Source organism: Myxine glutinosa, chromosome 12, assembly GCF_964187855.1.
Source record: "Myxine glutinosa chromosome 12, kmMyxGlut1.1, whole genome shotgun sequence".
Lineage (NCBI taxonomy): Eukaryota > Metazoa > Chordata > Myxini > Myxiniformes > Myxinidae > Myxine > Myxine glutinosa.
The window spans coordinates 8,844,044-8,916,132 of NC_136272.1; the positions used below are offsets into that span (position 1 = coordinate 8,844,044).

General features: G+C 46.3%; 1 protein-coding gene across 10 annotated transcripts; it reads right to left on the reverse strand.

The window, feature by feature from the left end:
* Window positions 1-31,724: 31,724 nt before the first annotated feature.
* On the reverse strand, window positions 31,725-53,995 carry TMBIM6 (transmembrane BAX inhibitor motif containing 6). 10 transcript variants are annotated; one of them, XM_068133343.2, is made up of 11 exons: window positions 53,427-53,543; window positions 53,260-53,296; window positions 50,065-50,185; window positions 48,545-48,653; window positions 44,665-44,788; window positions 42,600-42,648; window positions 40,073-40,170; window positions 39,888-39,967; window positions 39,437-39,537; window positions 34,076-34,151; window positions 31,725-32,228 (listed from the first exon to the last, which is right to left on the reverse strand). In XM_068133343.2, the coding sequence occupies exons 3-11, from the start codon at window positions 50,124-50,126 to the stop codon at window positions 32,208-32,210; spliced, it is 720 nt and encodes a 239-aa protein (XP_067989444.1). In that variant the 5' UTR covers window positions 50,127-50,185; window positions 53,260-53,296; window positions 53,427-53,543; the 3' UTR covers window positions 31,725-32,207. The 10 variants fall into 10 exon arrangements, with proteins under 10 accessions (XP_067989444.1, XP_078622575.1, XP_078622573.1 ...); XM_078766449.1 differs by having other exon boundaries at window positions 53,237-53,296; XM_078766447.1 differs by having other exon boundaries at window positions 53,197-53,296.
* Between the last annotated feature and the right edge of the window lie 18,094 nt (window positions 53,996-72,089).

The following is a 72,089-nucleotide window of genomic DNA, read 5'->3' on the forward strand; positions in this document are numbered from 1 at the left end:
CGGATGTGCGGAGTATCGTTGAGAGAGAGGAAGACAAATGATGAATTGCGAAAGATGATGGGAATAGAGCCTGTGATTGATGCTGTGAAGAGGAACAGGTTGAGATGGTTTGGTCATGTGTTGAGGAAGGATTAAAGTGACTGGGTGAGAAGAGTGATGAAAATGAATGTAGAAGGAAGTAGAGGACGGGGAAGACCGAGAAAGACTTGGCTAAAGATGGTCGAAGAAGAAATGCGGGCAAGGAGGTTAACAAGGAGAGATGCAGAAAATAGGGCAAAATGGAGAAGATTGTCATGGGGACCGCAAGGCTAAGCCCCACTCTAGCAGGGAAAATGGCCTTAAAAGGCGTTGTTGTTGTGTGTATATATATATATATATACTAGCTGCGCTCGCCTCACCAAGCGTCGTTACTGAGGAACGGGCTTATTTTAGCTGAGGCTAATGACTGTACCTGAGTTGCTGTGTTGTTATGATTTACACCAATCATAATACAAACAATTATTTTGTACAAATGTATTTGTTGTTTGTGATATTACATTTTAATAGGCAATTTCAGTTGAAGATTTAGGTTGAATGTTTTTTTTTTCAAGAAAGAACCCCTCAGCACATACATCGGGGAGGGGGAGGTGCAGACTGCAAGTTTGGGACGATTACACCTCACCACCAAGTAATTCAAAACACCTCACCACCACGTAATTTAAAACACCTCACCACCACGTAATTCAAAACACCTCACCACCACGTAATTTAAAACACCTCACAGCCATAAAACACATAATAAAAACACCTCACAGCCACGAAATTGAAAAACACCTCACCACCACGTAATTTAAAACACCTCACCACCACGTAATTCAAAACACCTCACCACCACGTAATTTAAAACACCTCACCACCACGTAATTCAAAACCTCACCACCACGTAATTTAAAACACCTCACAGCCATAAAACACGTAATAAAAACACCTCACAGCCACGAAATTGAAAAACACCTCACCACCACGTCATTTAAAAACACCTCACCACCAACTAAGTCAAAACATCTCACCACCACATAATTAAAAACACCTCACCACCACGTAATTTATAAACACCTCACCACCACGTAATTCAAAACACCTCACCACCACGTAATTCAAAACACCTCACCACCACGTAATTCAAAACACCTCACCACCACGTCATTTAAAAACACCTCACCACTGTGGAAGTGTAACTCAGTGTAACTCATTGGTTGGAACTGGTAACGAACCAAGGTACGAGCAGGTGGTCGTAAGAATGTCAGGAATGCATCTCGCCCTGTCGAAGCTGGGAGTCCTGTTGTGTAGCTTTAGCACGGCCCCGGGCTAACACACATTCCCAAGCCTTCACTATTGACTTGGGACATCGGGATGCAAAGAGGGTGAAGGAACTCCCCAGCAGGGGGGCGAGCATGCATGACCTCGGGGCATTTGCGGAGAAGGGATTAGCGTGACAAGGCCCATATAAACCAGAGCAAACTATGAGTCAGGATCACTTGCCATCAGAAGCCCTGCCCGATGGAATGAACGAGTACGGCGCTACGGAGAAACATCGGCCGAACAAGAAGGACCATGCGGATAGAGTGACCTGGTCCATTGAGTTAAACGGTAGTTAGTTGGTATTGGAATGAAAGTGAACAACCAGTTAATAAAGTCTGGATCTTTTGTAAACCTGTTTTCCAGTCATTGGTCTCGAGTCCCAATCCACTTCCACGACAATTTGGCGAGCCAGATAGGGGTCAATTTGGACACAGCATCTGAAAAGGTAAGAGTTATTCTTTGTTATCCTTGTCCAAAATATGATCTACGAACCTGCGTTTAGTTCTTGTACAATGTACATACATGGTGGAGGAGGTGGTGTGGGGCTTGATTTGTCTGTGATAATGTCATTTGTCATTACCCAATCGGAAAAGGAGTGTAAACGTATTTTTGTCACGACTGTCCGAGGTAAAAAGTCACGGATGGAACGTTTTAAATGATTCTATTATTCGTGTGTTTGCGAGGATGCATACGTTATACGCTGGGTGTTAAGAGCCTTACTCTGGCCTGCAGGCAAATCGGCTCATGAAGTGCACCATGAGGCGATTTGTTTGCCGGTTCGGTAAGGTCTGTACACGTGTACAATCGTGTACACCCGTTTTAAATAAATAAATAAATAATTTTTTTCCAGTTTTCCCGCCATGTCTAAAACTCGTTTGATCAACGTATAAATTAATGACAGACAACGCCATCTCATGCCGGTCCAGAAATATTATGAAAGATGGCGATTGGATGAAAATTGCATACCGACACTCCCTCACTGTCCCTCATTGTCCCTCATGTCCATTCCGGCTACCTGTCTCTTGCTCCCGCTCCTTCCCCCTCCCTCTAGTTCCCATTGGCGGACGTTTTGCGAGAAGCAAAGCGTTTTGCAGGAAGCTTCCAGGAAGCAAAACCAGTGCTGTTGTTTTTTTGACGAAATTTGCCAGACAGATAGCATGGGTGACACGGACGAAATGATTGGATTTTGGTGAAGACCCAGGTTCGAATCCGGCTACGAGAATTGTTTAAAGTGATTCTTCACCATCGAGAGATCGGGTGAAAAGCGATATACATTATATTTAACATGATATACTTATTAAAGTTATTATTTTAATATTATTATTATATTAAAAAAGTTATGGCTGAGTGAATGAACCTGGTGGATGAGTTGGGGAGGTGACGAGAACACGCCGATTACATTTTGGTTCAGGTCCGAATCCAGATCTGACCTATCAGTGGGATGCAAAACATAAACTGTTCACCAAGGCGGAGATATGCTCTCTACTGAGCGTCGTTCTAGTTGTGTGTTTGTTCGTCTGGGCGATATCTTAGCCATCCTTTGAGCTAGGAAGCTGAAATTTGGGGAAATTGGTGAACAAGTGCTTTTGAAAAATAATAATAATAATAATAATAATAATAATAATTCTTTATTATTTGGTTAACCAGTTTGTGTGAACCCTCAACCTCAACCTAAGTTGAAGTTGTTGCTGCAGTGTTGTTGGAACTTGTTGTTGTAACGTTTTGTGAACATTCAAATGTTGGGTTTTGCTGACGTTTCCACAACGTTGTCTCAACGTTTTTTCACATTACTTTCCTGCAACATTGAAATAATGTTATTGTAAAACGTTTCCACAATGTCACCACAACGTTTCACTTTCGTTGTTGCAACGTTTTGCTCCAACGTTTTGGAAACATTCAAATGTTGGGTTTTACTGACGTTTCCACAATGTCGCCACAACGTTTCACTTTCGTTGTTGCAACGTTTTGGAAACATTCAAATGTTGGGTTTTGCTGACGTTTCCACAACGTCGCTACAACGTTTCACTTTCGTTGTTGCAACGTTTTGCTCCAACTTTTTGGAAACATTCAAATGTTGGGTTTTACTGACGTTTCCACACCGTCGCCACAACGTTTCACTTTCGTTGTTGCAACGTTTTGCTCCAACGTTTTGGAAACATTCAAATGTTGGGTTTTGCTGACGTTTCCACAACGTCGCTACAACGTTTCACTTTCGTTGTTGCAACGTTTTGCTCCAACGTTTTGGGAACATTCAAATGTTGAATGAATCGGATGAGAAGTCACGAGTTATTTAATTATTAGCGAGTAATGAAGTACGTATTTAATTAATTACATTTCTTATTACATTACAGTAATTACATTACAGTAATTACCTGAGGTAATTACAGTAATTACAGTTCCGGTAATTACAGTAATTACAGTTCCGGTAATTACAGTAATTACAGTAATCATTACAGTAATTACAGTAATCTTATTACAGTAATTACATTACATTAACTCAGGCACCTTTTGAGTAAGGAAGCTGATATTTGGACATGACACTGACCAAGTGATGTGGCTGTCAAGGATAATTTTGATTTATTGATTAATCATTTAATAAATTAACTCGTTGATTTATAAATGACTTATTTAATTAAAATTCCTCAGAGACATATCTTCGGATGAAATACTTGCAGATTGGTTATGCTATGAGCCAATTGATTAAGGAAAATATTTTGTGATGGCCATATTGGAGTTCGTGGCAACTCAGTTAGTGCCACTGCACCTTTAAAATGCATCCCTGCGTTCATTTCTCAATCGATTGAGTTGAAATTTTGAACAATCAGATCTGGACTGTCGTTGTTAACGACTCTAGCACGCACCCGTCCAATCAGGATGGAGCGGTATGGTCCCCGGATCATCACTGCCCGCAGTTTTAATTAGTTTTACTTTTTCTCTTGGTCATATAATTTTTGAAGACATGCATGTCATGATATAGGAAATGTTTGTTCTGTTGAACGGAATAAATGTTGTTTATTTGTGTGGGTGTGTATTTTTGTGTATTTTGGATATATTTTCACGGCTAATTCCAGTTAACATCCTGAAAAAAAAAAAAAAAATTTGCTCGTTTCTGGCCGAGTCGAAATTGCGTTGAGTTCCTATGGCATGCGCCATTAAAAGCGCTGTGTAATGGTTGAGCTCCCTTTATTTCGTTTTGGTCATGCGGATGAGCAGACAAAGTGACGAATGCTGCGGCTGGAGCAGTAGAAGCGATGTTTCTTTTTTAATTGAAACGATGTAATTTAATTAAAAGTGGGAGGGGGCAACACCACGCATACCTCTTTTAAGGTGTGTATAAACCCTGGAATATTTCAGCAATCAATACAATGCTGAAACGATGTAAGTTAATTAAACGTGGGAGGGGGCAACACCACGCATACCTCTTTTAAGGTGTGTATAAACCCTGGAATATTTCAGCAATCAATACAATGCTGAAACGATGTAAGTTAATTAAACGTGGGAGGGGGCAACACCACGCATACCTCTTTTAAGGTGTGTATAAACCCTGGAATATTTCAGCAATCAATACAATGCTGAAACGATGTAATTTAATTAAACGTGGGAGGGGGCAACACCACAAAGCATACCTCTTTTAAGGTGTGTATAAACCCTGGAATATTTCAGCAATCAATACGATGCTGAAATGATGTAATTTACTGTGTAAGATGGTCGACCTTGGTTTTGTTTGGGTTTTGTTGTTTATTTTTGTGGGTGTGTCTTTTTGTGTATTTTGTATATATTTTCACGGCTAATTCCAGTTAACATCCTGCAAAATTTGCTCGTTTTTCTGGCCGAGTCGAAATTGCATTGAGTTCCTATGGCATGCGCCATTAAAAGCGCTGTGTAATGGTTGAGCTCCCTTTATTTCGTTTTGGTCACGCGGATGAGCAGACAAAATGACGAATGCTGCGGCTGGAGCAGTAGAAGCGATTTTTAATTGTTCAATGATTATTCGATATTGTTATGACTTATTGTCAATAGGTATACTAAGTGGTAAGGAGGTAGCCTGTTGCTATGTACAGTTTTATTATATTGTTGATTATACCACATAGCTGTGGTGATAAAGGAAATGTTCGTTTTAAAATAGATGATTATGATAGGACCATGATTATAAAATCATGATGATTATTATGAATGATATCATAGGGCTCAAATGCAGAATGCTTGCACGAACTTGGAAAAGAACTTTCAAGCCCTATGGGATAAATTGGGTATTACAAGCGATGGAGTTTCAAAATTTAGCATGATTGAAGGAATTTTACAGTCCCATTTCAGGAGTTTTACAAAATTTATATTGCCAAGAGATTTTGGGTACTATTTAAAAAAAAAAAAGATGAGATATTTTTCCCAATGAACTTTAATATCTGCCATCCATTTTGGCTGTCTCACGAATGAAGGATGAGTTGCCTTTAGTGGTTGCAAAGGAAATTTGTGGAGACCAGGCAAAATGGGGAAATATGTCAGATATGACCCTAGGACAGAACGGTGATTCATCAATTGACATGAGGTATGAACCAGAGGTGACGACCGATGAGCTTCGATCTCAGTCAATGGATGGACCTGTCCTGACATCATTGGGGAAAGGGCTTATGCAAGGAGTCATCCAAAATGATTAATTTGATTTATTGATGAATATTGATAAATTAATTGAAATTGAATAATTGAATTGAACTGAATAAATTTAATTGAATAAATTTAACTGAATAAATTGAATTGAATATATTGATTGTTTGATTGATGAAAATGCGGTCTCAAGAAAGAAGCTTTGATATCGTTGTGAGATATTATCAATGTGAAGACAACCTTGGAAAATTGAGCAAGGTGGTGAGTTTATATATAGATATATATGTGCGGTTACCATTGTGTGATTTCCCCTTCAACAGAGCGGACACCTGAGGATTCACCCATTTCATACTGACCCTCTGGCTCATCTGCAAATACTGATCTGTGAGATTGGATTGTGCAAAAGCCACAGGTGAGAGAGATTCTCTGGAAATCACCGTTTGAACAGGTGGAGAGATCCTTCCTGGAGGTACGAGTGAAGCTTTAGAGGAACAAGCTACAACACATCCAACGCTACTTTGATAAAAGGCAGAATGGGAAATGGAGCCTGCAAGAATACACAAGGACAACCAGAGATTCCACAAAAAGGTACTTGTACACATCATATGTACGACCATTATGGTGCCGAAGCTATAAGGCAGGTCGAGAATTGGTATTTGTGGACAAAGGGACATGATGAGGAGTTTCCAAGAGATGGTACATTTGAGCGAAGTCGATTGGAAAGATTGGAACAAAGATTGAAAGCCAGGAAGAGACAGAATCTAACGGTAGACTGGCTTGCATTCCATCTTTGGGATGGTGAATCCAGACAACGGGAACAGCAAGAACGGATAACGGATCTAGAACTTAAAATAAAAAGGATACAGGATACAGTGGAGGAGACAAATGCACAACTGCCCTCGAAATTAGGAATGAAAGTGACAGTTGTCCCATCCGATTTCCAGTTGTCTCCCCAAAAAGGACGGTACAGAGAATTTTTTCGTGTTTCAGGAGATAACGAGAGATTGCAGTGGCAACTCAGGGATGTAGAGATGCAGCCCAGCAATACAAGTGCACAGGTGCACAGACCAGGCAAAGACAGAAACCGGTGTTTCAAGTGTGGACGGATGGGACATTGGAAAAGAGGATGTCCGTATACCAAAAGGAAGACAAGTTCATAGGGTAAACCAAGATCAAGGGTACCAGTGCTGACCGATACCTCAGACAATGATTAGGCCTTCATTGCGACAAATCCCAAATGACGATTGGCCTCAACAAATTAGATTACTGGACAAACATGAATAACTGTCGATGATTCTTGGGTCTGAAAAGTTTTCGGAGCAAGAATTATTCATTTTTTCTTTTGCTTGTAAGCAAATTGATAATTAATTGATCAAATGCCGAAATTGGATCTTTTATGTTGGGCACAAAATTTTAAATTTACAAAGTTTGGAACAATTGCTTTGCAATTTTTTTGGCAAACCAAGTGACAAGAGTCACATCATGATCAGGTGGGAATTTCGGACTATTGTTCCGCACGATTGATAGGTCAGTGGTCGACTGACATACAAATGGGTGGGTAGTCAAATTTGGATAAATTATTGTGGGAACTGAAAGGGTAATGTCAATGTGACGTCATAGGGGTTTTCTAAGAATAAACTTTTTGGTCCATTTGTGTATTAGCGCTTATAAAATTGAAGGACAAATTTTGAGAAATTGAAATAAAGTTGACACCCATCCGGATCTGTAAATAAGGGTTCCAACGCAAACAAATACGCATAATGCATGTGTGTGTGGGTATTTTGTGTGTCAGTGTTTTTGTTTTTGTGTATCAATCTTACAAGATTGTTGACACCGACAGTGTGCCTTGTCTGAAAATAGATAGTTCCATGGGGATGGGATCGCATATCGAGAGAATTCGTAAAATAAAAATAGAAATATAATTTGATTATGAAAATTATCACTTTTGTCAAGGGAGATGGAGAATAAAGATTTGATTTGCTGAGTTGTGAGCAGCTATTCATTAATAGTAAAAAAATTGGAAGTAATTTGGGATTCCATTGTGATAGAATTTATATGAGAATCAAAGCTATTTATGGATAAGAGCTTCATAAAAAATGTGGGAGTACAAAATTAGCCAATTTTTGGAGAGGTCTTACACTGACTTCCCAGAGTACTCTGCTCACGGATTTTATATATATATAAACTTGAATTTTATCAGAATATAAATTGGGCTGTATGTATGGATGTGTATAAGGCATAGATGATATGGGAAAATAGTAAAGGAAATTTTGCTGGTTTGAACTATTGTGAGTTTTGAGTTCTGGAGTTCAAACAAAGTCACTGGTTAACAGATGAGAATGGATAGTAAATAAATTCTTCGATGCTGGGTAAATTAAGTACGATATTACTAAGACTTATGAGAGCTATTGTTCTTCCTTACAGCAGCGGAAAATTATTGGGAAAAAAAATATATATATATATTAGATCCAACATAATGAATCTATAAATGAATGTCAGAGGGATAATATCCTCAATTTGTACTAATTATTTGATTGTGGGTAAAGGAATTAATTTATCATAGTGGATTGTTAACAGCAGCCTGAAAATGTCCTGAGAGTGCATCCATGTAATCGGAAATCCCAGATTTGTTTTTACAAACAACATTTTGGTAGAGGTCTTGTGTGGACGAGCACTTCCTTGGTAGATAAAAAACGGTACTGCATGCTGGCAGCCACTTTTGCGGCCAGTTAGGCCAAACAAATTGAGAGGAAATTGTAGTTAAATACGTAAGTTACACATGGCTATTTGTAAAAAGGAAATTTGTTGAGATGGGAAACATTTTTCGAAGGTTTATTAAAGTGTTATAATATGACATGTGGCAAGGCAAACTATTGGATGGGAAAATTAGATCTGGCTATAGAATAAATTTATTGACCCCTTGAAGTTAATTCTTCGAATCATTGTTTCACTGGCATTTTTTGTTCAAATTGGAAATAGTTTGGTAGAGCTTTGGTTAAAACCTTTGGTTGCTGACCCCTTATCTTGGAACGAAATGATAAACCATAGGAGATTGATAAGAATAGGAAAAAAATATGGACCCAAAATAGAAAGTTGGATTCATGCCTCTCATTGCAAACAAGCACATGGGGCTAAGGTGGACGATCCCACAGAAAATGAGGCTGCACCTAGCAGCCCAGCAGAACATTCAGTGGCAGATAAATGATAGTCGTGATTTACAGTCATTTGAATTACATTTTAACACCCCTTGCATTGATAAACATTACATTTTCAACATGTGATATTCCTACTTGGGATAGTGACATTTATTTGCCTACATGACACACAATTACCTGCTGATATTAATACAACATGAGTGAAAAAATGTATCACAACTACACTCATGATCAGGGGATTGAGTTCAACCCCGGGAGATAGGGGGATCAGGGTAAGACAAATAATCTGATTTATGTTACATATTAAGGGATTTTCTTTATTTACCTTTTAGGAAGCTTGTTAGTTTGGTATATAATGTTGAATGTCATCGACATATAATTATGTCATAGGTATGAATATATACAAGGAGTAGCAGACTTGTTTGTTGGTTTAGTAGTTATATTGGCAATTGTTTTAGTGGTGGCTTGCTTGAAAGCCTTAGTGACGGTGTGTTTGAATAAGGTAACCAACAACACGATGATAACGCATGAAGTGACAAATGAGGAAAGAAATGTGGAACCACAAGAGGAAGACTTTTATGGCGACATAAATACTGAGATTAAAAGATTAAATCAAGTGATGTTGCAAATGAATACAGAAGAATTAAGATAATGGCATAACGACAATGTTATGAGTTGTGTCAATTACAAGATCAGTGAACTCATATCACCACGAGTGACACACTGTTAAAAAAAAAAAAAAAAAAAAAAAAAAGGGAAAAGAAAAGTGGGGAGGAATTATGGTAATAATACTGTTGCGGATATGAGGACTGTATTTTTTTTGATTGTGTGCTTTATTATTATTATTATTGTTATTCTGCGCCCCCTGCCTCCGGAGCTGTGTAAAGGTGAAAGGGCATCCCATAATTAGTCCACCAGCATACACGTCAGCCAATAATAGAATACCCCTGTTCGATAGTTATATCTTATTCTGTGTTTTAGGGTAAGGCTGTGTCTCCCATTAATTGAAGTACTCCATTGCACCAGTGAAAGAGAATAGATCCCCTTTCATTCCCATCCCCAAAATCTCCATTTCCTTTCACATCCCCTTTCGTCATTGCCAAGCCTCGATTGCCAATTACATCCCCTCCAAAACCACCATTGAACATGTGCTCGGGTCGGGGAAGAGGGGCGTGCCCGCCCGTCGTCATCAAGGGCGGAGCCAGAGGGTCGCGTGACCAACCAGGGCCGAGGTGAGCACACCGATGGGCGTGTCCTGAAGGCCGGCGGCTTGATCGCCGGAGGCGCTAAAAAGGCGCGCGCGCAAGAAGCGTGGTGTGGTCGGTGGTGAGGAGTGAGTGGACCAAGAGAGAGAAAGAGTGGTTGGACCAAGAAAGAGTAAGAGTGGTTGGACCAAGAGAGAAAGAGTGGTTGGACAGGGAGACGTGCAAGAGTGTTGTTGAGTTGAGGGTTTGGACCAGACGAGTCCTGGCGAAGCAAGCGGCGGCCACAGCAGCAACAACACCCAACAGCCGCTTGGGGCCTGGACGGCGGTTTTGAGCAGGGCCGCGAAGGAACGGCGGCTGCTAAACGCGCCGATCGTGCTGCAGGACCCCCTTGGACCTTCCTCTCCCTCCAGCCATCCACCTCCTGCCTTTCCACCCTTCTTGTGTACGTGAGTTTGTTCTGTGTGTCTTGTCCCTGGGTATTTAATTAAGTCTGTATAAGCTAGTATTTGCACTGTGTCACCTGCGTCTTATGTGTTGTAAATAAACGTGACTGCTTTCTTTTTGCTTGTGTGTATAATAAATCCAATTACTCTTCTGTCCGTCTTCTCGTCTTATTCCTTTTCCTCTTTGCATTTCGTCGTTTTAGTCTTTTCCAGATTGGGCAGCTGCGGTGCGATACGGCCAAAGTTCTGGGTGAATCGGGTGAGTCGGGGAACAACTGTTCGGTCGCGGAGCCTTCGCTCGGCAAACAACATCCTAAACCGCGATCAGCAACAATTGGTGTCAGGAAGTGAGATTGGACCCGAAGCGTGCTTAACGCGCTCAAAATTACAAAGTACCGAAATTGCTTTTGTTTTACAAAACCCGAATTTTGAAATCGCGCCATGGCTGGTCAAGGCGACGGGATGCCGGTGGGAGAGATAGACGGGGTAGAATCGACCCAGGACCTCGGGGAAATGTATGTGGATGAAAGAGAGGAGGAGAACATTGGCAATGTGGTTGGGGGGGTATCAGGCACACAAAATGGCGCTCTCGCGCACGAGGTTTCAGGCGCGCAAAAAGGCGCCTCGCACGAGCGCGGGGTAGCCGCGCCCGCTGTGCAAATAGCGGGAATTGATGTGCGGGACCTCATGGCACAGATTAATGCAACCATACTAATGGCAAATATGGGGCTAGAAGCAAAAATGGATGCTCAGGGTGAGCGAATGGGACAAATGGGGAACCGGATGGATGCTCAGGGTGAGCGATTGGAGGGCCAAATGGGGGTAATGAGGGACGAAGCGAGGGCTCAGAGTGAGCAATTGGGGGTAATGAGGGACGAAGCGAGGGGTACCGGTGAGGGATTAGACAAGAAATTTGGGAAGTTAGACGATAAATTTGAGGGGTTAGACAAGAAATTTGAGGGGTTAGACAACGGGATAAAAGAGGTGAAACATGGGTTAACGGGGGTGGAAAATAGAATGGCTGCCCAGGAGAATCAGTTAGAGGGGGTGAAAAATGGGTTAATGGGGTTAGAAAATAGGATGGAGGACAAATTGCGGGAAATAGGGGAACAATCTGCCCGGGAAATCAAACGAATGGGGAACCAGATAGAGGAGGTGCAAATCGGGTTAGAAAGTAAATTGGATGCTCAGAGGGATGAATTGGGACAGATGAGGGTGGCATCTACAAAAGATGGAGGAGATGAAAGAGGGGATACGACGAGGTGTAAGTGAGGAGGTTTCGGGGGGTACGCGAGGAGGTAAAGCGAGGCGAAAAGCGTATGGAGAAAGAGGTGAGAAATAATACGGCGAGGTTACAGGGGGGAATAGAAGATCTGACTGAGGAGGTGGAACAGCTGACAGAGGGACAAACGGAGTTAGTGGAGCAGGTTCAAAGGAACACTGCGGTACTAGGAGGGTTAAAGGCGACACAAAAAGAAATTAAAAATGACTTAATAGCGACACAGAGGCAATGTCAGATGGTACGTGAGGGACTGACAAGGAGGTTGGATGAGGTGACAGAAGTAATGGAGACAAAGGACCGGCAGGTGAGGATGCACATAGAGACGGTCACGGTAGCCTTAGAGGACGAACCTGAGGAGACGCCCAGGGAAATAAAAGAGGTGAAGCAAAAATTAGAGGAAGTGGAAGAAGAGGTGAGTGAAATTAAGAAGAGACGGAGGGAAACTAAGAGGGAGATAAAGGAGGAAGTCATGGAATATGTACAAGGTCTGTGTTCAAATCATGATGAGGTGCTCACTAACCAAATAAAGAGTTTGCAGGTGGCAAAAGAGGAGCGGAGACGAGGTGCCAAGGTGAGTGGAGAAATATTCGGCAATGTATATGATGTGAGGAAAGCTTCAGTCGGCTTGGGGGTTGCTATGGATCCGGGTGTTCGTGAGAGGCCGTTGGTGAAGTGTGTGACAGGTCAGGTGTGCGAAAAAAGAGGTGTGCGAGAATGTCCGACCATGGGGTGTGTGAGGAAAAAGTGCGCGCCGACCAGTGAGTGTGCTGTCGAGAGTGAGTCGGTCGTAGCGCGTGTGCGAGGGGGTACATGGAAGCGCGGTGTGGTAAGTGTTACGGAGGAAGTAATGGAAGAGTGTGCGCAAGAGGATGCGCGAGAAAGGTGTGTAACGGACAGGTGCATGGGGAAAGAGTGCGCTGTCAAGAGTAAGGGAGAATGCACGCCTGTGGTGAGTGTTACAGAGGATGTAACGGGAGAGTGTGCACAAGAGTGTGCGCGAGAAAGGTGTGTAACGGACAGCTGCATGGGGAAAGAGTGCGCTGTCGAGAGTAAGGGTGAGTGCGCGACCGAGAGTGGAGGTGAGAGTAGTGAGAGTGATACGGAGCGTGAGTTGGTTGTGACAGGTGAGCGAGGATGTACACCTGGAATGGAAGGATGCACACCTGGAATGGTAGAGCGTGTGTGGGAATGCACACTTGAGTTGGTCGTGAGGCACGTGGTTGGGTGTGCGAGTGAAAGCACACCTGTGATTGTCACAGAGGAGGTGGCCGAGGAGGGGGCGCGAAGAGGTGTGTTGGTGAGGTGTGCGAGCGACGAATGTGTGCCAAGGTGTTCGGTGGTCAGGTGTGTGACCAGGTCTGTGAGCGGAATGAGTGTACCGAGGTGTGTAAGGAAAGGTACGAGGAGCATGGGAACAGCTGGAGGTATGAGCAAGAAAGGGGTAGCGTATGCGTGTAAGCATGCAGGTGAGGCATCGACGATAACCGGGTTAGCGGTTAGAGCGACTTATAGCCGAATCGGGCCCTCGGTGCGTGCCGGGCTTCGCGTGCCGCGAGAACCAGCGGGGATCCGAGCCGCGGCGGGTTCGAAAGGACCGCCGTACGCGATCCACGCTGGGCCTCGCTTGGAACGGCCGCGTCCGTGCTCCACTAGGCGGAGCGGGCAGCTCGATAGGAAGGGTCGTCATGGCGACCACTTTTTGTTGAGACGTGCCGGCAGGTCGAGATCGGGACATTGGATGGCTCCACGCCGAGGTGGTGCGTGGGATCTCGGCTCGGGTAAGCCCCCGTCCCTGCCCCGAATGCGGGACGTATCCAGCCGCTGGCACAAAACAACCCGCATTCATTGCTCGGCTGTACGAAGCCGAGCTTTAGAAGGGAATTGGCGCACCGAGAGGATCTAATAAGTAGACGGGTGATGAGGTTAGTGTTTTGGACCCAAAATTAGAAAGAGGCAAAATTTGATGATTGGTACGGTGATTAGCAGTAAATGACAAATTTTTGATTTGTTGGATTTGGATGAGCGAAATTGATAGTAGGACCTCCCCGATGTGGTGGGATGGCAAATCCACCATCCCTCACAGACGTGGGGGGGCAAAGGAGCACTAGTTTATGGGGTTTATGGCAGTGAAAACTAGCCCGGGTGGGTTAAGATATTGTGTGTAGGGCCCTAGAAGATGACATTAGGTAACGTTAAGATTAGTTAGTGACTGATACCTGTAGTGGGGACGCAGGTAGTTTAGTGTGGATGATAATGACGTGGGAGCGCAATAGTTTAAAGGGACGACTGGGAAGCGCAAGTTTCAGAGGGGAGTAGTTAGCTGAGATGATGCCGTGTGTTTGAAGATTGAACAGGTGTGATTGCACAGGTGTGCAACTGCACAGGTGTATGGAGCAGTGTATGAGGGAGTAGTGGTGATTGCGTGTTGTGTTGACCAAATGGTCCAGGAAGAAAGGAGGGTGCAGGTGGCACCAGGTATGAGTGCACAGGTGTGCAACAACAGGTATGGAGAATGGTTGTGTGGAATAAATGGTATGGGATGTATGGCGTATTGGGATGGATGGTCGTGGAGTGAGTATGGTGGAAACTATGGAGTGGAGTGGATAGTGCGAAGGTGTGAATGGGGGAAGGATGGACCCCCATCACGAATACCCGGGGCGGGTAGTGTAAGCGTTAGGTAGAGGGTATAGGTAAATTGTGGTTGGATATTGGCATCTGTGGTGCGAGTGGAAGAATGATGTTTGGATGGGTGCATTAGTGTTGTGGAAATGGCTGGGCGTGTAGCCTGTTAGTGTGTGTAGTTGGTTTGGGCACTCCACCACTGTGAGGATGTCGGCCAGGTGAGGCCACAGGTGGGCTCTGGGAGCCGGTAGTAGTTGTTGTGGATGGGGCCCGAGGACGGACCCGGGTAGCCCAGTGCCAGAGGGCACCGAGTGGGGTGACAGAGCCAGGAGGGGTCTTCCCCAGTTAGTTAGGTTAGGGTGAGGAGCTAGGTAAGCTCGGGTGGCAACTACAGTGGTGGAGGTGTGCAGGTGGGTAGACCTGCTGGGAGAGCTACACGTCACAGCCCAGAAATTGTGCAAGGGCACCGGGAGATGAATCGGGGGAGTGAGACCCCAAATTGAGAAGCACCACAGTTTGGTCAATGGGAATTGGTTGTTAGAACCCATAGAGTAAGTGGCCAATGGATTGGCAGGGAAAGACCCCGGGTAGTGTAAAGGGTGTTAAAGTCATTTAGAGGATAGTTAGGATTGAAGTCTCCTCGCACCATCTGCATCCACTCACCTGAGATGAGGTAACTCCACACCATGCCATGTTTTATTATTTTTCATTAATGCAAATGTTTTGGATTGTGAGACGCATCATGACGTGGGTGTGACATTGTGCGTAATTCCATCTCTCCCTCCTTATGAGGATTGATGATGAATTGGTGATGGCAAATTTTGAAGTAGAGGGATTGGAGACGAATTTGGTGTAGAAGGGAAAGATGGGGAAGACAAGACGTCGTGACGAATTTGTAAAGGTGTAAATTCTTGTAAATATGGTGTAAGGGCAAGGGTAGTGTAGGTGACAGGGGGGGGGGGGTGACGTACGGTAGGGACGAGTTTTTCTCACTTCGCTCTCCGTACGCACTTCACCCTGCATTGCCTTTATTGACGTGTACCCTTGTGACCTTACCCCTCGCTCATTTGTCTTCCCCCCTTTTGTCTCCCACTTGAGGACCTGTGCGCCATTGGGTGCCGAGGGGAGCGTGCGCGAGATGGCCATTGTGCGCACGAGATTCTCAGAACCAGCATGCATTGCGTTGATGTACCACTTTATGGACCGCTGTTCTGCGGCCAAGTACCACTTGATGGACCCCAGGTTCTGGGGCAGGGCACCTCTGTTGGAGACCGGCCATAGTGGCCAGGGAATCTTGCTTGCGGACCTCGGTAAGGCGGCACCTATGCCAAACAGGTGGACCACCCTTAGTTGGCCCCTGAGGCCCTAAATAAAAATGAACACAAGTTGTGCTTTTTATTATTTCCAAGTAGGCCGCATGAAGCCAGAAGACGTCGGGAAGAACATCGGCCCAGCAGAGAAAGAGAAGACCACCACCAGTTGTTTTGTTGTGTTTATTATGAACCGTGGTGACTGTGCACCGAGTGGTGCTTTTGGTGCTTTGTGGTGCTTTTGGGTGCTTTGGTGGTATTGGTACTGGTGCATCGATGCAATGCGTGCTGTCTCCTCCCTCCCAACAGGAATTTCTTTTTCTTGTTCCCTAAAAAGAAAAAAAAACACAGGTCCTGGGTTGCGTTGTAAATAAGAAATAACGTCACTGTAAATAATGCTCCCCACCGTAAATGTATAGTTTGAGAACCATTCCGCAATTCGGTTAACTGTGGGCGTAAGTCTGTTAGGCAGGGTGCAATGGAGCAGCGGGACACATTTATTTATGTTTTAAAACTGTCGCACTCAGGGTCCGGTTAAAAGTAGAGGGAACTGCACCTACGTGTCACACTAAATAAAGGTTGTAGGCCCGGGACGTGCCTAAGAGGAGGAGGGTGCAGTGTTGCGGATATGAGGACTGTATTTTTTTTGATTGTGTGCTTTATTATTATTATTATTCTGCACCCCCTGCCTCCGGAGCTGTGTAAAGGTGAAAGGGCATCCCATAATTAGTCCACCAGCATACACGTCAGCCAATAATAGAATACCCCTGTTCGATAGTTATATCTTATTCTGTGTTTTAGGGTAAGGCTGTGTCTCCCATTAATTGAAGTACTCCATTGCACCAGTGAAAGAGAATAGATCCCCTTTCATTCCCATCCCCAAAATCTCCATTTCCTTTCACATCCCCTTTCGTCATTGCCAAGCCTCGATTGCCAATTACATCCCCTCCAAAACCACCATTGAACATGTGCTCGGGTCGGGGAAGAGGGGCGTGCCCGCCCGTCGTCATCAATGGTGGAGCCAGAGGGTCGCGTGACCAACCAGGGCCGAGGTGAGCACACCGATGGGCGTGTCCTGAAGGCCGGCGGCTTGATCGCCGGAGGCGCTAAAAAGGCGCGCGCGCAAGAAGCGTGGTGTGGTCGGTGGTGAGGAGTGAGTGGACCAATAGAGAGAAAGAGTGGTTGGACCAAGAAAGAGTAAGAGTGGTTGGACCAAGAGAGAAAGAGTGGTTGGACAGGGAGACGTGCAAGAGTGTTGTTGAGTTGAGGGTTTGGACCAGACGAGTCAGACGAGTCCTGGCGAAGCAAGCGGCGGCCACAGCAGCAACAACACCCAACAGCCGCTTGGGGCCTGGACGGCGGTTTTGAGCAGGGCCGCGAAGGAACGGCGGCTGCTAAACGCGCCGATCGTGCTGCAGGACCCCCTTGGACCTTCCTCTCCCTCCAGCCATCCACCTCCTGCCTTTCCACCCTTCTTGTGTACGTGAGTTTGTTCTGTGTGTCTTGTCCCTGGGTATTTAATTAAGTCTGTATAAGCTAGTATTTGCACTGTGTCACCTGCGTCTTATGTGTTGTAAATAAACGTGACTGCTTTCTTTTTGCTTGTGTGTATAATAAATCCAATTACTCTTCTGTCCGTCTTCTCGTCTTATTCCTTTTCCTCTTTGCATTTCGTCGTTTTAGTCTTTTCCAGATTGGGCAGCTGCGGTGCGATACGGCCAAAGTTCTGGGTGAATCGGGTGAGTCGGGAAACAACTGTTCGGTCGCAGAGCCTTCGCTCGGCAAACAATATCCTAAACCGCGATCAGCAACAATACATTATGCTTAATTGTTGTTTTGGGAAAAATTTTGGTGGGAATTAGATATTCCTGTTTGTGATTGTAATCATATACAATTTATTTTCTTAGAGTAGTGCTAAAATACCTGCACGAGTTAATTTTGAACTATATTAACCTGAAAGCAATTGTGGATGCTATTCTTAGTTTAGTAGTGAAATACATACCTGATTGAATATTATTTGTGTGACGCATATAAATGAATATAACTTTTAAATGTTTTAAGGAAAAACAACAAATTGTTAAATGTGAAACTGTCGGAAGACATACATGATTATGCTGATTTCATGGTAAGATGTACCCTATCTGATTCAGTGTGTGTGGAAAGCAGATTCAGATGTGACTGAACATAAGGATAAGACGAGATCACATTTTGAAGGGAGTGCTAACGGAATTGGGAAGAAGTTCGAGAAAGAAAATTTGTGGCTAAAATGAAGTTAATCGCGGCATACACCCTCTTTCTCAAAGAATGATGAAGACATTCTCCCATGTAACTTGGAGATGGATGCTTACCTTCACCAAGGAAATTTATGTGACCATTTGCCTGGATCACATGGCAACATATGAAAGGAAGGCGATCACTTACTCTTGTTTGAAGGCTTCGAACATTCATCACATCAGAAGTTGCAGGACAACGACATTTTACCTGCAACCTCTGTGAAATGCGGGGACATATGTTATTACTTCACCAACTTCCGGGGAACCAGCATGGAGCTGCCTGCAAACAAACGGCTGTGCCCTTGTCACAACAGCTGTGCGCGATTCTGCTGGTTGCTCCTGGTATGGACCATGAATGACCTGAACACCATGGTCCCAACATCATTGTGGATGCATCCGGCATCCCTGTTCCACATCTTGCTGGCCAATCAACATTACACCAACACTTGCTGCCCACTCATAATGAGGGAGGAGGCAAGTCGACTACAACTGGGCGAAGGCCTTGTTCAAGGAATCATTATGGTTCACAGCAAGAGTGGCAAGAATGCTACATGGAGAGCAGGGTCAGTCTATGACTCCGCACCGTTACCACAACAGCGAAATCCTACACGAAGTAGTGCAGGTGTTTATAAAGACAGAAGAAGAAAGTGTTTCATACCTGAATTCAAACACGTGATCAGCCCTTCCTTTCAAACAAAGAATCAACATTTGTTTGGAGGGAAACGTTTTTGCCAGATGTTGCAGATGCTTTAAAAACTTGAAAATGGTGAAGCAAAATTGTTGTATCTTGGTGATGGTGAAGTGTTGTTTTGCAAAGATATTTGTGATGCAAATGAAATAGATTGAATTAACAATATGGAAGGAGTCAATGACCAACGAAATGTTTTGTGATCAGATTCTTCCAGGATGACGGTGTATGCCTAAGGAAATTGTATTGATGTTTACTTGTAGTGATTGATTGAGTACTTGTATTGATGTTTACTTGTAGTGATTGATTATTTACTTATATTGATGTTTAGATTAATGGTTAATATAAACAAAAACAAAAAGATGAGGGAATTGTGGAAGTGTAACTCAGTGTAACTCATTGGTTGGAACTGGTAACGAACCAAGGTACGAGCAGGTGGTCGTAAGAATGTCAGGAATGCATCTCGCCCTGTCGAAGCTGGGAGTCCTGTTGTGTAGCTTTAGCACGGCCCTGGGCTAACACACATTCCCAAGCCTTCACTATTGACTTGGGACATCGGGATGCAAAGAGGGTGAAGGAACTCCCCAGCAGGGGGGCGAGCATGCATGACCTCGGGGCATTTGCGGAGAAGGGATTAGCGCGACAAGGCCCATATAAACCAGAGCAAACTATGAGTCAGGATCACTTGCCATCAGAAGCCCTGCCCGATGGAATGAACGAGTACGGCGCTACGGAGAAACATCGGCCGAACAAGAAGGACCATGCGGATAGAGTGACCTGGTCCATTGAGTTAAACGGTAGTTAGTTGGTATTGGAATGAATGTGAACAACCAGTTAATAAAGTCTGGATCTTTTGTAAACCTGTTTTCCAGTCATTGGTCTTGAGTCCCAATCCACTTCCACGACACCACCACACAATTCAAAATACCTCACCACCACGAGATTCAAAACGACCACAACGTTATTAAAAACACTTCACAACCACGGAAACAAAAGTTTGAGGGAGTCGTTAAGTGACAACACAGACACTGCCCAGATGTGCTGATATATAGATAAATGACTGCACCCGAGTTACCGTTTTGTCATGGTTTAAACCAATCATAATTCAAACAATTATTTTGCACAAATGTATTTGTAATATACGTGATATCACATTTTATAAACAATTGAAGTTGAAAACAATTTTTTTTCCCAAAAACAAATTAAAAAAAAAAAAAGAAAAGAAAAAAAAAAGGAATTTTTCCAAAAAAAACACCCTTAGGACATACCGACGGGAGAGATATGTGCATACCAGAAGTTTGGTACGATTTCACAAAAGTTTGAGAAAGTAGTTCAGTGACAAGACAAGACAAGACAGATAAATAAATAAATAAATTAAAAAATAAAAATATATATACAGTGATCCCTCGTTTATCACGGGGGTTACGTTCCAGAACCCCCCGCGATAAACGAAAATCCGCGAAGTAGCGACCATATTTTTATTTTATTATTTATATATATTTTAAAGCTTTATGACCCTCCCCACACTCTTATTAACCTTTCCCATACTCTTATAAACACTTCCTATACTCTTAAACACTTTTTACACTCTTAAACATACGTAATTTTAACAACATATAAAATTATAATGGGTACTCACCATTGAAGATACTGTAGCTACCCATGGGTCCCCCAAGCAAGACCAGCATCAGAATCTCCTTGCTCCAGCCAGTGACGTCACCGGCGGGGATCCCCGGCGCGAGAGTGGCTGGTCACGTGACCGCTAAAGCGTGCCGCGCTTTGCGGGTATAATCAGCTACACCTGTTGATCACGTGACCACCGAAGCACGCCACGCTTGAGCGGCGTGGCTTTCGGTTTCTGGTTGTGCTTTATAATGCAGCCCGATAAACGGGCTTTTCAGTGTTCCCGAGTTGGTTTTGAGAATAAATATCTTCTCGGACGAGTTTGTGTCTTGCCCGTCATTTCGTCCGTATCAAGCAAGAGCCCCGGCCCTTCAATACTACAACTTGCGTGATGAAGATGATGATGAATTAGCTGTGCAGTACTGATGACGATGAAGGTGATGACGATGATGAATGTACTGCACAGCCAGAAAGAGCATTACAGTTACCCATTACGTGGGTAACTAGCGCAAGTGGAAGCTGCCGCATCTGCGTTTTCCATACGCACGACTCTTTGTCTACCCTTCTACTGTACACTATGTACAGTATTTTATTTCTTGTAATATGTTTTAATTACTGTATTTTTCTTATTTCTTTACGTTTTTTAATTCTTTAGGCTAGAAAATGCTTATTTTACCACAAAAATATTTAAAATAATAGTATATAAAAATACATTTATACCGCAAAATCCCGCGATATAGCGAAAAATCCGCGATATAATTTTACATATACTAGCGAGAAAAACCCGCGATGTACCGAAGCCGCGAAAAGTGAACCGCGATATAGCGAGGGATGACTGTATATATATTGTTGCGGTTTTTAGAACCCTCCACTTTGTAAATATTGCAATAATCCCTTATAAATAATCCCCTGTAAATATTCCCATTTTTGTGTAAAGATCAAAGGTCGCACCCGAGTTAGGTCATTTGCAACACGTAGGACACCATAGGCTCTTCTTTAGTTATTTCATTAGTATGTGTTTCAGGTAAGGATCTGTTCCCAATGACTCTGCGTTGCATTAATCAAATAACCTAGGCCCCTTCAATTACCCCCAATCTCTCTCTCTCCAAAGTGCCAGTAGCACCTGCAGTCGGGGTTTGTCCCTCCCAATGCTCTCACGTGATGTTATTAGCAGCGTTTGCTGCACAAAACGCCATTAGACATGTGCTCATCTTGGAGAAGAAGGGCGGAGCGCCGGGAGGAGGCGTGGCCCCGTCAACTGGCTGTCAAAGGTGGAGCCAAGGAGCCCTCATCAACCAATCAGGGCCGAGGCCAGCTCACCGGTAGGCGGATCCAAAAGGCAAGCGGCTTTATACACCGCAATATGGCAATATAAGCGGGTGAGTGGGCAATATAAGCACTACTTCAAGAGATGAGCCAGGGAGAGAGAAGGAGTCAAACCTGAGGAGATGCGCGAGAGAGGTGCCCGGGAGGACGACTCGAACAGATGAGAAAGGAGTCCTTGCTTGCCGTTGTCACGGACCATTGGAGGCACACAGCTGGCCGAAGGCTAAGGGACAATTTATTACGTACACCGCATCCCAGTCTTCCCCCCCGCGATATAATTGTCCGCTCACGTAAAACGCCACGCGAAGCTGCCGGCCGCTCGTGCCACGGTACAAGTGAACACCCGGAGCGTGGACCGGAGCGCGAGGTCGGAGCCGGACCTCACCGCCTATCATCGACGCCTACCTAGCACCTGCCCGGACCCTTCTCTTCCTTCCCGCCACCACCACCACCACCACCACCACCTTTTCGTGTCAGTGTGTTTGTTCCGTCCTGGGAGTGATGATATAAGAGTGCATAAGGTTGCCCTGTGTCCTTTTATTTCCTCCTTTTGTATATTCTTCCTCTTTCGTTTCCTCTTCATTAATGTACAATAAATTCTGTATTCTTCCTTCACCCATCTGATTTCTTCTCATCCGATCGCTTTCGTCCTGTCCCCAATTGAATACCGGTGGCACGATTAGGAACCGCTATAATCGGGTCTAGTCTTTGTTAACGGCCTGAGTCGTGGCTCACTTCGCTCGGCGTGTCCATTACAGCCGCGGCTCGGGCAGGGCTCATTTCTTCGCTTACCGGAAGGCACTGGTAATTAGGTAATAGGAGCAATTGGCCTACCACCCTATTCAGCGCTGACCGGAAGTGACGTCATAGCTCCAGGACTCGGACGGCCAGCTTAATAGACGAGGGGATTAACCCCCCCCCCCCTTGGTAAGAGGAGCGCCATACTCCGAGATCCGCAACAATTGGTAGTCAGGAGTTGAGATCTGGAACCTGGGACTAAATTTATTTAGATCAAATTTTGGACACCAATTGTGCAATTGGCCGCAACAATTGGTGTCGGGGAGTGGGATAGGACCTGAACCAAATTTTTTATAACATCTAAAAAAAATTGGTCAAAATTAGGAGCGGCCAAAATTATTTTTATTAACAACCAAATTGTATCGTGCCATGGATAATCAAGGCGATCGGATGCCGGTGGGGGAGATAGAGGAAGAGTTGGAGATAACCCAGGACCCCAGGGAAGAAGTGGGAGCAATAGAAGAGGGGGTTGAAAAGGGTGTGGTAGTGGGGGTTGCAGGCGCGCAAAATGGCGGCACCTCGCACGTGGCCACGGCAGCGCAAAATGGCGGCACCTCGCACATAGCGGCAGGGGCTGCGCTCGCTGCGCAAATGGGAGGGATGAATATGCAGGACCTCATTGCGCAGCTGCAGGCAGCCGTACAAATGGGGTTGGGGAACCAAATTGAGCAGATGGGAAACCAAATTGGAGGATTGAGAAACGATGTGGGAAACCAAATTGGGGGATTAAGGAAAGAGATGGGAGAAACGAGGGCTGATAGTGAGGGAATGGAAAGTAGAATGGGGGAGCAATTGGGGCCTAGAAGTCAAATTGGGGGGATTAGGGGGCGAATTGGAGGATGTGAATGGCCAAGCCAAATAAATTAATGAGGAGTTGGCGAGGGACAAAGCCACGTATGAGGCAAAAGAATTGGAGAGGGAGGTTAACCGCAGGTCGAGCGGGAGAGGCACATCGGTACGCAGCGATGTAACGCGACTCGAGGAGCGCAGGTTGAGAGCCAGAGCAAGGTGCAGACATGTGGACCGGGGTAGAAATCGCGACCCGGGGTATGGGGAAGCCGGCGACTGCCGAGGTAGAAAAGGAAATTTTATTCGAATCAGCGGTCGTCGAGGGAAAGGGAAATTAATTAATTATAATGGGAAAAAATTAAAATCGAAATAACCGAACCAATAGTGGAAATTGGAAAGACGCCGGACTTAGAAAAGACCACTCGCGGCAGGAAGGAATGGAATATGTGCAAAGTCCGTGCTCGCATCATGATGCCGTGCTTAACCCGAATAAAGATTTGCAGGTGGTGTTGGAGCGAGGAGGAAGAAGCGCCCAGGTGAGTCGGGCTGTATATTGTGCGGGGAGATTTTGCAGGAGAATGTTTGGCGCGAGAGGGTTTTGCGTGCGCTTGGGATCGAGACGGCACCCGGGCGTTTGTGGAGGGTCCCTTGTGAGTGGTGTGAGAGAAAATGGCACGCGTGTGCGAATGGCGTCGAGGCGCGAGTGTGTTACTGAGTGCGAGAGCGAACGCACGTCGGAGTGTATGAGTGATGAATGCGATACAGAGTGTGGAAGTAGGAGTGAGTGTGACCAGGAGTGTGTCGGATGAGGAGCGTGTGTGAGGAGGCACACCCGAGTTGGTGGTGGAGCGCGTGATTGGGAGTGCGATAGGGGATTGCACACCCGTGGGTAGGTGTGCGCTGAGGGGGTATGTGCAAGAGTGCACACCCACGAGTGTTACGGAGGAGAGGTGTGGAACGGAGTGTGTGATGATAGAGTGTGCGAGGAGAATGGGTGCGCAAGAATGTGTGCGAGAGTGTGTGGTGAGCGTTATGAGTAGACCTGAGCATGGAGCGAAAGAGAATGCACGAGCGAGTACAGTGGTAGAATGCGTGGGATGTACGAGCGGCGTTGGAGCGCCGGGTTTGGTGAGTGTAAAAGGGGTAGCGTATGCGTGCGAGCATGTAAGGAAAGCATCGACGTTGACCGGGACAGCGTTTAGGCTGACGGATAGCCGATGGGAGCCCTCGGTCCGTGGTGCTCGTGTGCTGCGGAAGCCGGCGGGGATCGGTGTCGCGTCGCTCCTGCTCGGGGCGCCGTGCACGATTCGGGCCGGGCCCCGCCCTACACGGTCGAGTCCGCGCTTTGCCAGGCAAAGCGGGCGGCCTGGTTCGAGGGGAGGTAGGAGGGGCCGGAGCAGCGCCCCCTTGTGGTGGCGGCGCTCCACCCGGGCAAGGCTGGGCCATCGCGCTTGGCAGCGCAAGGCCTTGCGCCGGGATGGTGCCTTGAGACTTGGCCTGACGAAACCTCCTCCCCTGAATCGAGTGCCGGACGGACCCAACCTGTAGGAGACAGACCACCCGCATGCATCGCGCAGCTTTGCGAAGCCGAGCTTTGGAAATGCATGGACGTACCGAAGAGGCTCAGATATAGCGGACTGTGATGATCGTGTTATTGTTTGGAATTGATAGGGAATTGGCTTGAAATCACTAGTGATTTGAAATTGGTAATAGTGATAATTGGAAATTGATACCCAGTGTCGGGGGGTGGTATCTCTACCATCCCTCACACGAGTGGGGGCAAAGGAGCTATAGTTTTATGGGGTTATGGCGGTGAAAACCTAGCCAGGGAGGGCTTGGTTATTGATTAGGGATCTAGAGTGACCATAGGGGACAGTAGATTTAAGTAGCGACATCATACCTGTAGAGGGGACGTAGAGAGATTAGTTGGATAATAATGATGAGGGAGTGCATAGTGTAAGGGAAGACGGGGAGCACGAGTTTCAGAAGGGAGTAGTCAGCTAAGATGATGCTATGTATTTGTGGTGAGCATGATGATTGGCATGATATTGAGTGAATGGTCCTGGAGGAAAGGAGGGTGCAAGTGCCACCAGGTGTGCATGTGCAATACAGGTGAATGGAGAATGGTTGCATGGAATAGATGGTCTGGAATGAATGGAGTACGCAATGGATGGTGTGGAGTGAGTAGTGTGGAATACGTGGAGTGGAGTGGTTGGTGCGAAAGGGGTGAGTGGGGACAGGATGGACCCCTTCACGAATACCCGGGGAGGGTAGTTTAAAAGTAGGTAGAGGGAGTAGGTAAATTGTGGTTGGATATTGGCATCTGTGGTGCGAGTAGTTGCACAGAAGTGTTGTGTTGGGTGCATTAGTGGAGTAAATTGGCTGGGCGTGTGGCCTGTTAGTACGTATGGTTAAATGGGCACTCCGCCACTGTTAGTCTGTCGGCCAGGTGAGGCCGCAGGTAGGCTCTGGGAGCCAGTAGTTGTTCAATGGGGCCCGAGGATCCGGAGGACGGACCCGGGTAGCCCGACGCCAGAGAGGGCGGTAGGGGGTGAGAGTGCCAGAAGGCCTTCCCCAGGTAGGTTAGGGTAAGGAGCAGGTAAGCTCGGGAGACAACTGCAGTGGCGGAGGTGTGCAGACCTGCTGGGAGCGCCACATGACCCAGCCCTGAAATTGTGCGAGGGCACAGGGAGTAGAATCGGGGGAGTGAGACCCCAAATTGGTGAGCACCACAGTTTGGTCAATGGGCGTTCGGTTTTTAGAACCACATAGTGTAAGATGGCCAATGGTTTGGCAGGGAAAGACCCCGGGTAGAGTAAAAGTGTTAAAGTGTTAAAGTCATGTAGAAGGTAGTTAGGATTGTAAGTCTCTTCGCACCATCCGCATCCACTCACCAAGGTGACAGGACTCCACACCACTGATTTTTTTGCAAATGTCTGGTATGTAAGACGCATCATGACGTGGGGGTGACATTGTGCTTGTGATTCCATCTCTTCCTCCTTAGGAGGGATTGATGAGGAATTGATTGGTGGCAAATTTGGTTTAGAGGGATCAATGACGAATTTGGATTAGGGGAGATATGGGGAAGACATGACGTTAGCGACGGATTTGTAAATTGTGTACATACGGGGTAAGGGCAAGGGTAGATTAGGTGACAGGGGGGGAATGTACGGTAGGGACGAGCTTTCTCGGCTCGCTCTCCTGCGCACCTCACCTCTGCATTACCTTGTGTTGATGTGTACTCTTGCGCCCTTGCACCCCGCTAACCCTGCTTTGTCTTCCTTCCCCACTCATGGACCGTGGTCTTTGTGGGCCGAGGAGAAAGTGTGCAGGTGCCCGCAGTTGTGTGCCCGCGCCCTCGCTGTTGCCTGCCTGGACCGGTACCCCACTTATGGACCGCACATCTTGCAGCCGAGCACCATATGGACCACATGTCTGTGGCCGGGCACCACTCATGGACCCCACGTTTTGGGGCCTGGCACCTCTGCTGGGGACCGGCCATTGTGGCCAGGGAGATCTTGCTTGCGGACCACGGTAAAGGTGGCACCGAAGCCGTGCAGGTGGACCACCCTCAGTTGGCCCCTGCTGGCCATAATTTAAAAAGTGGACGCGTTTTGTGCCCTTTTATTACCAACTAGGCAGCAAGCAAGAAGTCATCAGGAACATCGGCCCAGCAGCCAAGAACATCGGCCCAGCAGAGAAGACATCGCAAGTCATCTGCTGATTATTCTTGAAATGTATGACTGTGCACCGGATGGTGCTTTTTGTGCATGGTGGTGTTTTGGTGCTGTGTGGTGCTTTTGGTGCTTTTTGCATATTGGTGCTTGTTGGTGCTGGTGGTATCGGTGCAGTGCAGTGTATGCCTTTCCTCTTTTCAAAAGTTCTTCTTTTGTCTCCAAAAATGACAGGTCCTGGGTTCGCGTTGTAAATACCAAACTAGTGTCTTTTTAAATAATGCTCCCCACCGTCAACGTTTAGTTTTGAAGACAATTCCGCAATTCGGTTATCCTGTGGGCGTGAGTCTGCTAGATAGAATGCAACGCAGCAGGCAGGACATACTTAGTTGTTTTTAAAATGTCACACTCAGGGTGAAGTGAATAGTTGAGGGTTACCACACCTGAGTGTCACACTAAGTTAAAGTTATTTCGGGCCGGGACGGCCCTGGAGGAAATGAGGGTGCTGTGTTGCGGTTTTTAGAACCCTCCACTTTGTAAATATTGTAATAATCCCTTATAAATAATCCCCTGTAAATATTCCCATTTTTGTGTAAAGATCAAAGGTCGCACCCTAGTTAGGTCATATTGCAACACGTAGGACACCATAGGCTCTTCGTTAGTTATTTCATTAGTATGTGTTTCAGGTAAGGATCTGTTCCCAATAGTTTGACTCTGCGTTGCATGAATCAAACAACCTAGGCCCCTTCAATTACCCCCAATCTCTCTCTCTCTCTCTCCAAAGTGCCAGTAGCACCTACAGTCGGGGTTTGTCCCTCCCAATGCTCTCACGTGATTTTATTAGCAGCGTTTGCTGCACAAAACGCCATTAGACATGTGCTCATCTTGGAGAAGGGCGGAGCGCCGGGAGGAGGAATGGCCCCCTGTCAACTGGCTGTCAAAGGTGGAGCCAAGGAGCCCTCATCAACCAATCAGGGCCGAGGCCAGCTCACCGGTAGGCGGATCCAAAAGGCAAGCGGCTTTATACGCGAGTGGGCAATATAAGCGGGTGCGTGGGACTACTTCAAGAGATGAGCCAGGGAGAGAGAAGGAGTCAAACCTGAGGAGATGCACGAGAGAGGTGCCCGGGAGAACGACTCAAACAGATGAGAAAGGAGTCCTTGCTTGCCGTTGTCACGGACCATTGGAGGCGCACAGCTGGCCGAAGGCTAAGGGACAATTTATTACGTACGCCGCATCCTAGTCTCCCCCCCCCCCCCCCCCCCCCGCGATATAATTGTCCGCTCACGTTAAACGTCACGCGAAGCTGCCGGCCGCTCGTGCCACGGTACAAGTGAACCGCGACTCCACAACCCTTAAACCCATCCAGGCACAGCCAAGTGAACCTTCCAGAAAAATCTCTGCAAGAATTTAGTTATCCTAAAACAGACAGATAGATTTCAGCAGTTCTTCCTCAGACAAAAACGCAGCAACAGTTACAAGCTACCAGACGTCCATCATCGGGGAAGCAGAGTCCACACAGCATCAGGATCTAGTACAATCATAATGAATGTGAATAACTTTTAATAATAATCTAACATGACTAACTTCTGCCAAGCCAGTCATTCCATATCAACCGTTTTGTCGGAGTGCTTGCTTGAGTGCTTAAGGGAGAGCACTCTACAATCTGCTTGGTAATGGAACACACACGGTTTTACCATTCTTACTTTTCCATTTGCTTCATTTGTCTTTTTGCTTAAATATTTGTAATGACTTTGCTGCTCAACCTTGAGTGATATTCTTCATTGTTTGTTCATTTGCAAGCCATGGCGATACAGTTGAGAGCGGTCACAGCGATTGTCATTTTTGAAAATTCTTTTTTACAAATTGACATTCAAGACAATGTTAAAGTGATACATTAAACAACATATTCTCCATATTTACACAAGAAAATACAAATATAAACGTGTGTTTCATCGTCTTAGTTAAACCTGACAAAAGTTTAAAAGCAAGATAAGACAAGTAACTTTAATAGTTAGCATAATTACCACCTCCGAGTTCCAGACACAGGGTGCCAGCCGCAGTACGAGTCTCATCCCTCAAGGGATGCCCGTGTTATAATCTCTAAAAATGGTACATGCTGTGCGAACGTGATGTTTCAACGTACCCCATTTCGTTCAATCCTGTGCTAATGCCATCAGACGGGACGTCCAGCTTTACATCCATCCAAGGGACGGCAAACACATCTGAGGGACGGCCTGCCAATAAAATTAGGTGGTTAACCCTCTCACCCCCCCCCCCCTCCCCCCACCCCACCTCAAGGCCTCTTCTCGCTTAAGCCTCCTCAGCCTCTTTGAGGTATAAGGGGCTAAGTTAACCCCTCCCCCTCAAGTCCCGTAAGGGGGTAAAGCTAGACTTTAGGTAAACGTAATCCTACAGTCTAGGTAACCCTCCCCCCTCACCGCCACCCCCCCCCCCCCTTCCCCTAAAGTCCCCTACCAAGCCCCAGTTGAGAACACCCTCCCCCTTACCAAATTCAAGTTGAGAACGACCACTTCAACTCCCCACCTCACTTAGTATTCCCATCAGCAAAGCGACTGGTGGCATTTGCTCGGATGGTGATATTTTGAGAGTCCGGTATTCACACTCATACGCACACGCGCACGCACACACAGTCACTCTGCTAAACACGACCAAAAATACATCCAATTCTCCTTTATAATAAGTGGTCGACGGATCAACGTACAATGTTCAGGCCCCACATGCCTGCGGTACAACGCCTCAGGGTCATCCAGTCCACCTGCTGAATAGGTGAAAAATAGGATGTATTTATGGTTGTGTTTAACAACCCCCTCCACACCCACACTCCCCTCCCTCTCACCTCTTCTCTTCTCTTTGTGTTCCCACCAGTGAAGCGACGGGTGGTATTTGCTAGTAATAAATAAACAGGCAGAACTGGCACTCACAAGACATTATTAAGAAGGGAACACACGTACTTGATACACAAATTAAACTACAACCCACAATGGCGCCAAAAATAAACGGTTATCAGACACAACCAAACAAAGGGAAAAGGCAAGGACTTGAGGTAGGCACTAACTTGTTTGTCCATGATAATGGCACCGTGCAGGTGGGTGTGGTACAAGGTGAGAGGGTGATGGCGTCCACGACCCGTCAAGCATTCTGTACCACAAATACCAGGCAACACCGAAAATACCAGGCAACACCGAAAATACCAGGCAACACCGAAAATACCAGGCAACACCGAAAATACCAGGCAGCACCGAAAATACCAGGCAGCACCGAAAATACCAGGCAGCACCGAAAATACCAGGCAACACCGAAAATACCAGGCAACACCGAAAATACCAGGCAACACCGAAAATACCAGGCAACACCGAAAATACCAGGCAACACCGAAAATACCAGGCAACACCGAAAATACCAGGCAACACCGAAAATACCAGGCAACACCGAAAATACCAGGCAACACCGAAAATACCAGGCAACACCGAAAATACCAGGCAACACCGAAAATACCAGGCAACACCGAAAATACCAGGCAACACCGAAAATACCAGGCAACACCGAAAATACCAGGCAACACCGAAAATACCAGGCAACACCGAAAATACCAGGCAACACCGAAAATACCAGGCAACACCGAAAATACCAGGCAACACCGAAAATACCAGGCAACACCGAAAATACCAGGCAACACCGAAAATACCAGGCAACACCGAAAATACCAGGCAACACCGAAAATACCAGGCAACACCGAAAATACCAGGCAACACCGAAAATACCAGGCAACACCGAAAATACCAGGCAACACCGAAAATACCAGGCAACACCGAAAATACCAGGCAACACCGAAAATACCAGGCAACACCGAAAATACCAGGCAACACCGAAAATACCAGGCAACACCGAAAATACCAGGCGATGAAGAAGCTAGAGAATACATATGTCTCTCACAATTGCGGACGCATTTTTAAGCACTTTGGGCCCTCCTTCCAGCCATTGCTGTCCTATAATGGTTAAATCCTAAACCTATAACGGTTAAACCTATTACGGTTAAAAACGGACGAGGCTGGTTCTCTAATCGGCTGTCTCGCCACACAAGGCGGTGCTCCACAGAAGCTTTCCGCCTCCACCCAGGGCCCTCTGCAGTTCACGGGTGCACTGTCCTCTGTGAAGCGGTCAGCTGGAGGGATGGGGCGGGCTCTATGATGGATAGTCACTCCCCCTTTAGTGAACATATGCCATTAGACTTAACTCTGACGTGTCACTCACACATTTAACTCTAATCTACTCGAACACACGTTCCATACAATTAAACACATCCCAACTCTGCCCCCCCGTCACCTTCCATGTAACAATCTTGGACTTGGACCTATTGAAGAACCACCAAGAGGCAAATAATTTGGTTTTTCTCCCAATATCTCAGGCATTTGTACGGTAGTTTTGTTGCATTTGTGCATGTGCTGAGTCAGTTTCACGACAAGGCATAAAAATTCGGAGGAGGAGGGGTAGAAACTGTCACAGCCCCATTTTAACAAAATATTTGCGGCCTCAAAAAGTTAAATTAATAAAATATATAGACTGTGAAATGGCACAAAAGGTTTATTTTAACATTTGAAGGTGTTACAACTTTAATTTGAACAGATTTGAATAAGAGGAGGCGGGGGGAAATCACGTTACGAATAGGCAAAAAAAAGACAAAGAAAAACAAACACAAACAAAAAAAGGACAGGGCAGAAAGAGAAACTATACTCTACAATGGTAAGTAAAACGTGTAAGGATGAAAGGCGCTAATACGCAAATAACTCGACAGTTCACATTTTAAACAATGTTCTCTATGTCTGCACAGTTAGGTAATTAAAGCAAGAACGGATTGCAAAAGTTCCAGAATGACTATTGTCAAAGCATGCCGCAATCTCAAAGATCTTCTAAAGTTTGTAAATTTTAACAATATCAAATACGATATCAAAGGCTTCAAAGTAAAAACAATATCCAGGGTAGTACTTCCCCGTTAAGTCATTTGTGGTTTAGAAGTTGGATTATTGAATCGTTACGTTTTGGATCTTCAATCTACTTCCTCTTCTTGTCCTGCTGTAATAAAAGAGAAACGGAAGCAACGATCAATTTATTTTGATGCATTCTGAACATGCTGTACAAAACCATGCTGGATGTATGCAGGAACAGATCTAGATGAGAGAAATGTGACACGCATCCACGTCCCTCTCACCTACACCCACCCTACGCCTATTTTTAATCAGGCTTTGGGCCTCTTGTCCGGTCGACCCACAGCGCTGTATGCCTCAAAGCCTACCAAGTTCAAGGGAGAATGGGCCGGTATTTACAGAAGGGATGGTGAAACTAAGCGGTCCAAATATTCAACCCACTTCAGACCTATTTTTCACAATTGTTGACCGACTGATGTACCCTACTTGCTTAGAGTGTTGGTTACGCTGAAGCAGTTTGCCATCTCTCTCTCTCTCTCTCTTGCAGCAGTAGTTAGAGCAGGAATTTGGAACTTGTTCATGGTGCCGGGGATGACTCTCCTACTCTTCACAAAGGACACCGTGGGATTTCAACATCCACCAACTAATGTTGGCAGACGGGATGCCTAGTTTAATGCCCATCCGAGCGAGAGCGAACACATTGATGAATTACTCTGCCAATGAAACATCGGGATGACACGAGCTGGGTCGGGATTCAAACCCAGATTAGATGGCTTGGAGGCGAGTGTGCATACTTCTAGGCCATCCTGTCAGCCCCATCATTATTACCTCACTACAATATTCGCACAAAGTTTAAATTTGCTGCCCAGGATGTCTGACAAATCTAATAGATTAAATTTTGTTAATGTGTGCAACAACACTTTCCAGTTTTTCCTTCCTGAGAGTATCCTGTATCCATCTTGTCCACCCCATGCAACTTCTCCTGTCCCCCATTGTTTGTCCAAGCCTCCCTCTATATTGTCCTTCCAATCCACTGTTGGTGTCCTTCTGCCTCCTTTTGTGCTGTTACATCATGATCCGTTCAGTGTACTATCTCTGCCACAATCATAGACTATGTATACGCGCATACGCTTAGACGAGCCGAGACGTCACGACGTCGACAGATGTGACTCTGCCCACATTATTATATCATTATAATGCTTGTACCAAGTTTGAATTAAATCTCTTCAACTGCTCTCAAATATCATATTTTTACCTGACAAGACCTCTGACTTTTGATGCCAAACCCTAATCAGTTCATCTTTTCATCATAATATATAATTGTACCAAGTTTGGTCAAAATCCCATCACTGGTTCACAAGTTAGCACAGTAACAGAATTTGACCTGTGACCTCTTGACCCCATAATGTAATCCATTTACCTTTTCATCATTATACATACTTGTACCATGTTTGACTTAGTTCCCTTCAGCAGTAATTAAGTTAACGCAGTAACAAAAACCCACTACAGAAACTGACCTTTGACCTCTTGATGCAGAAATGTAATCAGTTTATCTTTGCGTCATAATATATACTTTTACCAAGTTTGGTCAAAATCCTATCACTGGTTCACAAGTTATCGTGGCAACAAGATTTTTACCTAACATGACCTCTAACCTTTGACCTCATGACCCTAAAAATGCATCGGTTAATTTTTACCTCATTATACATACCTGCACCAAGTTTGACTTAGATCCCTTAAGCCGTTCTTAAGTTATCGTGGTAACAAAAACCTATCACAGATGCACGAACGGACAGACAGACAGACAACCCGAAAACATAATGCCTCCGGCGACTTAGTCGGCAGAAGCATAAAAACAACTAAGAGGCTCAAGACGTTAAAGCAGAATAACCGAACAGAGTGACTTGTCATCGTAAAGTCCCAAACACTTTTTGCGTCATCATATGACTTGCAATCTCACACACCCGGCCCACAATGATACCACTACGACCTCACCTTCTCATTCATGGCAAGAATTATCATGATCTTGCGGAAAATGTTCACAAAATCCAGGAAAAGCTCAACACTGTGCCTGAAATAAAGCAAACGGAATGCCAGCAATAAGGAGAAAACAAAATGGTAGCATTTTCAAGAATAACGGCACATTTTTAGAAACATTTCACGAATTATTAAATAGATTGTCATTTAACAATCCAGAAACAACTCGCTATAGGGACTTTTGAAATGACCAAGTAGAACAAACAACCAAGCCCTAGAAACAACAATCTTCAAGACGTATGAACTTCTATTGTGGGAGCAAGGAAAGAATTTTTTTATTTTTTTTTGAATACAAGATCGAGGCTCGTGTAAGAGCTAACATTAATGACAAAAAAAAAAACGGACACATAAGACGAAATAAAGGGAGCGGGAGACAAAATGGGGAGAGGGGGAAGCACACAAGTACAACATTTGAGAGCAAGGACATCGGGAGATCTGTGGGAGGTAGAGGGCTTGGGGGGAGGGGGCGTGGGAAGGGAGTTGGGGGGAGGGAGAGGTAAAAACCACGTGGACACTGCTAGGAGTTCCAGGAAAGAAGTCGGTATTTCAGAAAAGTGGATCTGGGGTGAATTAGCGGGGGTAGAAAAGATCAAGGTTTTGGATGGGGGAAGATAAGAGATGGTGGTGAACAGCTGTTTTAAAGACCTGGAGGGAGGAGTGGGATTGAAGAGAGTGAAGGAGTTGGTTCCAGAGGTGGGAGAAAAGAGGAATGAAAGAGTGAAGGTGAATAGAGAGCCTTGATTTTGGCAGTTTATCCATAAGAGGGTTGCTGGCAGATCTTGTGCGACCTGGAGGAGTATTTGGGGGACAGAGCACAGAGAGAGCTGGGGGAGCAAGGCCAGAGAGGAGTCGGTAGAAGACAAAGACCACCAACCTGCCTGCGGTGAGCGAGTGAAAAGCCCTAAAAAAAAAAACTAAAAAAACCCACCTTTAGAGGCCATTTTTCCCCACAAGCGGGGGTTGGCCTTTTTCGGGAACTGTGGTTGTTGTTGTTTTTCGGTCCCCTTTTTGAAGCAATGTTTTACGGCCGGATGCCCTTCCTGACGCCAACCCTTTTTGCCGCCTTTAACGACAAACAGGGAATTACCAGTGAACTGGTCCTCAATTAGCCGACCTCGGAAGGATGACAGGCTGAGTCAACCCCCCTGGCGTTAATTCAACGATTGACCGGGATTCGAACCCAGGATCCTAGGATCCTAAGCTGGCACCCTAGCCGCTAGCCCAACACCAGGGTTAGTGAAAAGCCCTCAGAGTTAGCTTAATCACGGGAGATTCCAATGATTCTGAAAACTTTGGTTTCAACAGCGTGAAGCCGAGCTAGATGTGAGGCAGGAGCACCAGCCCAGAGGGGAGAGCAGTATTCCATTGAGCTGTGGATGAAAGCCTTGTATGTGGTGAGGAGCTCAGGTGTGCCAAGGAAGGACTTCGCACGACGGAGGATGCCCAGTCGGCGACTGGCTTTTGAGGCCAGCTTGGAAATGTGTTTTTTCCCAGGAAAGATCATGGCAGATTGTGAGACCCAAGAGATTGAGTGACAGAACTTCTTGGAGAGGATTGTTGAGAAAGTAGATGGGAGGGTTGTCCAGACAGTCTTTTCGAAGAGACATAGTAAGAGTGTGAGATTTGTCAGGATTGAAACATGTTCCACTTGTTTGACCAGTCTGATTTTGTCCAGGTCTGCAGAGTGAGGAGGCTGCAGACTGCCGATCCGAGGGATGAGGTATGGAGTGGCAGAGAGTGGAGTCATCAGCAAAGATATCGAGAGGATTTTCCAGAGTCAGAGAGATCATTGATGAAGACCAGAAAAAGCATAGGGCCCAGAACACTACCTTGGGGAACTCCAGCCAGAACAGGAAGGGGAGATGAGAGAAATCCATTCATGGCCACATGTTGACTACGACCAGAGGAAATCCGCAAGCCATGCGTGGAGATTTCCATGGATAGCCCCAGATATGACATATCTGCCAGACCATATCGAAGGCACGTGATATGTCAAGGGAGACAGCTCTGAATTCCTGTTTGGCATTGACGACCTGCATCCATTGTTGAGACAGCAGACGCAGCATGTCCAGAGTAGAATGACTTGTCTGAAACCAAATTGATGATCCGAGATCAAGCCATTGGAGAAGAGGAAGGATTTGATGACAGAAGCGATGATCGATTCCATGACCTTGCTGATTATTGGGAGCAGGCTGATTGGTCTGCAGTTGCAAGGATCTGTTTTTGCACCTTTTTTGTGTAAAGCGGTAATGTTGGCTGATTTCCAAGCTGATGGCAGATGACCTTGAGCAAAAGAGAGGGTGAAGAGAACAGAGCGAGGGTGTGAAAGAGCGGCAGAGCAGGATTTTAGAACCCGTGGGCTGATGCCATCTGGTCCAGTTGCAGAATCAGAGTCGAGGTTTGACAGAAACTTCTCCACCTTGTCAGGAGAGAAGGACGCAGAGTCCAGGAACAGCTGGGTTCGACTGGTTAAGGTGGGTAAAGAGAGAGATGGGTTTGGGACACAAGATTTTGAGGCAAACACAGAGTTGAGGCATTCAGGTTTTTCACGTGCGGAGTCAGCCGTGTAGCCATTTGAGGTAAGGGAGGGGACGGAGTGGGAACAAACACCAGAAACAGATTTGACCAGACGCCACCAGGATTTGGAAGAGGGAGACAGATAAGAGAGTTCGGTCTTGAGAATGGAGAGATATTGTTTCCTGGCTCTCCTGAGGGTGGACACACACTTGTTTCGGGCTTTGTGAAAGGAAATGAGATTGCCTTCCATTGGATTGTTACCTAAAATGGATCACAAAGCTTCGAAAATAATCCGAAAATACTTGGGAAAATACCTGAGAGCTGGGGGTGGCTTGTGCCACTGCACAACCGAAGGGTTGGGGGAAGACATCATATCCAGTTTGGGTGTTTCTAAACACCGATGGGAAAGTCATATCTGGGGCTTGTGAATCAATGCACATGGTAAGTTTAAATCATATTACTACTAATCATGTGGGGCAAAGGGGAGGGGAGTGGGGGGTAGAGTCCCTTTATACAGAGAGTAACGACAACTGAGAATACGCCGCCATTTTGGGGCCAATTGTGCGGAACCACTGAACCGGCACATGCACAGTGCACTATGAGCTATGCGTGTATAATGCAATGCACCACTGCACAAACACGGGGCGGGTTAGGGAGTACGGTGAATGTTTTTATTTATTTATTTTATTGTATCGAGATGTAGGTCTATGAGTATTAGCTCCATTATGTTCCAGATTGCCTATAATGGGATATTAGTTTGTCTGAAAAAATGAGCGGTTGATGAGAAGTGACAAAATGGGTGATTTCTGAATCCTCATTATCGCGATGTTGGCAATAATAATTTGGGTTACTCACGATGCCTGGAGAGAATTTGAACATACTATGCGACAAGGTAGTCTTGTAACCTAAAATAATCTTTAACCTCTTCGATTAAGAGGATAGGAAAAGCGGGGGTTAGGGGGGGGGGGCATTAAAACACACGTGTGTTTTGTCTGAAAGAAATGAATTTAATGTAAACATTATCAAACTGTAACAAATTTAATGCGTTTTCAGAGCCAATAAACTCAAACATACACACAAACATCAACACATTAAAACACACATGCACATACACGGGATAAACACACACACACACACACACACACACACACACACTCTCTCTCGGTCAATGCACACATACTGTAAATTAACCTTTTCAGCTTTCTTTTCATCAGTTAACCACATTCAGCAACAGATCCAGGTACAATCAGAATAAATGAAACGTAGTCCAGCTGTCAAAATTGCAATATGTGATGAATTCTTTTTTTAGCATTTATCTCCACCATTTTGAAGAACGATACAAATTAGAGGTCTTGTGAAGGTTGAGACCCCAATATGAATAGCAACTTCCTGCTTTTTATCTTTACAATCATTAAAACTTTCATTGCATTATGTGGAATTTTTTGAGAACTTTTGTGTTCCCCTGAAAAAAAAAAATGGCAAGACCAAATACAGGGTAAGTGGATATGCTACATGGGCAAGCTATTCCTTAAGATGTATGCACGAATACACAATAAGAGATGCATGCACGAATACACAATAAAATATGCATGCACGAATACACAATAAAATATGCATGCACGAATACACAATAAAATATGCATGCACGAATACACAATAATGCCAAACAGAGACTTCTTCTTTTTGTCCAGCCCTGTTGAATTTACAACATAACCATTCATAACCATTCTCTAGAAATGATTCCTAATACTCGCTGTTATCAAACTGTTGGCACATTGTGAACTGAACGTTCTTTTTCTAAATAGAAATATAGAAAATACAGTACAATGTACTGTCAAGCAAAGTATCCAATGTTTCCAAACAAAAAAATTAACGGTTTTCACTATGATACAATGACAGCTATTGACTACTTGTTGCGGGAATTACTTGTAGTCTCTATAAGGTGAAAGTTAAATAATTCACTTTACTTTCTGAACGGGACTGAACAGTAACTTGACCTACCTCGCAAAGCTTTGAAGACGAAGCCTCCAGCCCACACGGCTCACTTTATTCTCCCATATTTTACGTCGATTGGGATCTGAAGGGAATCTGTACATCTTGAAACCCTCGTCATGTCTATTTGTGCATCCAAATGCACAACAACCCGGCATTTTCAGTGAACTAAGGCTTCCGTAGGGGGTCGAATCGATTGTACTTGCATAACACGCGAACGCGAGAAGTTAAGCGAACGCGAATTTGGCTCCAAAATGGCTCCCCGAGTCACGTGACCGTATTTTTCCGGATCGTCATGTCGTTACTCTCTGTATAAAGGGACTCTAGTGGGGGGGAGGGGGGGGAGTTTGTGAGGGCTGGTGTAAATATTGTCGTGTGACTACCCTGTGTGGTGAACACCACAGGGTGACACGGATGACCAAACGAGCTTAATACTCCGAAGCGTTCAATCCCAAAAATGACTATTCTTTACACGCGAGGGAAAAGGGAAATGACGAACTTACCTGTACGGCCTCCACCCAACGGTCTTCACACCTGCATAAATTAACTCAAACCGAGACGGAATTGTTGTTCCTTACAAACAGTCAAGTACGAAATCCTCCTTCATCCGCCTCATAAAAGTTATTTCCAGTCAAGATTACTAACAAAATGGCAGTTCCCCTCTCGTGCCGATTTTAGTATCCCCAAGCTTAAAATACTGAGCTGAAGGTTTGAACCTCTGTACCATACAAAGAATGTTTTGACAATCATTCCAGTCACACAATCCTTCATAATACGAGTACATGAGCAGAGAATCCAAGGAACACTCACCACACATAATCCTTATCGCCATGGCGACATTTTTCCACAATGAGTTGTGTGTCATAAAGGACGAAACCGCACATGACGATCAAGCCAAGATAGACATGGATCTGTGGCACACGCGAAACCAAACGGGAGCATCAATAAGTTCCGTGAAAATGAATATGGCAGTCAAAGGGCTTCACATTTGCATAATTTCCTGTGCTGGTCATGGTTACATGTGCAAACTATGGAATACATTTTAACTTGAGATAGTTGTACGCCTGGGTACACCCATTCTGTGCGGATGGGTACACCCAGCGGTACAACTATCTAGGGTTAAACTCTTATGTATAACCAACTCATCTTTTTAAGCAACTGCACACCCTCCTTTCCCTTTCACAAGTAAAATTTACTTCCTCTGGCATGGCATAACAAAGGCAACAGTTAAAGCAAGTGGAAACAATGGGGATCATCGTACCTTGAACAGGATGACCGACTGGAAGAATAGGTTGAAGAGAGATGCCAAGCAAAGGAGGCACAGTGCCGATGATAGGGTTCCTGCGCATAGCATGCATCCGATAAAAAGAGTAATTAGAAAATGCAGAATTACACAATCTTACAGCAAACAGGATGAACCGTTAGAGCAATGAATCGCAGACGCACCACCAAGGTAGAGGAAGGTGCGGTTGCGGGAGTACAAAGCGCTCAGCGTGAAGCACAAGAAAATGGCGCTTGTGCCGAGGAATGCAGTCATTACGATGCTGTACATGGGAAAGGGGGGAGGGAGAGGGTCAGAAAGTCAATTTCAACAAAAGTTTTTTTTGTTTCTTTCAAACAAATATTTTATAATTATGAATGCAATGGAAATCCCTGGTGTTGGGCTAGCGGCTAGGGTGCCGGCTTAGGATACCAAGGATCCTGGGTTCGAATCCCGGTCGATCGCTGAATTAACGCCAGGGGGGTTGACTCAGCCTGTCATCCTTCCGAGGTCGGCTAATTGAGTACCAGTTCACTGGTAATTCCCTGTTTGTCGTTAAAGGCGGCAAAAAGGGTTGGCGTCAGGAAGGGCATCCGGCCGTAAAACATTGCTTCAAATAGGGGACCGAAAAACAACAACAACCACGGTTCCCGAAAAAGGCCAACCCCCGCTTTGCGGGGAAAAATGGCCTCTAAAGGTTGTTATATATGAATGCAATGGAAAACATTTGGTTTAATCATGAAACAGAAAATAGAATTCGACTCGAATTGAATCGACGGACAGACAGGTCTCTGCCCACATTAGATGTCAATCCACAATTAAAAGTTATGGGGCAAAGAGAGAAAACATCAGATCTGCTTCTAACTTGAGTTATGAGCTACAACATGATTTTGAAAGGGCACATGACCTTTGACATAATGAACTCAAAATTGAATCAGTTCATCTTTGTATCACAGTCCATACTTGTGCCAAGTTTGGTTGAAACCCCTTAAGTAGTTCACAAGTTATCACCTCAATGAAAATCTGCTTCAGCTCCGGAGGCATAAAAATCCAAGGATTGTTTTTCCCTCAACACATGCCATTATCGCCCGAATATATGACGACAGGGACACACAATTTGCCCAATGCTAGCAGTCCACGCATTAATCCAGTCACACGGTCACATTCAGGAACCATACTACTAGGAATGGTGGAGAACCGACAAATGCAATGGCGCACTAGTTTTGACGAGCAACGGTACAAAACCTAATGGTGTAACGCCTGCATGAAGCAAAAGAGGTAGAAACACCACTGGTAGTTCCAACTAGAGCAATGCGACTGTCGCCAATATGCCGCCGCATTGAGTAGCACAACGGGTAGATGCCCTCGTTCACTGTCCAAAAACAAACAAGTTTGATTTAAACCCCTTCAGCTGTTTTCAAGTAACACATTTTCACCAGCCAGGACAGGTTTCACATCGATCAGTGAAGCACTTTCAGAGAAGGGATTTTTTTTTAAACATCGGCTTTCAAGCTAATATGGCTGCCATACCACATGCCATATGACTTTAAAAAAATGTAAACTCCGCATATGAAAGGGTAGGGGATCACATTTGTGAAGTTTCGTGTTGATTGGATAAGGTGCGTTTTTCTATCCAAGATGGCTGCCAAACCACGTGACTTCTGACGTCTTCATTTTCAAACTATATGCAACAATGGTGTTAGATGACAATTGTAAAATTTAGCATCGACAGGGTAAGCGGCTTCAGAGATTATAATTATTTAACATTTTCCTTCAATCCAATATTGCTGCCACACCATGTGACCAATGATGTTTTTGTGATCATCTTTTAATTACCATGCCTAGTCAATGACACACGTAAAGTTCCGAGTCAATTGATTTGATAGTTTGGGAGAAGATGTTTTTTAAAGGTTTAAGGTTAAATCCAATATGGCTGCCAAACCATGTGACCTATGATGTCATAAATTTAATATTTCAATACAAATGGGTCATAAATCATGTGCATGCAATTTCAAAATTTTAGGATAATGAATTCGATTAAAACATTTTGAGCTGGTATGCCACTTCACCTATGATGTCATCATTATCATGCTTTTGTTCCCTATTGGGAGTACTTGACAATATGCCAAGTTTCAAATTTTTCCATTCAGCGATTTCCGAGAAATAAGTTTTTAATTATTTGCGTTTAATCCAAGATGGCTGCCATACCACATGACCGATGACCTATGACGTTACAATTATCATAAAAACATTCTGCATAGGTTTCACTCCTACCCTGAAAGTTTTGTCTCAATCGGACATGTGGTTGCTAAGAAAAACGAGGTTTAGCCCGTACGGACGGACAACCTGAAAACATAATGCCTCCGGCCACCTTCAGAGGCGGACGCATAAAAATCATGCCGCAAGTCACCGTAAGGCCCATGCGAACGCCTGACGCCAATAACACCGAAGGATTTACAACTTTATTTGCTCGGGGCCAAAAATAAAAACGATCATTTAAAAAAAATTCTTCAAAACACATGTGTTTGATGAATAGTTCAAAAGCACAATTAAACTATAACTTGCAAAAGTAAAACCTGAGGGGTAGAAGCCAAATATTGGATGGCTTTTTGGATTTTTGCAACATTAACTGAACTTAACCCAACGTCCCCGTCCCCGTCCCCCCTCAAAAAAAAATCTGCAGCTTACACATTAGGTTCAAAGCAGACTCACCTGGGATTAATGGCAATAACTGTGCTCAGTAGAGGTCCAAGGCCAAGACCTGAAAGATGAAGTAAATAAATAAAAGGTCAAACAAAATCTGAAAGTATTACAAGTTAGAATCTTGGGGGGAAATAAAAAATAAAAACAAACTAGAACAATTAGATTGTGTCACCAATATGCCTCCACGTAGTCCCACAACGGGTAGATGCCCTCGTTCACCGTCATAAAAATAAACAAGTTTGAATTTAAATCCCTTCAGCTGTTTTCAAGTATCACATTTTCACCAGCCATGACAGGTTTCACATCGATCGGTGAAGCAGTTTCAGAGAAGTGATTTTTTTTTTTTTAAATATCGGCTTTCAAGCTAATATGGCTGCCATACCACATGGCATATGACCTTAAAAATGTATACTATGCATATGTATGGGTAGGGGATCACATTTGTGAAGTTTCGTGTTGATCAGATAAGGTTTGTTTTTCTATCCAAGATGGCCACCAAACCACGTTTTATATATATATATATATATTTTATGGCCACCAAACCACGTGATCTACGACATCATTTTCAAACTATATGCAACAATGGTGTTAAATGTTATTTGTAAAATTTCGCATTGATAGGGTGAGCTGTTTCAGAGATATAATTATTTAATATTTTCTCTCAATCCAATATGGCTGCCACACCATGTGACCAATGATGTTTTCGTGATCATTTTTAATTGCCATGCCAAGTCAATGACACGTAAAGTTTTGAGTCAATCGATTTGGTGGTTTGGGAGAAGATGTTTTTTTTCAGGTTTTAGGTTAAATCCAATATGGCTGCCAAACCATGTGACCTATGATGTCATAAATTTAATATTTTAATACAAATGGGTCATACATAGATCATGTGCATGCAATTTCAGATTTTTAGGATAAGGAATTCGATTAAAACATTTTTGGCTGGTATAACCACTTTACCTATGATATCATGCTTTTGTTCCCCATTCGGAGTACTTGACAATGTGCCAAGTTTCAAATTTTTCCATTCAGCGGTTTCCAAGCAAGCAAAATAGGTTTTTTGAATGAAAAAGAGGAAATCAACCCCTATGTTTACCAAAAAGAGGAAATCAAGGAAATCAATAAAATAAAAAAAAGAGGAAAAGGATTTTAATTTGTGTGTTCTGCATCATGAGCCAGAGGTTCAGTTGGAAACACCAATCAGTAGTTAATGTACACCTGGCCCAAATTTTTCATGAACCGACTTGCCAGGCCTCATGATAGACTGAAGGCGATTTAGGTAGGAATTTGTCATTTGTTCAGGGTGCCGGTGATAACTCGCCTATCTTGAACGGTGAGCAAACGGGACATGCGGTTCGACATCCACACGAGGGACGATGCACTTTGCGATGCAACACCCCACCTACGGAGCACAGATCAGACGGTTTATTGAACCCATGTTCTCAAAGGTAAGTGCGCCACCTGTGCACCATCCCGTCAGACAACAACTGAACGTCCAAGCATGCAGGAACACTCACGCATCGCTTTCTTGAACCCTCGAGCACAATGGCAATGCCACGGTCACAGTTTGAGTGAATCACAACTGGAGATCGGCATATCGTTGCACCAACGGGCCAAATGAACGACCGTTTATAAAACAGACGGGACGAGTGACTCGAGCAAACGTTGAGATGGCAATGCTGTGTTTTTGCGTCTACTGTGCACTCCATACTTGTGCCAAATCTTGTTGAAATTGCTCCTGTGGTTCACAAGTTATTGTGGTAACAAATATTTTCAATTAAAAGTCACATGGCCATAGACCTCTGACCCCAAAACCGAATCACTTCATCTTTGCATCATGATACATACTGGTACAAAGTCTGGTTGAAATCCCTTTAGCGGTTCACAAGTTATCTCGGCAACGAAAATCTGCTACACGCATGAACGAACGGACAACCCAAAAACAAAAGCCTCCCCAGCGCCTTCGGAGGCATGAAGTGTTACCTGTCAAATGGCAGGTTCGCTTTGCAAAAGGAGTTTTTTTTTTTTTTCACGTTTAATCACCCGCGTTTAAACACACCCTGTCTGAACGTACCGATGTTCAGTGCGAATGCCGTGAGGATCCCAAGCCGCTTGAGGTCGTTGCGGCCATTCCGAGGAGTTGCCATAAGCCAGAAGAAAAGCCCGAGTCCCACGAAGGGTGAAGCGTGCACAAAAATCTAAAAACCACGCAGGAGAAGAAAGGGTTAAAAAAAAAACTCGTACAAACAGTGTCATGCATTTAAAGCAGAAGACATTCCATGGCCTCCAACAAGGATCATTCGTACATCTTTGTTCAAACTTTTCAAGGTGAGCAGGTACGTTAGACAATTAAAAGCGGGGGCGAAGTCGATGGCACGCCATCGCAAATCCCCACACTTCCCACCTAAAACAAAGTTCAAACAAACAACAACAACATGCATTTTAAAGGCCATTTTCCCTGCTAGAGCGGGGGTTAGCCTTGCGGTCCCCATGACAATGTTCTCCATTTTGCCCTATTTACTGCATCTCTCCTTGTTAACCCCCTTGCCCGCATTTCTTCTTCCACCATCTTTAGCCAAGTCTTTCTCGGTCTTCCCAGTCTTCTACTTCCTTCTACATTCATTTCCATCACTCTTCTCAACCAGTCACTTTCATCCTTCCTCAACACATGACCAAACCATCTCAACCTGTTCCTCTTCACAGCATCAATCACAGGCTCTATTCCCATCATCTTTCGCAATTCATCATTTGTCTTCCTCTCTCTCAACGATACTCCACACATCCACCGAACCATTCGCATTTCCACCCTTTCCAACCTTCGTTGCTGCTCCACGTTCATTACCCATGTCTCGCTCCCATAAATCATAACACTTCTCACACATGCAGCATACACCTTTCCCTTCAGCTTCAACGACACTCCCCTCATCATCAGCACGCCACTCAGTTCCCGAAACTTCTTCCATGCACATCTCACTCGACTAAAACATCTCACATCTCACATCTCACTAAAACAAAGTTCAAAGATGGCAAAAAAAAGTTCCACCAGGAAATGACCCAAAATCAAATCGAGATAAAATTTCCCCACCATAGGGACATGAACTGGGGGTCAAATACAAAAAAAAATTGTTACATATTTAATGCGATTCCCAATGTTCATTGAATACACAAAGTCGCATTTTTAAAATGTTTTAAAACATGCCTGTAATTGCATTTTTCGGTGTTTGACCTTTTGCCCCCACCCCAGAAATTGTTCACGACCTTGGTACACCTACCTGTAGGCTGCAAATATCAACGCTTGCTCGGTACCGATACTTGTACTTAGCATGTTATCAGAAAATGGGAGCGACTCGTTTCTAGCACGACTCTCCTGGGTTTAGTTAACAGTCGACATTAGTGTAGGCCTTAGCTTGTGCTCATCCCCCAATGCATTACAAACAAACTACTAAGGCAATTTTCTAACCAATTACAAGAAAACAGCACCGCTTTGGACCTGAAAATAAATAAATGGCTGCGCCACCTTTTTCCTGGACAAGACCAACTTTGACTGCGATTTACATTTCACAAGCAATGGCAGACGTTTGCAGATGCAGATTAACAACAACAATTTGGTGACATTTGCTATGCAGAGGAAGTAGGAAGATGGTCCAGTGGGAGGCTACCAGAGACGGTGCCATCTTAATTTCATGAACAAATACCATGTGCAATGGCTGCAAAAGAGGAGAAACCAACCAGGGGGTGTCGACGATGGAAACACAACCGCCCGGTCATTCTACATTCACAGGACCCAAATATGGATAAACCTCTATCCCAGAAAAGGGGTTCAAATGCGCGAGTCAGGAAAACCAAAACAAGGCCAGAAAGATGGAAGACGACGGCTGGAGAAAGCCATCCCGTGTTGCACGACGGGCGTTCCCATAATAAAAACAGCAAATCCTGGTGCAGATCCAACACGGAGACACCGGTGCTGATGAAGTGAAATAGCATTGCAGCTGTTACAACACTTCATTCAGAAGTGAGGCTGTCGTGCACAGTGAAGCGTTTCGTGTACACGTACTGGTCGCTTCAAAAGTGTCGCAACTGACTCGTACGTTCGCTGAAGGTGGAAGCCGGTTTCAAAGTGCCGAAAGAGTGAAAGATAGCTCCAACGGTATTATGGGTAAACAACACTTCACAAGCTTTGCAGCAGTAGTGAAGCAGGAAATGAATCATCTTCAGCTCTGCACCGAAAAACGGTTCCAATTCGATACAGTTAGAACCACAATAGTGGAACTTCGGTTAAGATGGCGTACCGTCCACGTACGTTTGACAGCCACCGCTTCACGTCACCCAGGTGTCATCAGGAGCACCATAAACTGATTTTGAAACACTCGAGACTGCTTTTCAAGGTTTCAATTCCAATTGCCCGTTGGTTTGGTGGCTGGGATCGTGCGCGACGAAGCTCAACGCGAGTACAACGACAGAAGCTACAAGCGTCCCAAGGATTATGCTCGTCGAGTGCTCAAGTGCGTCACTGCAAGACTCGTCCTTCCATCTAGTCAGTGGAACACGTTTTCCTAACCATCAAGGTCAAACGTCTCACCGAATGAGGGAAAGTTCGGAACCATTTCGGGCATGGCCTCTCCTATTCTGCCAACGACCAGTCGGTGGGGTTTCCTGCCAGAACTCCGTTACAACAGACCGGTTCAGACTAACCAAGAGTGGTGCCGAGTGTTACAATGGACGGCAAGTCAAGGGATTGTGATGCACTAGCGACCGTCAGGGCCAAAGGTGTCGCAAGCACGGATGTCTGTTGAAACAGACAAATCCACCAAAACGGGGCCGGGCACGACAATGGCAGATGTGGCTGTGATGGGCAGCTTTGCGTTCGCGTGTGCCCATGTCACCAGCTCACTTGTGCTTGGTTGAAAACGACAGTTGGGATTTTCTTTTCACACTAGTCATCACTAGCAGCATTCAAAACAAAGGGATCTTGATCAAAATCTCATCATGAACGGACAGACTGTGCTGTACGCATTACAATTACATTCTAAAAGGAAATGTACAGCTTATAGATTTGGGGCACTGTTGTTGTTGTTTTTTAGCAACTTAAGTTAGTGACTAGAGGCAAGTCGATGGCAGCATCGCAAATCCCCACCTGAAGCAAATTTTAAAGAAGGCTCATAAAAGTTCCACCACGAATGACCCAATATCAAATTCTGAGTTTTAAAAAACAAACAACAACCACACAAACAATCTTTTGTTTTGACCCCTGTGACCCCCAAGTTCCCATCCCCGAGAGCATGAACCAGTGATCAAATCCAAAAATAAAATAAAATCGTTCCACATTTCATACAATCCATAAATGTTCATTGCTTATACAAAGTTTCATTTAAAAAAATTAAAAAAAGTTTCAAAATCTGCTCCCAACTGCATATTTTTGGTGTTTGACCTTTTGGCCCTGCCCCCGGGGGCGGGTCCAAAAATGATACGGCTCTTGCACATTTGTGCCACATGGTGATCATAACTGCCGAGTTTGGAGAATTTCTGCACAACCGTTTTGGTCTTCGGAGAGCGTGACGGCCAAACGAAGACAGACGGATCCAATTACAATTTGACATCCAATGTCAGGATGGAATGTCAGGCCTGTCCAGGTCGGTTCGTGAAAGACTTGGGCCAAGCTTCCCCCGGCCGATCCCACAAGGTGGGATAATAGTGGCCATTAAAGAGCAACAACCCAACTATTTTATTTTCAAAAAAAGCATGGGGATAATAATAGGATGCAAAAACCTTAAATAACGGCATCCGATCCCACAGACAGCAATCCCATTTCCTTCAGCCACCCGCGGTGTCGTTTATTTATTTATTTGTTTTTGTGTCCGCTACCAAAGTATTACAAAATAATGTAAACCACACGGCTCAATACCGTTTAAACCAGCCTCCATGACATCGTGCAGACAAAGGTCACCTGGGCATACCTGCGGGAAGGCAGAATGGAACTGCAGGAAGGCTCCGGTGGCAGCAGACAACATGCTGATGCACAGACACGCGTACACGTTCTTGAGGTGTTCGCGTGTGCTCACGTCACTGAACGGAAAAGGAGGATTTGCATCAATTCCACGATGTTGAAGCAAAATGGCAACACGAGCACCGGCGCTCAGACGATCAGGTTCCACTTAGGAAAAACAACGGGACGAACCCCAATAAACACGACGAGCTACAGGTGGTTGCACCTTCATGTCATTTCATCATACAAAAGAACCCTTCAATCGACCAAACCCCACGTCAGAGTACTCAAATAATGCAATTTGATGAGGTTTTTGAAGAGGCCTTGTGGAATGAAATGGAGGAGGGGAGAATGGGAGGCACGTATACTCCATGGATGCAATTGGAATATTTTAGGAGGGCTTTGGGTGGAAGGTGGACGAGGGGTAGGGGATATGTAAATACCAAACAGGTAAACTCCAATTCAAATGTTTTGAGAGATTGGAAGTGGGGGTAAATATGAAACCAGAAGGCAGGTTGAAAGTTTCCATACAATAAGTAGGGTGTGGGAGGGAGGGTGTGAAGAAGAGGAAGAATAAGTCATGGGGAGTGGGGGAAGAAGAGACAGTGGGTGGAAGATTGCAGCATTGTTTACAAAGTTGCTTCACAACTCCGCAGCAGTACAACCTCTTGGGAACATTGACCCTCAGCAAGTGCAAGGTTTATCAACAAAGACCTAAACAGTTCGTTTTTGTCGATCAAGGCCTTTCCAAGCCACGCCATCCTCATGTGATGAAGCGGACGTGGTCCACGAGGAAAGACTTTTTTTGCAATACCTGTGCCCCACAGGTGTGGTATTTTCTATGTCGAAAAAGGGCATAACTCGGAAAAAATTGATGAAACGCTCCGAAACTCAAACCTGTTCGGTAACTTGTCATAATAAAGGCATGTACCAGGTTTCAGGTGAATATGCTATGGGGTATGGGGAAAAAAATGCGGAAAACCACAGGTGAGACAGACAGACGGACAACAAACAGAGTTCCATCCAGTAAAACCTGTCGGGGAATAATAACTAAAGATTCAGGTATTTCGATGCATCACAAGATACGAGGGAATAACGACAAGACACGGGACAACAAACGTGCCAATGGAATGTCACCTGGGTAATACAAATTAGTGTCACCTGGGTAATGCAGATGAGTGCACGTGACATCAAAGGTACAAAAACATAGTTAGGCACAAGACCCGGGGTGATGTAATGGTTAGATCGTCCACTCAGAGTCTGTGGTCAGAGGTTCAAACCCGACCACGGAAGTCATAAAATGGTACGAGCTGCTTACCTGTTTGACCCTCAACATTTAAGCATAGAGCACGTAGAGAAAACACCATAGGTTAGCATCTATTGCACAAGCTGGATGTGCCCAATTGTCTCCTGGCAGGTGGACCTTCCTTGTAAGGGAACTCTACGATGGACCCGCAAGGTATGTGAGATTGACAGGTGTTGTTGACTCACATGTGCGATAAGTCCATCAAGGTACGAATGTTAACGTTTCGTTCACGAAGCAAGTTCTCCATTTTGACAAATGTTCACCGTCTGGTGAGAGCAGCAGGAAGCAGTGGGTTCTGTTGTGAAACTAAAAACACGGGAGGAGAACGAGGTAACAATGAGCAGGAATTGCAGAAGAGGACAACGACTACGTTGGTAAAGTTTAAGAGGTACATGGAACATGAGAATTCCCCACGAAGTGTTATCATCGACGCCATTTTACAAACAAGATTAAATTAGAGAAACATTAACCAACTAGTGTGGGATCTGTAACCGAAAGAACCAAGTCCGCTGGAAACCCGTCGGGGTCGTGTGTACAACCACAACCACAACCACCTCAGCTTGGGATCGTCATATTGCATGAACCCAGAAATATCAAAATCAGCAACCACCAGACCAAGCACCAAATGCTTCCTCCGATGGCACGACTCCACAACACACCACCACACACCACGACCCCACAACACACCACCACACACCACGACCCCATCACACACCACACCACGACCCCACCACACAACACGACCCCCCCACAACACACCACGACTCCATCACACAACACACCACGCCACGACCCCATCACACAACACACCACGAACCACACCGCGACCCCATCACACACCACACCACGACCCCATCACACACCACACCACAACCCCATCACACACCACGACCCCATCACACCACACCACGACCCCATCACACACTCCACACCACGACCCCATCACACACTCCACACCACGACCCCATCACACACTCTACACCACGACCCCATCACACACTCCACACCACGACCCCATCACACACTCCACACCACGACCCCATCACACACTCCACACCACGACCCCATCACACACACCACACCACGACCCCATCACACACACCACACCACGACCCCATCACACACACCACACCACGACCCCATCACACACACCACACCACGACCCCATCACACACACCACACCACGACCCCATCACACACACCACACCACGACCCCATCACACACACCACACCACGACCCCATCACACACACCACACCACGACCCCATCACACACACCACACCACGACCCCACCACACACACCACACCACGACCCCACCACACACACCACACCACGACCCCACCACACAGAACACACCACGACCCCACCACACAGAACACACCACGACCCCACCACACAGAACACACCACGACCCCACCACACACAACACCCCACGACCCCACCACACACAACACCCCACGACCCCACCACACACAACACCCCACGACCCCACCACACACAACACCCCACGACCCCACCACACACACACACCACGACCCCACCACACACACACACCACGACCCCACCACACACACACCACGACCCCACCACACACACCACGACCCCACCACACACACCACGACCCCACCACACACACCACGACCCCACCACACACACCACGACCCCACCACACACACCACGACCCCACCACACACACCACGACCCCACCACACACACCACGACCCCACCACACACACACCACGACCCCACCACACACACCACGACCCCACTACACACACCACGACCCCACCACACACACACACCACGACCCCACCACACACACACACAACGACCCCACCACACACACACACACCACGACCCCACCACACACACACACACAACGACCCCACCACACACACACACACCACGACCCCACCACACACACACACACCACGACCCCACCACACACACACACCACGACCCCACCACACGACCCCACCACACACACACACCACGACCCCACCACACACACACACCACGACCCCACCACACACACACACCACGACCCCACCACACACACACACCACGACCCCACCACACACACAAACCACGACCCCACCACACACACAAACCACGACCCCACCACACAACACAACACACCACGACCCCACCACACAACACACCACACCACGACCCCACCACACAACACACCACACCACGACCCCACCACACAACACACCACACCACACCACGACCCCACCACACAACACACCACACCACGACCCCACCACACACCACACCACGACCCCACCACACACCACACCACGACCCCACCACACAACACACCACTACCCCACCACACAACACACCACGACCCCACCACACAACACACCACGACCCCACCACACAACACACCACGACCCCACCACACAACACACCACGACCCCACCACACAACACACCACGACCCCACCACACAACACACCACGACCCCACCACACAACACACCACGACCCCACCACACAACACACCACGACCCCACCACACAACACACCACGACCCCACCACACAACACACCACGACCCCACCACACAACACACCACGACCCCACCACACAACACACCACGACCCCACCACACGACACACCACACAACACACCACGACCCCACCACACAACACACCACGACCCCACCACACAACACACCACGACCCCACCACACAACACACCACGACCCCACCACACAACACACCACGACCCCACCACACAACACACCACGACCCCACCACACAACACACCACGACCCCACCACACAACACACCACGACCCCACCACACAACACACCACGACCCCACCACACAACACACCACGACCCCACCACACAACACACCACGACCCCACCACACAACACACCACGACCCCACCACACAACACAACACACCACGACCCCACCACACAACACACCACGACCCCACCACACAACACACCACGACCCCACCACACAACACACCACGACCCCACCACACAACACACCACGACCCCACCACACAACACACCACGACCCCACCACACAACACACCACGACCCCACCACACAACACACCACGACCCCACCACACAACACACCACGACCCCACCACACAACACACCACGACCCCACCACACAACACACCACGACCCCACCACACAACACACCACGACCCCACCACACAACACACCACGACCCCATCACACAACACAACACAACACACAACGACCCGTAACATCAAACACGCCCCTTGATCCACGACCCCACCCTGTCACCTCTTCCACCATATTATTATTATTATTAATTAACACACCATAGTAATTAGTATGGGGTTACAGATTCAATCCTCAAACCTCCCCTAGACCTCCCTCCCCACCAGCTCCGTCGCTTCTCCCCTCACACCGAACAACGTCCTGCGAAGAAAGGAAAGCAAAATGCCCAAAAGGCTCCCGGAATCGAAACAATTACCACTCGTACTGTACGAGGAACGCAAACTGAATAATCACCAAAACCTTTCGTAATTCGGTCAACATCGCAACCTACACCAGTCCGAGATCGCCGGGGGGTCGACGGGGCGACGAAAAAACCCACACCGACCGCGAACGACAACACAAATGACCGTTTTTGTGTCAGACTTTTTTAACGGCCGAACACTCACCTCAAGCGCCACACACGTCCGCAAATCACGTGATCTGAAAATCACAAATTCGTCAGAATGACGCAGGGTTAATCTTCTTCCTCTATAAAACTTCTTCTTCTTCTTCATCGAGCCGCCCTAAACCGGCGTGTACCAAGTCGGTGGTGATGACTCGTTTCCTCATTTTTCTTCAAACTCTGAATCCCAACTACAACCCACAGAGCTATGTAGTAATTTAGATTGAATGTAGTTCAGATTAAATGTAGTAATTTAGATTTAATGTAGTTCAGATTAAATGTAGTAATTTAGATTGAATGTAGTTCAGATTAAATGTAGTAATTTAGATTGAATGTAGTTCAGATTAAATGTAGTAATTTAGATTGAATGTAGTTCAGATTAAATGTAGTAATTTAGATTGAATGTAGTTCAGATTAAATGTAGTAATGTGGCGGACACGATGACTCGCTGGCGCAGTGACATAATTCCGAGCACCAGTGGGTGTCGGCCACGCCCCAGGTGAGGCGTGGCCTCCGGATATACACGCGGGCTCGCAGTCCAGAGCACTGCAATGCTGACGAGTGAGCAAGCAATACTAAAGAGCTCGAGTTAACCCAAAGCGTTGTGGCCTACCTTTGTTAACGTGTGTGCCCAGCACCACACTGGTGACCTCCAACTGGTTCAGCCGCGGTGTTATGCGCGCTGCTTGTAAGCAAGGAGGAAGCGGACAACGTGGTAATTTGTAAGAGTCTTTATTCAAGAGCTCACTGAAACACTGAGCTGCTCAGGGCTGCGCGCCCCGAGTATATCGTGAGGCCACGCCTCTCTCCTGGGCGTGGCCCACCCCCACTTGGTGTGCGGGGTGATGTCACCACGTCAGTGCTTTCGTGTCCGCCACACGCGCCTCCCCAGAATCCCCGCGCACCTGAAGGGTCAGTTTGCAGGGCAAACGGATGACCCGGCCGAAGCGCCCCTTGGCGACTGGCGGTGTCTGGGATGCCTCCGGCTGCCCCTGGGATGGGTGCAGGACCGGGGGGCGGCGTGGCTGCGGGGCTGGGCGGTGCCAGGGGTCCGCCCGCAGGGGGGCGGCCCCGACGCAGGGGTCGGGCCACTGGCGGTGGATGGTCCACGTCGAGGTGGGCCGGCTTGAGGCGGTCCACAGAAACGCGGTCAGGAGTACCGCCGATGTCCAGGGTGAAGTGCTTCACCCCGGTCTCCAGCACGCGGAAAGGCCCGTCGTACGGGGGCCGCAGTGGTGTCCGGTGGGCATCGTGGCGGATGAAGACGTACTCCGCCGTGTGAAGCTCCGGGGCGACGTGTGTCGGTGGGTGCCCGTGGCATGCCGTTGGCACCGGGGCGAACCCCTAAACCGGCATGTACCAAGCTGTGCCGCGGACCATGGTGCCGTGGAGTCGGGGAGGAACTCACCCGGCACCCGCAGCGGTTGCCCGAAGACCAATTCCGCCGCGGATGTGCGCAGGTCCTCCTTGGGCGCCGTCCGGAGGCCCAGCAGGACCCAGGGGAGCCTGTCGACCCAGCCGCCGTCGCGGAGGGTGGCCCGGAGCGCGGCCTTCAATGAGCGGTGAAATCGCTCACACAAGCCGTTAGCCTGGGGGTGGTAGGCCGTGGATCGGTGCAGCCGGACCCCGAGCCCCTGCGCGACCGCCCCCCAGAGCTCCGAGGTGAACTGGGGGCCGCGGTCGGACGAGATGTCTGAGGGAGCGCCGAACCGGGCGACCCAGGTGGCGATGAAAGCCTGCGCGACGTCCGCCGCCGTCGTCGATGCCAAGGGCACGGCCTCCGGCCACCGGGTGGTGCGGTCCACCATGGTGAGGACGTGGGTGAAACCCCACGAGGGGGGCAGAGGTCCCACCAGGTCCACGTGGACGTGGTCAAACCGGCGTTCCGGCACCGTAAACAGGGCCAATGGGGCCTGGGTGTGCCGGTGCACCTTGGCGCACTGGCACGCGAGGCACGTCCTGGCCCAGCCGCGGACGGCCTTCCGGAGGCCATGCCAGACGAATTTGTTGGCGATCAACCTTTGGGAGGCCCTCGCGCCCGGGTGGGACAGGCCGTGAATGGCGTCAAACACCTGGCGCTGCCAGCCAGCGGGCACGATGGGGCGAGGCCGCCCGAGGGAGACGTCGCACAAGAGGGCCGCGCCCGCGCCGTCGAACGGCACCTCGGTGACGTGGAGGCCCGTGACGGCGGTCCGCAAAGCCTGGACGTCGGGGTCAGCGGCCTGGTCCGCTGCCATCCGGGCATAGTTGATGCCGAGGTGGACTGCGTGGGCGACGGCCTGGGAAAGGCAATCCGCCACCGGGTTGTCCTTCCCCGCGACGTGCCGGATGTCCGTCGTGTACTCGGACACGGCCGAGAGGTGACGCTGCTGCCGGGCCGACCACGGCTCGGTGACCTTGCCCATCGCGAAGATCAGCGGCTTGTGGTCGACGAAGGCCGTGAACGCACGGCCCACGAGCAGATGGCGGAAGTGCCTGACCGCCAAGTGAAGCCCGAGCAACTCACGGTCGAAGGTACTGTAACGGCGTTCGGGCGGGCGAAGCTGCCGGCTAAAGAACGCCAGCGGTTGCCAAGCTCCACGCACCCATTGCTCGTGCACCGCGCCCACCGCGTAGTCCGAGGCATCGGTGGTGAGGGCGATCGGTGCATCGGGCGCCGGGTGCGCGAGCATGGTGGCGTTAGCCAAGGCGAGCTTCGCGCCCATGAACGCCGCGTCCATCTGCTCGGTCCAGGTAACGTCGCCTTTGCCCGGCTTACCTCGGAGAGCTTCGTGCAGGGGGCGCAGGAGCTGGGCGATACGGGGCAGGAACCGATGGTAAAAGTTCACCATGCCCAGGAACTCCTGCAGCCCCCTGATCATGCGGGGGCGCAGAAACCCCTTCACCACCTCCACCTTGGCCGGCAGGGGGACGGCTCCGTGCCTGGTGACGCGGTGCCACAGAAAATCGATTTCGGCGACGGCGAACCGGCACTTTGCGGGGTTCACAATCAGGCCATGCTGGCCCAGGCGTTCGAAGAGCGTGCGGAGGTGGTGTAGGTGCTCTTCGCGGGACGCGCTGGCGACGAGGATATCGTCCAGGTAGACGTATACAAAATCCAAGTCGCGCAGGACGCTGTCCATCAGCCGCTGGAACGCCTGAGCCGCATTCTTCAGACCGAAGGGCATCCGCAGGAATTCGAAGAGTCCGAACGGTGTGATGACCGCCGTCTTCGGGACGTCCTCCGGCCTGACGGGGACCTGATGGTAGCCGCGTATGAGGTCCACCTTCGAGAAGAAGGACATGCCCGCCAAACGGGCGGAAAAGTCCTGAATGTGGGGGACGGGGTAGCGGTCGGGGGTGGTGGCGTCATTGAGACGGCGATAGTCCCCGCACGGTCGCCATCCCCCGCCGGGCTTTGGCACGATGTGCAGCGGCGACGCCCAAGCACTCTCCGAGCCCCGAACGATGCCGAGTCGCTCCAGAGTAGCGAACTCCGCTTTTGTTACCGCAAGCTTCGTCGGCTCGAGGCGACGTGCCCGGGCGTAGACCGGTGGCCCGACGGTGGGGATGTGATGGGCCACCCCATGCTTGACGACCCCCGCCGAGAAGGTGGGCTGCGTGAGGGCCGGGAAGCCGGCGAGGAGGCGGGTGAATTCGTCCGCTGCCGGAAGCGTACAGATCAATGTGGCCGGAACCGAACCGTTCGGCAAGCCGCTTGGCAAGCCGCTCGATGAGCTGCTCAGTGAGCTGCTCGACGAGCTGGGCAGCGCACAAGCGAGCGAGCTGAACGTCTCGGCCTGGACAAGACGTCTGTGCTTTACGTCGACCAGGAGCTCATTGGCGCACAGGAAGTCCGCGCCAAGCAATGCCATGGGCACGTCGGCGGTGACGAACGACCATCGGAAAACCTGCCCTCCGAACCGCAGAGAGAGGCAGCGTTTTCCGTACGTACGGATGGGCGTCCCGTTCGCGGCAAGCAGCGCGGGGCCCCCGCCCGCGGCGTGCTTGTCCGACGTACCGGCAGGAACGACACTCACCTGTGCTCCCGTGTCGCACAGGTAACGGCGCCCGGATAAGGTGTCCGTTATGAACAGCAGGCTACTCGAACGGCCGGCGCTCATTGCCACTATCGAGCGCCGGCCCGGGCATTTCCCGACCTGTTGAAGGAGCATGGCGGATGACACTGTCGAGCCTCGTGGCCGAACTTGGCATGGAACCAGCACCAGGTGGTGGAGCTGGAGGAGTGCGGCTGGCTCCGCCAGGCCGATGGAGCCAGCGGTTTTCTCCGCGGTGGCGGTTTTCGCCGCGGCGGTGGGCGGGCCGTGGCGCCGGCCACGAGGTGCGTATCAGCATGCTGCGTATGCTGTGTAAGCTGATGCTGTGAATCAGCATCAGCCTCGGGATCCACGAGGTGGGCAGCAGCATCAGCCTCGAGGTCCGCGATGGCCGCGCCGACTCTCGCCCGCGTGTCCGAAGCCGCGAAGTACCTGTCCGCCTCGGCGGCCAATGCTCAGGGTTCCGTTAGCACGGTCCCGGCCAACGCGAGGCGTACCTGTGCTGGAGGTTGGCGACGGAAAAGCGCCCGGAATAGAGAACCAGGGGCTTCGTCGCCCAACAGCGACAGCATATGGTCCATTCGGACTGACGGGCGCGTGTCGCCGAGCTCGGGGAGATCCAGGAGGCGGTCGGCCCGTACGTCCTCCGTGAGGCCGAACGTGGCTAGGAGCAGCCGCTTGAGTGCCTCGTACTTGTGGCCGTCCGGTGGGTGGCGAAGGACGGACACAACTCGAGCGGCCATGCCGGGCCCGAGGGAGGCGACGACGTGGCAGTAGCGTGTGTCGTCGCCGGTGAGGCGCCGAAGCTGAAACTGGGCTTCGGCTTGGACGAACCAAACTTCGGCCTGGGCCTCCCAAAATTCGGGAAGTTTAACCGACATCGCGTTGTTGGCCATGGCAATGGCGTCGTGTTTGGAAGGATCGCTACGGCAGATCCAACGTCGACGTCACCAGTAAAGCGCGGTGTTACGCTCGCTGCTTGTAAGCAAGGAGGAAGCGGACAACGCGGTAATTTGTAAGAGTCTTTATTCAAGAGCTCACTGTAACACTGAGCTGCTCAGGGCTGCGCGCCCAGTGTATATCGTGAGGCCACGCCTCTCTCCCGGGCGTGGCCCACCCCCACTTGGTGTGCGGGGTGATGTCACCACGTCGGTGCTTTCTCTGTGGCGGACATGATGATTCGCTGGCGCAGTGACATAATTCCGAGCACCAGTGGGTGTCGGCCACGCCCCAGGTGAGGCGTGGCCTCCGGATATACACGCGGGCTCGCAGTCCAGAGCACGGCAATGCTGACGAGTGAGCAAGCAATACTAAAGAGCTCGAGTTAACCCAAAGCGTTGTGGCCTACCTTTGTTAACGTGTGTGCGCAGCACCACACTGGTGACCTCCAACTGGTTCAGCCGTTGCTGTTCCCCGAACGCGCTATGGCCACCAACGCTGTCGCGATCAAGCTACCAGAGTTCTGGGAAGCGCAGGCCGACACCTGGTTTCTACAGGCCGAGGCCCAATTCCAGCTCCGGGCGTCACGACGGACGACACGAGGTACTTTTACGTGGTCGCTGCCCTTGGATCCGGCACGGCCACCCGAGTCGTGTCCTTCCTCCGGCACCCGCCGGAAGAGAGCAAGTACGCGGTGCTCAAGCGACTCCTCCTCGACACGTTTGGCCTCACAGAGGCCGACCGTGCTGACCGTCTTTTGGACCTTCCCGTCCTCGGCGACACACGACTGTCCACCCGCATGGATTACATGCTGTCCCTGCTCGGCGATGGCCACGCGGATTTCCTCTTCCATGCTCTCTTGCTCCGCCAGCTACCTGTACAGGTATGGCTCGCGCTCGCCGGTTCGACCATTACGGAACCGCGCGCCCTGGCCAGGGAGGCAGACAAGTTTTTCGTGGCCCACGACGCACGGCCGGCATATAGCACGGCCGTCATGGATCCCGGCACGGCGCGAGTGGTTCGGATCGCCACGTGGCATGGCGTTTGGATCCTCCCAAACACGGCGTAGGTTTGGCGGATCCGCGTTTGCGTTCGGATCCTCCCGAACACGACGCAGGTTGGGCAGATCCGCGTTTGCGTTCGGATCCTCCCGAACACGGTGCAGGTTGGGCGGATCCGCGAGTGGCCGCCGCCACGCCCCGCCCACCACCGTCGTCACGACCGGCGCGACAACCACCACCGGGCCAGACCTGGTGTCATTTCCATACCAGGTTCGGCCACAAGGCCAGGTCTTGCCGCCAGCCTTGTACTTTTGGCAGGTCGGGAAACGGCCAGGCCGGCGCTCGCTTCCTGCCATGAGCGTCGGCCATACTGGCAGCCTGCTGTTCATAACGGACACCTCCTCGGGTCGTCGCTTCCTGTGCGACACGGGAGAGCAGGTGAGCGTCCTCCCTGCCTCCGCGTCCGACAAGCAAGCTGAGGGCCGGGCCCCCGCTTTGCTTGCCACCAACGGCACGCCCATCCGCACGTTCGGAAAGCGTTGTCTCTCGCTGCGGTTGGGGGGGCAGCGCTTTCAGTGGTCGTTCGTTACCGCTAGTGTCCCCATGGGCCTACACGGAGCGGACTTCCTCTGTGCGCATGGGCTGCTGGTGGACGTGAGGCACAGATGCCTTGTCCAAGCCGAAACCTTCAGCTCGCTTGCTTGCACGCTGAGCAGTTCGTTGAGCAGCTCCCTGGGCGGCTCACCGAGTGGCTCGCCAAGCGGCTTGCTGAGCGGTTCGGTCCCGGCGAGGTTGGTCTGCACGCTTCAGGCAGCGGACGAGTTCACCCGCCTCCTCGCCAGTTTCCCGGCCCTCATGCGGCCCACTTTCTTGGCGGTGGCCGTCAAGCACGGGGTGGAGCATCACATCCCCACCGTCGGGCCACCGGTCTACGCCCGGGCGCGCCGCCTCGACCCGGCGAAGCTCGCCGTGGCGCAGGGGGAATTCGCCACGCTGGAGCAACTGGGCATCATCCGGCGCTCCAACAGTGCATGGGCATCGCCGCTGCACATTGTGCCCAAGCCCGGCGGCGGGTGGCGGCCGTGCGGAGACTAACGCCGCCTCAACGATGCTACCACCCCCGATCGCTACCCGGTCCCTCACATCCAGGACGTTTCCGCCCGGTTGGCGAAAATATCCCTCTTCTCCAAGGTGGACCTCATCCGCGGATACCACCAGGTCCCCGTCAGGCCGGAGGACATACCGAAGATGGCCGTTGTAGGGGAAATGGTGTGGGAGACTCAAGACTCCAATATGACCGAAACAGCTTTATAAAGTAAGGATTTATTATCATTTGGTAAGTCACTTGTTTCAATTCAATAAAGACTACAATAGCTAAATGGATTGTTAATTCAAGTCGTTGGTTCTTCTTTTTTCGGCCGGTCCTCTCTCAGCGCTGTTCATAGGGTTCCGTTCCGTTCCGTAGGTCAGAGCTTCTGGTCACAAGTTCTCAAGTCTCATCGTTTGCTCTGGTTTTTATGGGCCTTGCTGCGCTAATCCTTTCTCCGCTAATGCCCCGAGGTCATGCATGCACCGAGTCCTGGCATCAGCTCGCTCCCCTCCTGCTGCGAGTTCCGTTTACCAAACGATAGGGGGGTGCTCCAGCCTGGGGCTGTGACCAGGTGGACAAGAGATTACCATGTTCGTGCACATTCTTGGCATCCATTTACGAAATCGTTACCAGTCTTTAATCAATGAGTTACCAGTGCCAATCAATAAGTTACACTGAGTTACACTTCCACAATTCCCTCATCTTTTTGTTTTTGTTTATATTAACCATTAATCTAAACATCAATATAAGTAAACAGTCAATCACTACAAGTAAACATCATTACAAGTATAAGTAAATAATCATAACTGCAAGTAAACATCATTACAAGTATAAGTAAATAATCAATCACTGCAAGTAAACATCATTACAAGTATAAGTAAATAATCATAACTTTGGTAATCAAATTCCCTTAGGCATACACCGTCATCCTGCAAGAATCACAAAACATTTCGTTGGTCATTGACTCCTTCCATATTGTTCAATCTATTGCATTTGCATCACAAATATATTTTCAAAACAACACTTCACCATCACCAAGATACAACAATTTCACTTCATTTTCAAGTTTTGTAAAGCATCTGCACCATCTGGCAAAAAACGTTTGCCTCCACACAAATGTTGACTTTGTTTGAAAGGAAGGGCTGATCACTTGTGTTTGAATCCAGGTATGAAACATTTTCTCCTAATGTCTTCATAGCTCCTGCACTACTTCGTGTAGGATTTCGCTGTTGTGGTAACATTGCGGAGTCATAGACTGACCCTGCTCTCCTTGTAGCATTCTTGCCACTTTTTGCTGTAAACCATTGTAATTCCTGAACAAGGCCTTCACCCAGTTGTAGTCGACTTGCCTCCTCCCTCATTGTGAGTGGGCAGCAAGTATTGGTGTGAAGTTGATTGGCCAGCAAGATGTGGAACAGGGATGCCGGATGCATCCACAATGATGTTGGGACCATGGTGTTCAGGTCATCCATGGTCCATACCAGGAGTGGCCCGCAGAATCGCGCACAGCTGTTGTGAAAAGGCACAGCCATTGGTTTGCAGCTCCATGCTGGCTCCCCGGAAGTTGGTGAAGTAATAACATATGTCCCCGCATTTCACAGAGGTTGCGGGTAAAATGTCGTTGTCCTGCAACTTCTGATGTGATGAATGTTCGAAGCCTTCGAACAAGAGTAAGTGATCGCCTTTCTTTCATATGTTGCAGTGTGATCCAGGCAAATGGTCACATAAATTTCCTTGGTGAAGGTAAGCATTCATCTCCAAGTTACACGGGAGAATGTCTTCATCATTCTTTGAGAAAGAGGGTGTATGCCATGATTAACTTCATTTTTAGCCACAAATTTTCTTTCTCGAACTTCTTCCCAATTCCGTTAGCACTCCCTTCAAAATGTGATCTCGTCTTATCCTTATGCTCAGTCACATCTGAATCTGCTTTCCGCACACACTGAATCAGATAGGGTACATCTTACCATGAAATCAGCATAATCATGTATATCTTCCGACAGTTTCACATTCAACAATTTGTTGTTTTTCCTTAACACATTCAAAAAGTTATATTCATTTATATGCGTCACACAAATAATATTCAATCAGGTATGTATTTCACTACTAAACTAAGAATAGCATCCACAATTGCTTTCAGGTTAATATAGTTCAAAAATTAACTCATGCAGGTATTTTAGCACTACTCTAAGAAAATAAATTGTATATGATTACAATCACAAACGGGAATATCTAATTCCCAACAACAATTTTCCCAAACCAACAAATTAAGCATAGTGTATTATTACCATAATTCCTCTCCACTTTTTTTTTTTTTTTTTTTTTTTTTCCTAACAGTGTGTCACTCGTGGTGATATGAGTTCACTGATATTGTAATTGACACAACTCATAACATTGTCGTTATGCCATTATCTTAATTATACTGTATTCATTTGCAACATCACTTGATTTAATCTTTTAATCTCAATATTTATGTCGCCATAAAAGTCTTCCTTTTCTGGTTCCACATTTCTTTCCTCATTTGTCACTTCATGCGTTATCATCGTGTTGTTGGTTACCTTATTCAAACACACCGTCACTAAGGCTTTCAAGCAAGCCACCACTAAAACAATTGCCAATATAACTACTAAACCAACAAACAAATATTGGAGTATCTTAGCTACCACCCCTCCAAATGTGTTTCCCAACCATGCAAAGGCACCCCCTTTTATATAATCGTGGTATCTTGCTCCCTCTTGTCTGATTGTATCGGCTATGTTATAAATTTCTTCTGAATCATCAGGTATGTACGTACAACAATCTGTACCAATGACTGCACATGTACCTCCTTTTTCTGCTAACAGCATATCTAACGCTATACGATTTTGTAATGCCATCGTTCTTGTTGCTGCCAGTTCTCTCGTAAGTTTTTCCAATCCACTAGCTGTTTTATTTGCCAACTCCTCCATAGCCAATGCCATGTGCCTAAGTTCTCGCCCTGCCTTCCAGGTTCCATAAAATGGAAATATTACCATTCCAACCCATTCCCCCATGCTAATAGTTCTTTTCTGCCTAGAGTGCAGGATATGCGTTGGTGACTTTGTTACCAAGCGCATGTGTGGAAGCACAAACCCAAGAAAACATGATCCTGACCATGTCAGTGGGAGATACGCATACGCCTTGTGTCCACATATAAAATATGTATTATTATAGGTCCATGTCGTATCTGACATCCAAGTTCCTTCCCAATACAAAGATATCATCTTTAAGCTAGTGTCCTTTACTGGGACAAGCAATCTCATATAGCCCAACTCGTAACTATAATGGTGGCAGGTGGAGTTTCCCATCAACTTATTATTCTCTGTGGTTCGATGTCGGATGAAACATAGGAGCCCTTTTATTTGTTGTTGAATAGTTACGTAAGGGGGCATAACTTCATTGTCATATTTAGGCCTATAACTGTCTTCAAATTCCTCACATTGATATCCCCCTTTTTCCCAACTAGCATCCCCTAGCATCATCGACATTGGTAAATCAGGTCGTATTGTTGCTACCAACCTCTGTGGGAAGCGACTACATAATTCATCCCAACCAAAAGGAACTGCCTCCAATGGTACTCCGTTCTCACTAGAATGCGGCATTTGTGTGCATATCCAACAATTACTTTCATTTGCTATATCAGCCCTTGTGTGGGCTAAATGTAAAAAAGTATTAATCCCGTGTAATCCATCGGGTTCTAAAGGTGTGTCCCTTTCTTCCATTAAACTTCTTTTTTGCTTATGTCGTCCCGCATAATCATATATCTGTATGTCGGCCACCAATGTTGCGTTTTGTTCTCTTATTACCCCGAAACAATGTATGCAACACAGAGTCCCCACTACAAGAGAACTCATTCCTAGGATGAATATCACCATTTTCAAGGAGTATCCGAAGTAGAAGTCTCTGTTTTCCCCTGATTTGTCGGCTTGTCTTGATAAGGTCTTTCCCTTTGTCCCACCTGTAGCCATCTGTAAAACATGTGAGCTACCCCTTGTATATGTTCACACCTATAACATAATTATATGTCCATGACATTCAACATTATATACCAAACTTCCTAATCTTTGTAAGCTTCCTAACAGGTAAATAAAGAAAAATCCCTTAATATGTAACATAAATCAGATTATTTGTCTTACCCTGATCCCCCTATCTCCCGGGGTTGAACTCAATCCCCTGATCATGAGTGTAGTTGTGATACATTTTTACTCATGTTGTATTAATATCAGCAGGTAATTGTATGTCATGTAGGCAAATAAATGTCACTATCCCAAGTAGGAATATCACATGTTGAAAATGTAATGTTTATCAATGCAAGGGGTGTTAAAATGTAATTCAAATGACTGTAAATCACGACTATCATTTATCTGCCACTGAATGTTCTGCTGGGCTGCTAGGTGCAGCCTCATTTTCTGTGGGATCGTCCACCTTAGCCCCATGTGCTTGCTTGCAATGAGGGGCATGAATCCAACTTTCTATTTTGGGTCCATATTTTTCCTATTCTTATCAATATCCTATGGTTTGTCATTTCGTTCCAAGATACCGCAACCAAAGGTTTTAACCAAAGCTCTACCAAACTATTTCCAATTTGAACAAAAATGCCAGTGAAACAATGATTCGAAGAATTAACTTCAAGGGGTCAATAAATTTATTCTATAGCCAGATCTAATTTTCCCATCCAATAGTTTGCCTTGCCACATGTCATATTATAACACTTTAATAAACCTTCGAAAAATGTTTCCCATCTCAACAAATTTCCTTTTTTTCAAATAGCCATGTGTAACTTACGTATTTAACTACAATTTCCTCTCAATTTGTTTGGCCTAACTGGCCGCAAAAGTGGCTGCCAGCATGCAGTACCGTTTTTTATCTACCAAGGAAGTGTTCGTCCACACAAGACCTAACCAAAATGTTGTTTGTAAAAACAAATCTGGGATTTCTGATTACATGGATGCACACTCTCAGGACATTTTCAGGCTGCTGTTAACAATCCACTACGATAAATTAATTCCTTTACCCACAATCAAATAATTAGTACAAATTGAGGATATTATCCCTATCACATTCTTTTATAGATTCATTATGTTGGATCTAATTTTTTCCCAATAATTTTCCACTGCTGTAAGGAAGAACAATAGCTCTCATAAGTCTTAGTAATATCGTACTTAATTTGCCCAGCATCGAATAATTTATTTACTATCCTTTCTCATCTGTTAACCAGTGACTTTGTTTGAACTCCAGAACTGAAAACTCACAATAATTCAAACCAGCAAAATTTTCTTTACTATTTTCCCATATCATCTTTGCCTAAACCACATCCATACATACAGCACAATTTATATGCTGATAAAATTCAAGTTTATATATATAAAAATCCGTGAGCAGAGTACTCTGGGAAGTCAGTGTAAGACCTCTCCCAAATTTGGCTAATTTTGTACTCCCACATTTTTTTAATGAAGCTCATATCCATAAATAGCTTTGATTCTCATATAAATTCGATCACAATGGAATCCCAAGATTACTCCCAATTTTTACTATTAATGAATAGCTGCTCATAACTCAGCAAATCAAATCTTTATTCTCCATCTCCCTTGACAAAAGTGATAATTTTTTTTATAATCAAATTATATTTCTATTTTTTTATTTTTATTTTACGAATTCTCTCGATATGCGATCCCATCCCCATGGAACTATCTATTTTCCAGACAAGGCACACTGTCGGTGTCAACAATCTTGTAAGATTGATACACAAAAACAAAAAAACACTGACACACAAAATACCCATACACGCATGCACTATGCGTATTTGTTTGCGTTGGAACCCTTATTTACAGATCCGGATGGGTGTCAACTTTATTTCAATTTCTCAAAATTTGTCCTTCAATTTTATAAGCGCTAATACACAAATGGACCAAAAAGTTTATTCTTAGAAAACCCCTATGACGTCACATTGACATTACCCTTTCAGTTCTCACAATAATTTATCCAAATTTGACTACCCACCCATTTGTATGTCATTCGACCACTGACCTATCATTCGTGTGGAACAATAGTCCGAAATTCCCACCTGGTCATGATGTGACTCTTGTCACTTGGTTTGCCAAAAAAATTGCAAAGCAATTGTTCCAAACTTTGTAAATTTAAAATTTTGTGCCCAACATAAAAGATCCAATTTCGGCATTTGATCAATTAATTATCAATTTGCTTACAAGCAAAAGAAAAATGAATAATTCTTGCTCCGACAACTTTTCAGACCCAAGAATCATCGACAGTTATTCATGTTTGTCCAGTAATCGAATCTGTTGAGGCCAATCATCATTTGGGATTTGCAGCAATGAAGGCCTAATCATTGTCTGAGGTACCGGTAAGCACTGGTACCCTTGATCTTGGTTTGCCCCATGAACTTGTCTTCCTGTTGACATACGGACATCTTCTTCTCCAATGTCCCATCTTTCCACACTCGAAACACCGGTTTCTGTCGTTGCCTGGTCTGTGCACCTGTGCACTTGTATTGCTGGGCTGCATCTCTACATCCCTGAGTTGCCACTGCAATCTCTCGTTATCTCCTGAAACACGAAAAAATTCTCTGTACCGTCCTTTTTGGGGAGACAACTGGAAATCAGATGGGACAACTGTCACTTTCATTCCTAATTTCGAGGGCAGTTGTGCATTTGTCTCCTCCACTGTATCCTGTATCCTTTTTATTTTAAGTTCTAGATCCGTTATCCGTTCTTGCTGTTCCCGTTGTCTGGATTCACCATCCCAAAGATGGAATGCAAGCCAGTCTACCGTTAGATTCTGTCTCTTCCTGGCTTTCAATCTTTGTTCCAATCTTTCCAATCGACTTCGCTCAAATGTACCATCTCTTGGAAACTCCTCATCATGTCCCTTTGTCCACAAATACCAATTCTCGACCTGCCTTATAGCTTCGGCACCATAACGGTCGTACATATGATGTGTACAAGTACCTTTTTGTGGAATCTCTGGTTGTCCTTGTGTATTCTTGCAGGCTCCATTTCCCATTCTGCCTTTTATCAAAGTAGCGTTGGATGTGTTGTAGTTTGTTCCTCTAAAGCTTCACTCGTACCTCCAGGAAGGATCTCTCCACCTGTTCAAACGGTGATTTCCAGAGAATCTCCCTCAGCTGTGGCTTTTGCACAATCCAATCTCACAGATCAGTATTTGCAGATGAGCCGGAGGGTCAGTATGAAATGGGTGAATCCTCAGGTGTCCGCTCTGTTGACGGGGAAATCACACAATGGTAACCGCACATATATATCTGTATATAAACTCACCACCTTGCTCAATTTTCCAAGGTTGTCTTCACATTGATAATATCTCACAAAGATATCAAAGCTTCTTTCTTGAGACCGTATTTTCATCAATCAAACAATCAATATATTCAATTCAATTTATTCAGTTCAATTTATTCAGTTAAATTTATTCAATTAAATTCAATCAATTAGATTCAATCAATCAACAATTCAATCAATTATTCAATTTCAATTAATTCATCAATATTCATCAATAAATCAAATTAATCATTTTGGATGACTCCTTGCATAAGCCCTTTCCCCAATGATGTCAGGACAGGTCCATCCATTGACTGAGATCGAATCTCATCGGTTGTCACCTCTGTTTCGTACCTCATGTCAATTGATGAATCACCGTCCTGTCCTAGGGTCATATCTGACATATTTCCCCATTTTGCCTGGTCTCCACAAATTTTCTTTGCAACCACTAAAGGCAACTCATCCTTCATTCGTGAGACAGCCAAAATGGATGGCAGATATTAAAGTTCATTGGGAAAAATATCTCATCATTTTTTTTTAATAGTACCCAAATCTCTTGGCAATATAAATTTCGTAAAACTCCTGAAATAAGACTGTAAAATTCCTTCAATCATGCTAAATTTTGAAACTCCATTGCTTGTAACACCCAATTTATCCCATAGGGCTTGAAAGTTCTTTCCCAAGTTCATGCAATCATTCTGCATTTGAACCCTATGATATCATTCATAATAATCATCATGATTTTATCGTCATGGTCCTATCATAATCATCTATTTAAAACGAACATTTCCTTTATCACCACAGCTATGTGGTATAATCAACAATAGAATAAAACTGAACATAGCAACAGGCTACCTCATGGCCACTTAGTATACCTATTGACAATAAGTCATAACAATATCGAATAATCATTGAACAATTCAAAAATCGCTTCCACTGCTCCAGCCGCAGCATTCGTCATTTTGTCTGCTCATCCGCATGACCAAAACGAAATAAAAGGGAGCTCAACCATTACACAGCGCTTTTAATGGCGCATGCCATAGGACCTCAACGCAATTTCGACTCGGCCAGAAAACGAGCAAATTTTGCAGGATGTTAACTGGAATTAGTCGTGAAAATATATCCAAAATACACAAAAAATACACACCCACAAAAATAAACAACAAACCCAAACAAACCCAAGGTCGACCCTCTTACACAGTAAATTACATCATTTCAGCATCGTATTGATTGCTGAAATATTCCAGGGTTTATACACACCTTAAAAGAGGTATGCGTGGTGTTGCCCCCTCCCACGTTTATTCCAGGGTTTATACACACCTTAAAAGAGGTATGCGTGGTGTTGCCCCCTCCCACTTTTAATTCCTCATTAAATTCCTCATTAAATTCCTCATTAAATTACTTATTAAATTACTTATTAAATTACTCATTAAATTACTCATTAAATTACTCATTAAATTACTTATTAAATTACTCATTAAATTACTCATTAAATTACTCATTAAATTACTCATTAAATTACTTATTAAATTACTTATTAAATTACTCATTAAATTACTCATTAAATTACTCATTAAATTACTTATTAAATTACTCATTAAATTACTCATTAAATTACTCATTAAATTACTCATTAAATTACTCATTAAATTACTTATTAAATTACTCATTAAATTACTTATTAAATTACTCATTAAATTACTTATTAAATTACTCATTAAATTACTTATTAAATTACTCATTAAGTTACTCATTAAATTACTCATTAAATTACTTACATAGTTTCAGCATTGTATTGATTGCTGAAATATTCCAGGGTTTATACACACCTTAAAAGAGGTATGCGTGGTGTTGCCCCCTCCCACGTTTATTCCAGGGTTTATACACACCTTAAAAGAGGTATGCGTGGTGTTGCCCCCTCCCACTTTTAATTACTCATTACATCGTTTCCATAAAAAAACATCGCTTCTACTGCTCCAGCCGCAGCATTTGTCACTTTGTTTGCTCATCCGCATGACCAAAACGAAATAAAAGGGAGCTCAACCATTACACAGCGCTTTTAATGGCGCATGCCATAGAAACTCAACGCAATTTCGACTCGGCCAGCAAACGAGCAAATTTTGCAGGATGTTAACTGGAATTAGTCGTGAAAATATATCCAAAATACACAAGAAATACACACCCACACAAATAAACAACATTTATTCCGTTCAACAGAACAAACATTTCCTCTATCATGACATGCATGTCTTCAAAATTATATGACCAAGAGAAAAAGTAAAACTAATTAACACTGCGGGCAGTGATGATCCGGGGACCATACCGCTCCATCCTGATTGGACGAGTGCGTGCTAGAGTCGTTAACAACGACAGTCCAGATCCGATTGTTCAAAATTTCAACTCAATCGATCGAAAAATGAACGCAGGGATGCATTTTAAAGGTGCAGTGGCACTAACTGAGTTGCCACGAATATGGCCACGAAATTGCCAATATGGCCATCACAAAATATTTTCCTTAATCAATTGGCTCATAGCATAACCAATCTGCAAGTATCTCATCCGAAGATGTATCTCTGAGGAATTTTAATTAAATAAGTCATTTATAAATCAACGAGTTAATTTATTAAATGATTAATCAATAAATCAAAATTTTTCTTGACAGCCACATCACTTGGTCAGTGTCATGTCCAAATATCAGCTTCCTTACTCAAAAGGTGCCTGAGTTAATGTAATGTAATTACTGTAATAAGATTACTGCAATTACTGTAATGATTACTGTAATTACTGTAATTACCGGAACTGTAATTACTGTAATTACCCCAGGTAATTACTGTAATGTAATTACTGTAATGTAATACGAAATGTAATTAATTAAATAAGTACTTCCTTAATCGCTAATAATTAAATAACTCGTGAATTCTTATCCGATTTACTTAACATTTGAGTGTCCCCAAAACGTTGGAGCAAAACGTTGCAACAACGAAAGTGAAACGTTGTAGCGACGTTGTGGAAACGTCAGCAAAACCCAACATTTAAATGTTCCCAAAACGTTGGAGCAAAACGTTGCAACAACGAAAGTGAAACGTTGTGGCGACGTTGTGGAAACGTCAGCAAAACCCAACATTTAAATGTTCCCAAAACGTTGGAGCAAAACGTTGCAACAACGAAAGTGAAACGTTGTGGCGACGTTGTGGAAACGTCAGCAAAACCCAACATTTAAATGTTCCCAAAACGTTGGAGCAAAACGTTGCAACAACGAAAGTGAAAGTTGTGGCGACGTTGTGGAAACGTCAGCAAAACCCAACATTTAAATGTTCCCAAAACGTTGGAGCAAAACGTTGCAACAACGAAAGTGAAACGTTGTGGCGACGTTGTGGAAACGTCAGCAAAACCCAACATTTAAATGTTCCCAAAACGTTGGAGCAAAACGTTGCAACAACGAAAGTGAAACGTTGTGGCGACGTTGTGGAAACGTCAGCAAAACCCAACATTTAAATGTTCCCAAAACGTTGGAGCAAAACGTTGCAACAACGAAAGTGAAACGTTGTGGCGACGTTGTGGAAACGTCAGCAAAACCCAACATTTAAATGTTCCCAAAACGTTGGAGCAAAACGTTGCAACAACGAAAGTGAAACGTTGTGGCGACGTTGTGGAAACGTCAGCAAAACCCAACATTTAAATGTTCCCAAAACGTTGGAGCAAAACGTTGCAACAACGAAAGTGAAACGTTGTGGCGACGTTGTGGAAACGTCAGCAAAACCCAACATTTAAATGTTCCCAAAACGTTGGAGCAAAACGTTGCAACAACGAAAGTGAAACGTTGTGGCGACGTTGTGGAAACGTCAGCAAAACCCAACATTTAAATGTTCCCAAAACGTTGGAGCAAAACGTTGCAACAACGAAAGTGAAACGTTGTGGCGACGTTGTGGAAACGTCAGCAAAACCCAACATTTAAATGTTCCCAAAACGTTGGAGCAAAACGTTGCAACAACGAAAGTGAAACGTTGTGGCGACGTTGTGGAAACGTCAGCAAACCACAACATTTGAATGTTCCCAAAACGTTCCAACAACAAATGATCACAAGTAATTATCACATTGCAATGACCTCTAAACATTCCTAAACCAATAAGCTAGTCTGGCGATGCCAAATACCCCACACCCCTGTCATCCCAGAAGTC

What these genes read in the sequence shown, in the direction of transcription:
- TMBIM6 (XM_068133342.2), bottom strand. Translation starts at nt 50,126, where the DNA reads ATGGAGAACTTGCTTCGTGAACGAAACGTTAACATTCGTACCTTGATG. An exon ending in GGCATTCGCACTGAACATCG is followed by an intron (nt 42,649 to 44,664) that starts GTACGTTCAGAC and finishes TTCATCTTTCAG; the next exon opens with GTCTTGGCCTTGGACCTCTA. An exon ending in CACCTTCCTCTACCTTGGTG is followed by an intron (nt 39,968 to 40,072) that starts GTGCGTCTGCGA and finishes TGCTATGCGCAG; the next exon opens with GAACCCTATCATCGGCACTG.